The 72,089-nt window shown below is 36.1% G+C and overlaps 5 protein-coding genes and 1 long non-coding RNA gene across 6 annotated transcripts; 1 reads left to right on the forward strand and 5 right to left on the reverse strand.

Annotated features, from left to right (window-relative positions):
- Window positions 1-3,625: 3,625 nt before the first annotated feature.
- On the forward strand, window positions 3,626-5,776 carry LOC115983783 (ATPase WRNIP1-like). Its single transcript, XM_031106558.1, has one exon. It carries the CDS (start codon window positions 3,797-3,799, stop codon window positions 5,534-5,536), a length of 1,740 nt encoding a protein of 579 aa, XP_030962418.1. The 5' UTR covers window positions 3,626-3,796; the 3' UTR covers window positions 5,537-5,776.
- Window positions 5,777-11,235: 5,459 nt separating this feature from the next.
- On the reverse strand, window positions 11,236-12,866 carry LOC115983958. Its single transcript, XR_004090317.1, has 2 exons — window positions 12,440-12,866; window positions 11,236-11,700 (listed from the first exon to the last, which is right to left on the reverse strand). It is a non-coding gene; the product is annotated as an uncharacterized LOC115983958 (long non-coding RNA).
- A 3,306-nt stretch (window positions 12,867-16,172) lies between these two features.
- On the reverse strand, window positions 16,173-21,190 carry LOC115988031 (coproporphyrinogen-III oxidase 1, chloroplastic-like). Its single transcript, XM_031111660.1, has 8 exons — window positions 20,451-21,190; window positions 20,275-20,350; window positions 18,935-19,029; window positions 18,326-18,409; window positions 17,035-17,122; window positions 16,797-16,921; window positions 16,592-16,690; window positions 16,173-16,482 (listed from the first exon to the last, which is right to left on the reverse strand). The coding sequence occupies exons 1-8, from the start codon at window positions 21,024-21,026 to the stop codon at window positions 16,414-16,416; spliced, it is 1,212 nt and encodes a 403-aa protein (XP_030967520.1). The 5' UTR covers window positions 21,027-21,190; the 3' UTR covers window positions 16,173-16,413.
- A 6,331-nt stretch (window positions 21,191-27,521) lies between these two features.
- Window positions 27,522-28,211, reverse strand: LOC115985596. The gene has a single exon (XM_031108527.1). It carries the CDS (start codon window positions 28,209-28,211, stop codon window positions 27,522-27,524), a length of 690 nt encoding a protein of 229 aa, XP_030964387.1.
- A 5,533-nt stretch (window positions 28,212-33,744) lies between these two features.
- LOC115985597 (aspartic proteinase NANA, chloroplast-like) lies at window positions 33,745-36,996 on the reverse strand. Its single transcript, XM_031108528.1, has 4 exons — window positions 36,303-36,996; window positions 34,206-35,037; window positions 34,055-34,105; window positions 33,745-33,843 (listed from the first exon to the last, which is right to left on the reverse strand). The coding sequence occupies exons 1-4, from the start codon at window positions 36,932-36,934 to the stop codon at window positions 33,745-33,747; spliced, it is 1,614 nt and encodes a 537-aa protein (XP_030964388.1). The 5' UTR covers window positions 36,935-36,996.
- Window positions 36,997-40,852: 3,856 nt separating this feature from the next.
- On the reverse strand, window positions 40,853-43,302 carry LOC115987563. Its single transcript, XM_031111142.1, has 3 exons — window positions 42,856-43,302; window positions 42,283-42,406; window positions 40,853-41,130 (listed from the first exon to the last, which is right to left on the reverse strand). The coding sequence occupies exons 1-2, from the start codon at window positions 43,222-43,224 to the stop codon at window positions 42,296-42,298; spliced, it is 480 nt and encodes a 159-aa protein (XP_030967002.1). The 5' UTR covers window positions 43,225-43,302; the 3' UTR covers window positions 40,853-41,130; window positions 42,283-42,295.
- Between the last annotated feature and the right edge of the window lie 28,787 nt (window positions 43,303-72,089).

The raw sequence follows: 72,089 nt of genomic DNA on the forward strand, positions 1-72,089 counted from the left end.
AAAGAGGACGGATTGTTCTCAAAATAAATAAATAAGCCAAAAGGGGACGGATCATCCTAAATGTAAGTTACATGAAAATTAATCTACTTTCTTTGGCTCAGCAACTTGGACATCCTTCGACGGAACAGACTCTCCGTCTCCTTGAACAACATCTTCACCAAAAAGGTCGTCCGTATTTTCTGAAGCGACGGGCAGAGCAGATGTCTGATCTTGATCACTAACGGTTATCATGGACACGTCCAGATCTGGGTAGGCCTTTTTTATCTGACGGAGTGCGTCGTCAAAACCTTGAAGGAACGATCCCCCTAGCTCCTTCAACAAAGCCTCAGAGTCGCGATACTCATTGACGGCATTCTCCCTGGCCTGACGGAGTTTCTTCTTCAAATCCTTTACCTCATCTTCTTTACCGTTCAAGGCCTTCCCAGCTTCCTCCGTCATCTGTTCAAACTCTTTCCTGGTCTTCTTAGACAGTTCGAACTTCTTCTCCATTGTGGACTTCCACTTATGCAGTTGGCTAAGCTCCTCCTCCGTCTGCTCAGCTTTTGACCGTACACGTTCCAGAGCCGCTTCACGGTTGAGGCAGCGGTCCATCAAGCCCTTCATCATAACCAAGGACTGAAATAAACAAAATTAAAGGGGTGTTAAATAGAAAACTAAGAAGAGTGGACGGACATACAATGACGGATAAAAAAGGTTACCTGTGCAACGGCGAATAACCCCGTCTCCCCCATTGCCTCCGTCGAATGATTCCCCAGATCCTCGTAATCCTCTACGGAAATTATCGACGAAAGCTTCTCCAAAGCAAACTTCGAGTCGTCACGGAGAAGGGGAGGGGGCTTCTCCTCGCTGACGGGTGGGGCCTGCATTAAGCCCTTACCAGATCCATGTTTAGCTAGGGTGACAGTCTTAGCACCCTCAGCCATCAAGCCCACAACGGGTTCCAATGAAACCTTCGGCTGCTTGTGTGGACGGTCAGACTTTGGCGGCTGCTTCCTCTTAGCCGATGACCCCGGCACCTTGGGAACCACAATCTCACCCGTCTTCTTTTGCTCGACGGCTAGCGATTTTATCATTGCCCTTCTCTTTGCGTCATCCATTTCTGCAATACAGGACGGATGAAGATGTTTTCTCAAATTGAAGGCTAATTTCAAGAGTAAAAGTTGACGGACTCACGTTTGTGTATTCTTTCGTCGTATACTATGGCCTCGCGGGTAGGTTCTGGACCGTCACAATACCAGTGTATTGTTTTTGGATTCACTAACTTGGCCCAGGTCCTTTTTTCCGGCTTAGTTTTCCTGCAAATCTTTTCAAGGAAACTGAATTCCTCAAGGCTAACTTGCGGGCGCCGTCTACCTACAGAGAAAGACGATCAAAATATGCACATAAAAGTGGACGGGTATGAAAAAGTATTAAAAAAAAAAAAAAAGGGGGACGGGTGCATACACGATTGGTTTATTACTCCCCAGGTTGTATCAACAGGCATGTACGCCGTCTCTCCTGGACGGTTCATCCATCTGTCACCCTCCAGGAAGAAGTAGCGACTCTTCCAGTCTCTATTTGAGTCTGGGGTCTCAAAGATAATCTTCAACAAGGGACTTCGACTAGCAAAACGATACATCCCCCTTGATTTATCAATCTTGCCAGGACGGTAACAGTGAAGAAACTCACGGACCGTCAATCTCCTTTCTCCGTTTGACATTGCACCATAAAGAATCTCCATTGCTATGAAGACCCTCTAGGCGTTCGGAGAAATCTGGGTGACGGACAATCCCAGACAGTGCAAGAGTTCCCTATGAAGTGTAGAGAGCGGGAACCGAAGTCCTGCCTTCAACACCTGCTCGTATACTCCAACACCTTCTACCCCTTCATAGTAACACTTCTCCGTCACATAGGGTAGACGGATGGGAATGTAATCCGAAATTTGGAAGTTGGTTCTAAAAGTACTGAAATGTCTCTCCCTGATGACGGATGTGAACCTATGCACTGTCCACTCTGGTAACATGATGAATTGCCTTAGTCCATCAGCACCTGCAACGGGCTCCAGTGCTTGATTCCCGTCGTCAGCAGGACCCTCTATCTCAACTATCTCCACATCCTCATTTGTTGAGGACGAAGAGGATGCAGACGGACTCCTATCTTCGCCAGGACTCTCTTGGTCTTTATGACCGGACGGGTATACATTCTCGTATTCCGTCCCGTCACGAACCACCGACTGGTTACTTGACGCACTAGACATTTCCTACAAATCGACGGTAAAACCTAAGACTGATGAGTTTGAAAGTGTTGACGGGTGTAATAAGCCTAACAAAAAGGCATAGACGGAAATGTAACTTGGCTATTATGATAAAGCAAGTACTTACCACTCTTGGAGGAAAATTGACGGTTGGTGTGTTCTGCGGATACAAGTCCTCGACGGAGCTCTCTGACAAGGTTGATGAGTTTGCTCTGACAAACGATTCTTGATTGAAAATAGTAGAAATGGAAGAGCAATGCGCTTTATATATATAGGAAATGCACGGGAGACGAAGCGACGCTTCGATCCGATACAAAGCCCATTCAGATATTGACACGTGGCATACCTAATAAATGCTGACAACCTGTCACCTCACGTCAACTGATTGTACCCTTTATGGAGCCGTCAACTTCGTTAAATCTTCATCCGTCAACGTGTTCCATCTAGGAACGTCATAGTCTTAACCGTCACCATTAGCAATCCTTTATCGTCATGCCCAGTTATATTTAACCGTCACCCTAGTGATCCGACCACTTAAGGTCTTGACGGATCATAGGGTGAAGGGGGCAACTGATGGGGTAAGAAATCGCCAAACATTGGGCCTGACGACCTCGGGCTCATAGGCCAGTATTAAACATGGGCCGAGGACTTAGCATCACTTAAAATATTTGTATACACGTTTGGGATCCGAGGAAACCCTAGGAAGATCAAGATATTCGCATAAAAGAGAATTCCAGAAAATCCGCCCTACAAGGGAATACTTGTCCATCACGCCTAGGATTGTTAGAAGTAGAGTCCCATATGGAAAGGACTTGGACTCCAAGAAGGAAAAGTCGACTCTCCACTACTATAAAAAGCCCTGATAACCTCGCGAAGAAAGGTACGCATAATTTACCCTCTCTAGCACTCTAGAGTTGTGAGAAAAATTCTAACTTGACCTTCGGAGAACATTGGGCCGGCACCACACCGGTGCTCTCCAAAGGGTTTTCTTTCGATTGTTCTTGTTGTGCAGGTTCGCTTTGAGTCGCGAGTGCGGTGTGACCTATTGGTGATATTTTCGGCATCATCATCATGAGTTTCGTAATGTCACCTTCTCTCATGTGCGTCGATAAGGTAATAGGCCTGCACAATTTTTAGCAAAACATGCTCTAGGCATGATTGATTATTCAGCTTAGATTGAAGAGTGTCATTATTTTTTAAAACAAGCTTACCCATAATGTATTTTTATCTTTAAATTTTGAATGAAGTTGTTATCTTTTCCATAAAAATAAATAAATAAATAAATAAAAGTTTTCATGATTTTAGGATCAAATATTTTATATATATATATATATATATATATATACACACACAAACGTGGCAAACAAAGAAAGAATGCTGTCCATTCCGTCTTCTGTCTTTTCAGTTTTCCCTTTTGGAGCCAAAAAGTGGGCTAAAAAGTACATAAAACTTTACTTTTAACAAAAGAAGCCAAGAAATTAGAGTTCTCATCACCACTCCAGACTTGTCATAGACTAACCAAAATTTCTCTGCCAGACTCCGAACTCCCCCAATTCCCAAAAGATGATGGAAGAGAATGAAATGGAGATGGAACAGCTACTGAGTATGGGCTTTCCAGACGAATTGGCAGCCCAAGCCTTAGCCGCTACCGGCGGCAAATCCACTCTCAAAGCCACCGAATGGATTCTCAACCATAAATCCACCCCCGCCGCCGCCACCACCACCACCACCACTTCTACTCCACCTCCTCCTCCTCCTCCTCCTATCAACAACAACAACCCATCTCCATTCCAACCCAAACTCGACCGTTTCTTCCACTTCCATTCCAAACCCTCCACCACCAACAACAGTTCCCCACCACCTCCCAACGCCGTACCTCAACAAGAACAACCACAAAAATCAACAAATCCAATCTCCAAGCGTCCCAAACTATTACTCTCAAAAAACCCACTTCCACAACAACAACAAAACGACAAGCCCCACGAGCCCTTAGCAGAGCGCATGCGACCTCGTACCATAGACAACGTCGTCGGGCAAGACCACCTTCTTGGCACAAACTCTCTCCTTCGCTCCGCAATCCAATGCAATCGTCTCCCTTCTATTGTCCTCTGGGGTCCTCCTGGTACTGGTAAGACCTCCATTGCCAAAGCCATTGTTAATTCCTGTTCTTCCTCTTCTTCTTGTTCTTATAGATTTGTTTCACTATCTGCTGTTACTTCTGGGGTTAAGGATGTTAGGGACGCGGTTGAGGATGCTAGAAAACTAAGAATTTCGTATAGTAAGAGGACTGTGTTGTTTGTGGATGAAGTTCATAGGTTTAATAAGTCTCAACAGGACTCTTTCTTGCCGGTTATTGAAGATGGGAGTATTGTCTTCATGGGTGCCACTACGGAAAACCCGTCTTTCCATTTGATTACACCTTTGTTGTCTCGGTGTCGGGTTTTAACTCTTAATCCCTTGAAACCCCATCATGTTGTGGTCCTGCTTAAGCGGGCCACGGACGATTTGGACAAGGGATTGGCACGGAGTGTAGGGATGCGTATTGATGTGAATGAGGAAGCTGTTGAGTTTATATCTGCGAATTGTGATGGTGATGCTCGCGTGGCATTGAATGCTTTGGAGATTGCTGCTATTTCAGCGGCTGCCCGGGTTCATGGGGACCAATCTAAAGGTGTAGAAGGAGGAACCCAAGGTGGGAATTTGTTGGAAAATGAGGAAAATGGGATCTGTTCATTGAAAGCCATTGTCACACTGGATTATGCTAAGGAGGCACTTCAGAGTAAGCATCTTGCTTATGACAAAGGTGGTGATGAGCACTATAATCTGATCAGTGCACTTCACAAATCTATGAGAGGAAGTGATGCAGATGCTGCAATTTATTGGTTGGCAAGAATGTTAGAAGGAGGCGAACAACCTCTCTATATTGCACGGAGATTGATAAGGTTTGCAAGTGAGGATGTTGGGTTGGCGGACCCATCTGCACTTAACCAGGCTGTCGCATGCTACCAAGCCTGCCATTTCTTGGGAATGCCTGAGTGCAATGTGATTCTTGCACAATGTGTGGCTTATTTGGCTTTGGCTCCCAAGTCTGTCTCTGTTTATCGAGCTGTAGAGGCTGCACAGAAAGTAGTGAGGGAATCAGTTGGACAGAACGAGGGAGTGCCTCTTCATCTGAGGAATGCACCAACGAAGTTAATGAAGGAACTTGGTTATGCTAAGGACTATATATACCCCCCTGATAATCCATCTGCAACTCAAAGTTATCTACCACCCTCACTACAAGGGTACAAGTTCCTTGATTAGCCTACAGTAATAAAAATGATGGATGAGAAGCGATTTAGTTAGTGCAGGAGTTTTTGGAGCTACTACTTTGTGTTGGTTTGATACTCCTTACATTTCCCTTTTTGTAGATTCTATGTTCGTTATATTATATTGGTACTTGTTAAGCATCAGCATGTTTTCAAAATTACTAACAAATATGTTGAAGAATGTAGTAGAATGTTCAAATGTGTGCCAGATACGTTTTGACTTTCGTATGAGAAATGATGGAATTTGGGCCCACTACTTGACCTGGCTTCTGAAATCTATATTTATGTTGCTTGAAGTTTCACACTATCTATTTACCTAATTAATTAATTTGATTGGTTCAAGTTGTTGGTTTCTTTAATGCAAGAGACATCTTCTTGAAAAATCTCCATGAACAAGAGAACTTCTTGTTATGTGTAAGAGGGAAATTTTTTGAACCAGATTGGGGAAAGACATCTTATTATTATGCTAGTGGTTTCAAGTTTCAACAATCATCTGGTGGAAACTTCAGAGGTTTGGACTTTGCTGCAACTACGTTGCATATGGTAACCAAACGAGTTTCCAAACATTTTGTGGAGGCATTAGGATAGAGTTTGCTGAAAGAACTTCTGACACTTAACAATTTGGAAATTTTGAAGGGAAAATGTGGCGGACATTTTTAATCTCCTGGAAATGGTTAAATTTGGTGGAACAAGAAATGTGGCATTATTTGTTGAAATCTATAAGAAATTTCGAAGTTACTGTTTTGATAAAATAAAGTTTTATTATAGAATTTATGATATCTTAAGTCTATTATAAACATTCAATGCCTGAATGAAAATGTACAGTGATTTAATAAATTTACTAAGTGATTTTGTTCGCTCATGGGTATACTCCGATTAATATTTCCAGTGCTTTCTTGCCTTTACTTTTTCAACAATTAATTATTGGAGGTCTTTATTTGTTTGGAAATTTGATCCTGGTGGATGTTTTAAAATTTGGATATGGTAAAAATATTTATAGATGTGTTGAGAGAAAGTTCTTGTTTAATAACGAGTGGAAATTTGTGGAACTAATGGAAACTATAAAGTCAGTGCAGGAAGAAGTGGAATACAATCTCCCTAACCATGTCAATGAACGTGAATGGCTTCTATCTAAATGAAGCCTTCTTGTGGTATGTTATGAGTGCAGTTTCTTAAAAATGTAATGGTCCCTGAATTCACTTCTTTCCATGGACAACAAGATTTACTATATAGTAGTTCATTATGCCTCATGAAATATATTTTCCCTTTTATGTATTCTTACATTTTCAATTTATTTTATCTTCAGGTTTCTAGTTGTACTTGTTTTCTGACCTTTTGTAATGGGAAATAGATATCAAGTGGGCTAGTTAAACTCTTTTTTTCTGGTATAAGCAGCCTGCACCTTTGTTAATTTTATTTCTGCACAAGAAGCTTTCTTAACTGGCTTCATACTTAGCTGAATGAATCATATATTCTAGAGTAATGTGTTAAGTTTGATGAAAAAAGGCCTTTCTCTTTATGCTATATGCTAACCATACCTATAGAGAGAAAAATTGGTAAAATGGTCTCCGATTAAGTTTCTTTAACCCTTTAAAATTTCAACCTATGTTGTATTCCTTTTTTTTTTTACACCTCTCTAATCATATGGTCAGACTGAGCCTGTTCTCATCATAGCTCTCATCATTCTAACGAATTAGGTGACTTAGGTTACGAGCTAACAAAAAATCTCTAATATGTCTTGCATGTTTAGTTAGGTTATGAGCTAAAGAATTGCCTAGTTTATGCATGTGAGAGAAAGAAATAAAACTATAGGCATTTGTGGTGAACTTGGCAGAAGCTAGGATATGACCATAAGAGGTGAAGGATTCTTCTTCGCTTACGAGTTCCTTAATTACAACTTCAGGGTCCGTCAAGGATGAAAGATGAGAAGCCGAGTTCATGAGCAAAAGAGATGGCTCTCGCTACAACCAAAGCTTCAACTTCGTTATTTTATTGAAACATCTCTCTTTGCTCTGTATTTTATTTTATATTTTATATTTTATATATATATATATATATATATATATTTTATATTTTTAAATACGCATCTTTGGACCATCCACAAGTGAAAAGGTTAGGATGGAATTTGACAGTGGAGAAATAGTATCTTCTCACCAATTGCATCGAGTAGTGAAAGTTAATCAGCCTCCTGCGTCAAGACTGCAGGTGCAGTAGATTCAGGGTTGCTAATTAAAGCACCACCATATTCACAGGTCTATTGGTAATACCGTAATAGGTACCTTTTGAGATTGAAAACCTTTCATCTTAAATGCCAATTCTTCATCAATTTGTTTTCAAATCTACAAAGACAGGCACAACAAAATCTTACTATTTTCACAGGCTGAGGTGGCATCCCACCATTCGTCAAAGTAAAATCAAATGATAAAAGAGGTTGAATTCTTCAATGGGTAAAACAAAATTTCACAATATTTTCATAAGTTGAGGTATCAACCCACTAAAGGTAAGAATAAAATGAAATTATAAATTTTTTTTAAAAAAAAAAATTATACTTGAACTTACCACAATGCACAATTCAAAAATCAAAACAATGACAGTGTAAAAATATTGTGAGATTTTATTGTGCCTATAGACTTTCTCAATCCATAACTCTTGAAAAGATTAGGTACGTCATGCTATTAGACATTATTATGACTTTCATACTTAGGCATGTTCACGTATCAAGTTCAATCAGGTTTTTGTTCAACCAATAACCCAAACTGATCATGTTGGATTGAACTAATGTCAATCGACCATGGTCAAATTATCAATTGAACGAGAGAGGAGAGAGGGGTTTGACCAAAGTAAGAGAAAGAGATGAAAGGATGTTGGTTCGGACCCATCACAATATGAGAGGGATGTTACAATTAAACCATAATTATATTTTTATAAATACATAAATTTATAAATAAATAAATAAAATTTAAAAAAAAAATAATACTTTTGTTATGTTGAGCACAACCTTTTGGTAATGAGAAATGAAAATTATTAGAGTACTAGCCAAAAGAGGTTTTGTTATCACTAATTTATCTATGGTTGATTTTAAGGAATGATGTCCCACGTTGAATCATAATATTTAAGAGGAAGTAATTAATATTAACATAATTGAACACATCTCTTAAGTTTAAATTTTTTGGGTAAAGTAGTGCTCCAATATGTTATATTAACCATAAGTATGGGTTATCTTCCCAAAAAATGAATCGAGGTAACTTCCTAATTCTAAAGTGTACCACTGGTCGAGAATGGTATAGACAAGTTGGCCAAATAGATTATGCTGAGTTCTAACTTACACCATCTTTTTTGTCAATGTAGGTTTACTATTTTAACTTTTCCTTACACACGGTTTGAAAGTATATGACTATAAAGGTTTATGGATTATCAGGTGCTGGTAAATAGTAGATGCCTCATTCCTTTGGCTTCCAAATGTTGAATTTATTTAATACACAGAACAAGCAGAACATCCTATGTACACTGTCTCGAATAATATAAACTATAAAGTAAAAAAAAAAATTAAAAAAAAAAATTGTTTCCTCTCTCTCTCTCATGCATACACATTCCTCTCATATTCACGATAAATCTCACAATAAATTTAATTAGTGAGATCTATCATAAATGTAAGAGAAGGGAGCACCATGTCACCTGTCTCAAACATATAACATACACATATTAACAGACTTACATTTTATATCTCATATTTTCAATTATAGTATTGGGTTCTTTTGGATACCCCCAATATTGTATTTGAGTATGGATTTGGATATTCCATATGGTATTGGGAAATGAGGCCATTGGAAACACCACTACAAAACTTTTGATATGAACTTTACTACTTACCTTAAAATAAATTGTACTTAATTAAGTAATTAAAATAAACGCCCTTCCTTTTTTTTTTTTTTTTTTACTCTTTTTCTTAGGGGATATTACAACGTGCTTACGCAATAATCAAACAAATTACTCATGCCTGCCTAAACACAAAACTTTAGTGGTAATTTATTCTAGACAAGAGAAGCACAAAAACAGAATTCATTATGGAACAAAAATAAATCAATTTGATTAACCTAGTGCTTTCTTATCATACTAAAAGACTAGTAAAAGTAATAATTAGACATGGCAAAACGATTCAGAATTTTCTGACCCGACCCGAAAAATACCCGACCCGAACCCGATTTTTTTGACCCAAAGCAAAAACGGGTTGACCCGTGACCCGACCCGTGTTTTGTGCGGGTCAACCTGACTCGACCCGAACCCGAACCATTTTTTTAAAACTTTTTTTTTGGGTAAAAAAAATAGTGAAATTAAGACAATATTGGTTTAATTGTTTATTGTGAGCTTTAAGGAAACAATTGATACATTTACATAACTGTATGCAAATTAATTGAAAAATAAATGGTTGAGCATTCTGTAATGAGTAAAGATTTTTAGATATCAAATAGCAAAGTACATGCCAAGATAATCTGGTTACAGTAAAGTTAAAAACAGATTTAAAATTGTAGATATGTGTGAGACACATTCACGAGTGTGAAAATAGTAAAGCCAAAGTATCAAATTAGAATAAATTATGAATGCTTAGATCTATTTTTTAACAATTTATGTTCAAAATAAATGGCTTTTCAAAATAAATTATGATATTTCCTAGAGTTTGTGTTGCTTAACAATGATATGATCTTCATAAAAGAGACTAGGTATAAATAAGTAAGCAATCAAACTTTAATGTATATCTCAAATTGAAATAGAGTGTCAACCACAATTGATAATAGATTATAAAATTAATTTTTAAAATTGTAACTTTCTTATATGTTTTTATTCTTTATCAAATGAGTTATCCAATAAGTCATTTGTAATTTTTTTTTTTTTGGAATGTTGATATTGTGTAAAAATAAAACTTGCATATTTGTTTTACTTATCTTTGTGTTGTTTTGTTTTAGATAGCAATGTTAGGATTTGTATAATTTTAAAATTATTGAATAAATATTAATAAGTTTAACTGAGTTTATTCTTGATATAAGTAGTGAATGCAAAATAATGCATTTTACATCAAGTAATATATTGCATAACTATCCAAATGGCAAATACATATTGTTTTCTTTATAAAAAAAAATAAAAAATAAAAAAAATAAAAAATAAAAAATTTTATATGAAAAATACGGGTCAATCCGACCCAACCCGACCCGATCCGCAACCCGATTTCAACCCGCTTAAAATGACCCGTGACCCGATTGTCCCGACCCAAACCCGACCCGACCCGACCCGTCCGTTTTGCCATGTCTAGTAATAATGATACATCAACGCAGCCCTTGTAAAATAATGTGAGAGAAACTAATATATCAACGCAGCCCTTGTAAAATAATGTGAGAGAAACTAACATAAGATCATATTATATACATCAGGATTACCAAAAATATTATTATATACAACAGCTTCTCAAAACGATAGCTAGTCTCACACAACCCGTACCATCAGTGAATGATGGTAACAATTAACTAACATGCCAGCCGGTGTAGACACTTAGGACTCCCGAAGTAGATTTAAGGGTCTGTTTGGCATTGCCATTTTGTGGAGAAAAAAGAGCAATTTTATATTCAAACCCAAAAACAAATAGCAGCTCGGCTATGAGGGGGAAAAAATGCAAAAAAAAAAAAAAAAAAACTCGTGGGATCCTTTTTTTTTTTTTTTTTTTTTTTTTTCAAAATTTTCCAGAAAACTGTGTTTTCTTTCACAGAAACAACATTTTGCAAAGATTTTATCAAAGGCTTAATTGCATTTTTTTTTTTTTTAAAGTTTTCAAAACACAACTTCTGAAATCACTATTTCTTTCAAAATACAAAGCGTTCAAAAGGCTTACCAAACAGAGAGAACATAATTACACTTCAAGAGTCCTAACCAAAAAAAAAAGGTTTTCAAAACATAGGTTTCTTGTTCCCTTGTCTGTCAATCAGTCTTTAAACTCTGTTCTGTTGTGTTCTCTCAGTTGTACTTTGTGTAGTGCGTGTTGTAATCAGCACATAGACATCAAAGTTTGAATTTTTTTTCTCTCCCCCTTCTGAAAAGTGGGGGTTTCCTTAATGCTCTCCAATTGCTCCATCAAAAAAATATTCCCCCAAGCCCACGCCTCTCACCTTGGTACTGCATATACCATTAGTAGTCAATACAAGGCATAACTGTCAATAAGTTTCACACGTAAGATAAATAGAGCCAATTTAGTTCACTATTATCCTATTCAACCAATGAAAACATACAACCACCAAAGAAAACTGGAGTAAACAAGCCTGCTCTCTAATTTGCACCAGTAAAGAGATAAAACCAATAAACATCAGTCTGTTGATGAGGTGGGCGTTATAAAGATAATGCAACACTCAACACTGAAGGAGATAATTTATCTGCTCATTTTGATTCAGAAATCAAAGGGCAGACCCAAGCTAGAGTTATCAATGTCCTAAGGTTGGGTCACTTCGAAATTGCTATGTACAAAATTGCCCAGTGCAACCTGCCCCTTAAAGGGTTAGGAAACCTAAACCAGAGCCAGTAATAAACATGGTAATAAAACTAACTTTATATTCCTAAATAACTGAAATGATGAAAGTAAAGTCACAAATGAGTTGATTATTCATGGCTGGTTGGGGAGCCAAACTTTGATGCAATCCCTTCACTTTGGGCCCCCAAAACTCATCCTAAAACATAAACACCTAAACAACATAAGTTCATAACAGGCAAAGAAGGGCAGGTTGGCTTGGCAAGTCTGGTCTGAATTTGCAGGCATTCTTTCTAAATTCAAGGGTATGATAACAAGCTCAACTTAAAAATAAAAATAAAACTACGAACAAATTCCATGTGTTCAATAATTGACTAACAGGATGTGATTTACCTATAACCCCATCCCACATGTTTTCATCCAAGCAAAAACAACATATTGATGAATTTGATGAGCTTCTGAATTGGCTTATATATTGGAGTGCTGACAAGTTGTTCCTCCACTGCTTCTCAACAAGTTACTTCAGGTGAACTCAAAGGGGCTGTTTTACCAGAACTTTGACAGTTTGATCTTAAAATGCCCTCTTTCTTCTGTGCAATCAATTCAAAAGGGGCGAAACCAGCCTATATATTGGGCTGGGTTGGAATCTCAGGGGTGGATCAGCTATTAGGATTGCATTGTTGTGTACGTACAAAACAATTTTAAATCCCATACATCATACAAATGTTGAGATATCAACCCAACTTGTAAATTGAGTGCATTTAGGTGAATTTCAAAAACACATGTTACTAAAAACGAGAAGTCACCAAGATTGATAACAAGAAATATACCTGGATATATAAAAATAATCATCGCACCATTTCTTCAATCAAGGATAGAATGTAGGATCAAAGCGCTTTTCTGAACCTACACACACACACACACAATTTCTAAAATTCAAGAACTTTTTGAAAATAAAAACCAAACCATGTATTCATTTCTCCTTAGTGCTGCTATAGATGCACAATTGAATGTCAGAACTACTATCCTTAATCTGGTGTTGACAAATGTATACCTTCATAAGATGATAGATTAAGCATATGCAGAACCCTCAAATTACTACTCCTTTCAATACTCAAATCCTTCAATGGGACATGAGATGCAGAATTAGACACTAATACAATACTTGCATCATCTCACATAATAAATGGGGTCAATATTAAATTGAATGATGTGTGTTATTGCAATTTTACAAGAACCCATTATTCAAAATGTTAGTTACGTTTCATTATGTAAATCAAAAAGAATCTAATCCTTACAATTACACATTCCTATCAACAACAAATTTGTATTATTTGAGGACCAAGTGATGCATATTTGAAATTAATATTTGATGGTCTTCTTTTTTTCTTTTTTTTATAAATCCCATTTTGGTAAGTGATTTATGGTATGGGTTGGTGTAGTGTATTAGTGTGGGTGTGTTGTAATAAGAATAAAAATCAGCGCATAGACATCAAAATTCGAATTTTCTTATCTCTGACCCCCATCTGAAAAGTGGGGGTTTCCTTAATTCTCTCCAATTGCTGCGTGACCTTTTTCTGAACAAGATCAAGTGAGTTGAAGAGCCTCTGAGCAGTTGTTAGGGATGATGAATTTGATTTCATCTTATCTCTATTGATAACGGAGTGAATGGTGTGGATTAGATTCTGAAGCACTACAGCATCATCAGTTGTGTACGGCACCCGAAACCGGAACCGATCAGCAGAGATGGAGAAGTTAGGGTTCATGATTTTAGGAGCATTGTGAGGAGTAAATGGAGTCCCAATTTGTTGTTCTCGAGATGAGAAAAACGAAACGGGAATAACACTAACAGGACTCTTCGGACTCCCAAATTGTTCTTCTTCTTGAGAAGGAGAAGGAGAAGAGTAAATGAAAAAGGAAACAGGAGTCCCACTGAATCGAGAAGCCATGGATGAATGAATTAGAATATCACTTCAAATTTCAAACTCAGAGAGAGAGATAGAGAGAGTCGGTTGAAGAATGCGTGGAACAGAGGAAGGAGATCAAGGCATGAGTGTAGAAAGAATGGGTTATATAGGTGCTCAAGGCGGTTTACGGTTAGCGTTTGCGTTAAGCTACCGCGTTATGCTTAAACGCTGCCGTTTTTTGTTATTTTTTAAAAACCCTTGTTCTGCTACTTTCATTTGTTTTTTCCCCCAAATATTCTATATATATATATATATATATATATTTAACTAATATTTTTCTAGATTCTAAAATAGTTAAATAAATAAATAAATTCTACACCAGTTTTCAATTAATTAAAATTTAAAAATGCGTACAAGTTTTGTGTGTACTAAAAAAAGGTGAAATTTTATGAGGTTTGCAAAATAGGCTCAATATTATATAGGGTTTAAGGGTTTTTGTGTTTTTCTGAAATTTATGGTTGTAATTTGGAATATAAAATTAATAAATAGAATTATTATGATATGAAAATTCATAAGACCTACAAATTGATGTGGCATTATGTTGGAATGGCTTGAATTGTTAAAAGTGATAGCTTGACATTAGCCAACAAACCATCAGGAAGTTGCATGATTTCTTACGTGAAGAAATGCAAGAAGTTATACTAAATGTTGCATGAACTCGTGGCATTGACTTCTTTGTTGATAGAAGTCTTGCATTATCGACATGCATACATACTTCACCTTTTGGCCGAAATATATGACCCTATTGGCATTCATGAATTGTCAAGAAAGGGTAAGGAGCTACAATTGAAGTTACCAAATATATGCTAGCTGAAATGTATGACTCCATTGGCATCAAATATTTTCGATTTTATATTATATGATATAAGATTAGACGGAGAAATTAAAGATTTTCAAATTTCACAATTTCATAATGAATCGAATAACAAGGAGCATCTCATCATTGGCCTGAAGAGCGTTGAGCAATAACCTTATTCATCATGGTACCCCCCTTCTCTCAAAAAAAATTACAAACCTAAAAGAAGTAGCATTGCTCATCACAGTGTCGCATCATTGTTGCATTTACAAGTTAATCAATCTTTGTCAACGAGAGAGAGAGAGAGATCCTTTAATCCAAATATCCTTCGACTGAAGATATTAAGATCAGTGGCCTATCCTTTGATCCTATTGTTTTCTTTCTTTTTCATTTTTTTTTTTTTTTTTTCCTATCCTGTGTCTGAGTGGTACCTAGAATAAATAAAATAAAAATTTTACTACCAAACACATGTTGGATACATTTGTACCCATACTTGTTTCAGACATTTGTACTCTGCCATTTTTAGGCATACCTGTGCAACCTAGCAAGATTGATAAAAATTAATTGGAGTGGACGAAAGGACATAAATTAGAATCCAAAAAACTAAGAATAAAAAGAACTTTTGAAAGTTTTGGAAAAAAAATCTAATTTTATGTACAATTTAAAGATGAAAACAATATTTTTAGCCCTTTCTCTTTTACAGCATTTTTCACTACTTCCTAAGATTAAGTTGGTGGTTTACATTAGTCCATCAAAAACACAACTTTTATTATGGATAGGAAATAAAAGACCACATCAACCGCTGCAGAAAAAAAAAGCATGGTGCTAAAATAAATGATAGTTACATGGACTTCTGGCATTCAAAATTCATTAAACGCATCTAAATGCAGATTACTATCTCATTATTGGCGTGGGGTCTGTACTTAGGTATCTAAAGATTTCACAACTTTGAACAGTTTATAATTGAACTTCTAACCTGATTTACCAAAATAAAACTGGAGGAAAAAAATTTAGGGAAATACCTTCTGGTTGTTGAGAATGTCCCAACGCACCAAGAATGCTAAATATGCAGCATTTTGTCAAAATTGGTGTTTTTTTTCATGGCAATTTATACACGAACACAAAAGGGTTCCAATATCTGTACTGTCAAGCCAAAATGGAATGAATAAATCCAATTTCTTACAGTGATTTTATGTGAGATCTAGGAGTATGAGTACTAGATCACTCATACTCCTAGATCTCACATAACAGTTAAGTGGCAAGAAAAACTGTCCCCGGTTTATCATGACTCAACAGCTAGCTGACTGGTAATAAAAGTGCTTGCTGAAAAATATTACTAGAAAATTATTAAAATTATTAAATGTATAGTGGAATTATTCAACAATGTATTTTTTTCGCCAGAAAATTTTTATTAGTCCTCAACAAAAGATAGCGTACTCATAATTTTATGATTTACATCTCTATCACCTTTTACTAGTGAATTACATTTGTCCTATACACCAATCACTAACTTCTAACCATGCAATAAAAAACACTCATTGAAGAATAGAATAAAGGGGAGAAGTGGGGAAGGGATGATACAAAGACATTAATTTTGAACAATGTTAGATCCATTCCTTTGGATTGATGCAGGCATCTAATAATTTCCACTCTTCAGTTCCATTTTCCGGTTTCTGCAAACATCAAACAACAAAACCATCCCCACATTATGATTCAAGGATATTCCACTTTCTAGCATTACCATACAAGAAGTATTCATTCAGAAAGATCCGAAAAGCTTACATGGTCATATTCCCACCGAGCTGTTAGTGGGAGAGAAACAAGAATACTCTCAATTCGACCTCCTGTCTTTAGTCCAAATGTTGTACCACGATCATAAACCTTTGTTAATAAGAAAACACGTTAACAAGGCCTCATGACAAAGAAAAAAACAAAGAGTTAACAGATGTCTAATGTTTAATAATATCTTTAGAGCCAGCTTTGGTACCAAATTGAATTCTACATAACGCCCTCTTCGCAATTGCTGCCATGCCTTGTGCTGGTCTGTGAATGGCGTATCCTTTCTTTTTTCTATGATTGGTATGTAAGCAGGAACCACAGAATTGGCACATTCTACAAATTGACAATAGATGTGAGCATGAAGAGAATTGAACTGCGACAAAACTAAAGAGTTCTTATTGAAAAACACATGATAAGACATCAATTCTATATTCTCAAGCAATTACCAGTGGCAAAGGAAAGAAGCATCTCTTGATCATAGTCATTTAGATCATCAAAAAATATTCCCCCAAGCCCCCGCCTCTCACCTCGGTGCTGCATATACCATTAGTAATAAAGGGTAGAAAATTCAATACATTTCACATGTAATATATATAGAGCCAAGGTAGTTATAACAGATCACTTCTATCCTATTCAGCCAATGAAAGTATCAACAACCAAAGAATACTGGAGAGAACAAGCATGCTCTCTGATTTGCACCAGTAAAGAGAAAAAAACCAATAAACATAACTCTGTAGATGAGGTGAGTGATATAAAGATAATGTCAACACTGAAGAAGAGAGTTTTGCTGATCATTTTGATTTTGAAATCAAATGGCAGACCTAGCGAGAGTTGTTAATGTCCAAACTCCAAAGTTCAGGTAACTTTGGTATGTCCAAATTGCCCAGTACAACCTGCCCCATAAAGGGTTAGGAAACCTGACCCAGAGCCAGTTATAACAACTTAACAAGGAAATAAAACTCACTTTAAATTACTAAATAACTCCAAAGATGAAAGTGAAATTACAAATGAGTTGAAATTAATGGCTGGTTGGGGAGCCAAACTTTGATGCATTTCCTTCACTTTGGGCCCCAAAAATTCATCCCAATACACAAACACCCAAACAATAAGAGTTCATAATAGGCAAAGAAGGGCAGGTTGGCTGGTCTGGTCTGGTCTGGTCAGAAATTACAGGCATTCTTTCTAAACTCAAGGGTATGATAATAAGCTCAACTTTAATAGAAAAAAAGAAACACTATGAAGGAATTCCATATAGCATTCAATAACTAACATACAAAATGTGGTTTACCTATAACCCCATTCCACATGTTTGCCACCAACTTGTTCCTCCACTATGTCTCAACAAGTTACTTCAGGTGAACTCAAAGGGGTTGTTTTACCATAACTTTGAAGGTTTGAACTTAAAATGGTCTCTTCCTTCCATGCAATCAATAAATATGGGGAAAAGCAACCCATATATTGGGCTGGGTTGGATTCTCGCAGGTGGGTCTAACTGTAAGGATTACATTGTTGTGTACAACTTGTTGACGTACAAAGCAATTTTAAATCCTAAACTTCATACAAAGGTTGAGATATCAACCCAACTTGTACATATGAGTGCATTTAGGTGACATACAAAAACATGTGTTGCTAGAAATGAAAAGTTATCAAGATTCATAACAAGTGTAAGAAAAATCAATGCATCATCAGCTCCACATTATAAGTTTTAATAATAGTAAGATTTAAAAGGAAATATACCTTGATATAGAAATAATCATCGCACCATTTCTTAAATCGAGGATAGAATGTAGGATCAAATTTGTCACAAGCACTTTTTTGAACCTACAGAAGAAGCTCAATATCAGTATGCCTAAACCCATTAGTGTTATCACACAAAATTTCTACAATTTAAGATCTTTTTATCTTTGATAAGTTAAAATTTAAGAACTTTTTGAAGATACAAACCAAACCATGCATTCAATTCATCTTAAGGCTGCTATAGACACACAATTGAATGTCAGAACTACTATTCTTAATCTGGAGTTGACAAATGGACACCTTAAGAAGATGATGAATTAAGCATATGCAGAAGCCCCAATTTATTTCTCCTTTTGGTTCTACTCATTTATTCTGAAGAACTAGCCTATTTCTCATATAAACCAGAAAAAGAAAAAAAAATCCCATTCTAGTTCATTCCAAACAGACAAACTTTGTTTTGAACCTATGCAAGGAAGCACAGTGAAAGAAGCACCTCAAATTTTTGGAACCTATCATTACGAATAATATGATTTGTTTATAAGAGAAAGAAAGCTGGTCAATATTTCAATTAAAGGAAATGATTCAATGTCAGATGTTTAAAGCGAATACCGAATGGAAATGCTTGACATCCTCTTCAAAGATGTAAGCAGGTGTCAAATCAGTTCCTCCACCAAACCACCACTGTCTGGGTGCTCCAGGAGCATCTGCATGAATCAACAGTGAGATATCAATATACAAATGCAAATAATCATACTAATTCAAAATACACATGATCAGTGAAACAAACTTTACATACACACGCGCACACACACACACATATATATAGGCAAATAATAGGGTAGGGATGCCTTGGTTGCCAATTTACAATTATGGGGCATGAGATGAAGAATTAGACACTAATACTTGCTTTCTTTGGTACTATATGTATAATAAAAATTACTTATTAAAAAAAAACTATATGTATAATAAAAATATCTCAGACAATAAATCTATCAATAATAAAGAGAAGGAAAAGAGTTATATGTGTTATTGCAATTTTTGAAGAACTCATTATTCAATTGACATCTGAATTATAATGTTAATTATGTTTCATGTAAATCAAAAGAGTCTGATCCTTGCAGCCATCTTTCAAAGCTTAAAAAGGATGACATAAATTCCTACCAATAAGTTCATATTATCTGAGGATTAAGACAACCCAACCCAATGCAAGAAATAGCAAGAAAGAAATTATCATAAGCAAAAGAGTACTGAAATATAATAGACTCCATGTTACATCTCCACAAAGTGGTATATATTTGAAATTAACATCCGCTAAGTCATTGAACAGATAAAGTATACTCCAAGACAATCAAATTCTAATTCTTGACATCCAAAAGGCCAGAAAACCAGAAAAACATGCTCAATGAAGCTTTCTTCTTCTTCTTTTTTTCTTTTTTTTTTTAAATAGTTCCGATAGAATTTGAAACCTATGGCATGTTCTATGATGATTGCTCTTTAGCATCAAGCCAAGATGCCAAATGAGTTTCTTTTTTGGGTGTAGGCAAGATTTGAACCCAATACTATATTCGACAACAAAAGACTTTACTGATTAAGCTAAATCAAAACCCACATAGTCAATGCAGCATTTTTAACAGAAATATCCCGGGGACTCTTCTTTGCTTCTTCTTCTGTTTTCTTTTTTTTTTTTTTTTTTTTTTTTTGGTCGAAAATAAGTATTCTAGTTTAAATTGTGGTAATTCAGTGCAATACTCTATACCCAATCAAGAACTTGTTACTAACCAAAGCACATAAATAGCATCAAAAGCTATGAAACCAACGGAAAACACATAGTAATAGAGCCAGGCAATTGGTTCACACCGACACATAAACATTGGCTTATGTTACTAAAATTCCATACACAACATGTTCAATTCTGAGAAATCAAAAAAAAGCAAGCATTGAACGGGTACCTTTAGGAGCGTCAGTCTCAAAATATCGATAATTAAAATGCAATGTGGGCGCAAATGGGTTCTTTGGATGCAAAACCTGAAACACCACCACAACAAACACATTACACACATTATTGTACAAATTTGGTTAAAAAAAATAATTTCACAATCAAAAGCAGAGAAAAGAGTGAATTTACGGAGCTAATTCCGGCAGCAAAGAACGGAACGGGGCCCGGCTTCACCTCGGCGGAGGCGGTGGCGGCACGGTAAGCCTCCGGTGGCATAACCCCATAAACGACAGAAACATTAACCCCAGCTTTCTCCCAAACGGCACCGTCTTGAAGAACTCGACTTATGCCTCCGCCGCCACCAGGCCTCGACCACACATCTTCCTTAAACTTAGCTCCACCGTCGGCGCCTTCGATTGCTTTGCACACGCTGTCCTGTGCTTTCCTTATCATTTTCTCGAACCGGGATCGGACGGTGGAGGATGAAGATGATGATGATGGGGAATCATGGTCATCGGATTCGCGGAGGAATGTGTTGGGTCGTTCGGTTTCTGGGACTTCTTTTTCGATGGAAACTGCGGATCGAATTGTTGTTGTTGTTGTTGTTTTGAGTGTGAGATTGCGGGTTTGGGTTTTGGAGAAATTGAAGGAGAGTTTGGTGGTGGGTTTTGATTTTGGTGAGGTTGAGGTGAGAGGGAAAAGAGTGAAGTAGGAGGATGAGGATGAAGATGAGACAATGGCACTTGCTGTTGTTGGTGGTGACATTGGTTTGGTTTGGTTTGAATCAAATTTTGATGTAGGAAAATGAATATATATCTGAAGAAGATATAGTGGAGTGTGATGAAGAAATTTATTGAAGAGAGAGAGTTGGGATATTATATATGATGATATGATAAGGGGTGTTGTTTACAGTAAACAGTACGGTGGTGATGTTGTGGATGGATGGACTGACTTTTTCACGAGTTTGTTCTTTTTAAGTAAAACTTCAAAAACAACAGGCTGGCCGTTAACCGGCAACATCGAATAAGTAAAACCCATTAACTTCTACCGCCACCTACGCCCACCGTATCATTTACCGTTGACCTTGCCTTTCTTTTTCTTTTTTTCTTTTTTTTCTTTTTTTCTTTTTTTCAGAGACTTTCCCGGGAGATTCAACATTTTTTTTTTTTGGTCAAAAATACCACTACACACTAAGTTCAAGTAGGGGCAAAATTTAAGAATAATATGGTAAAAATACATTTTAAAACATTGTTTATAAAATAGGAATAGTATTATGTTAGTTTTCAATCACTCCACATTTACAATTTTTTTTTTAGGCTAATTGCAACTTACTTACATGTAATTTGGCCAAAATTTAAGTTGTCTACTCATAATTTGAAATTTGGCACTTGTCGTGGATTCCAGTTAGCTCAACTGGTAAAGTTTCTGATAGTTGTATAAGAGATCTAGGGTTCAATCTCCGCCTATACCAAAAACTGATTGGTGTCTTAGTCTGATGATAAAAATTAATAACAAACATTACCACCATCATTGGACCTTTCACTACAAAACCCTAGTGCGGGCTTGCAATGAATCACTGCCAACAAAAAAGAACCTTTTTTGGAGGCAAGTAACAAGAACTGCAACATGCGACGGATGCAGGGAAGAGATGGAAGATACAGTGCACGCACTATGGGGATGCCAAGTAGTCAAAGAAACATGGTGGGAGGCTATACAAGGCCGTAATCAACTTTGGGAACGCTTTCAATCTTTTCGAGACCTTCTGACAAGCATCTTCAATATTGGAGCCCCATTCCTAGCAGAAAGATTTGCATACGTTGCATGGAGTCTTTGGAACAAACATAATGCAATTCGGATGCAGTCTCATTATTTAACATACTCCATGATTTACTCGGATGCAGTGGATCGCTTAAATGAATATCGTTTGTGTCTTGACCACCATGCAAACGTGGTCCCACACCCACCCTTGGTCAAATGGCAAGCTCCATCAAAGGACCTTTACAAAGCTAACTTTGACGGAGCACTCTTCCATGACATACACTCAGCTGGTATAGGCGTGGTAAACAGGGATCACTTAGGTCAGATAGTTGCCTCTTTGTCTGAACAGACTGCACTACCCTCGACAGTGGAGGTCGTGGAAGCACTAGCGTGTCGCCGCGCAATCACCTTCGCACAAGAGATAGGTCTCCAAGATGTCATCTTTGAAGGTGATTCCGAAATTGTCATCAGCCTCCTAAACTCCAAAAGCCCATGCCTAGCTTCTTTCGGTCACATCATCGACAACTCTAAATCCATTGCTTCGTCCTTTAGATATTATTCGTTTAGCCACACGAAACGAATGGGTAACAATGTAGCTGATAAATTGGCCAAACTGGCAAAGTTTTGTAATTTTCCTCAAACTTGGTTAGAGGACATCCACCATGATGCTGCCAATTTTGTAATGATGGACAGGAGTCACAGTTGAATCAATAAAATAGCAGTATTCTTTCTCAAAAAAAAAAAAAAAAAGTGGGTTAATTGAGCTAACTAGGAATGACAATTTTTACCCAACCCATGGGTGCTTGGCCTAACCTAACCCTAATGGGCCGAGTTTTACCCAATCCATGAAACAGTAGGTTTGGGTTTGGGTTTTTAAAATAAAACTCGAAGCGGGTTTGGGTCAAGTGCGGGTTTAAGTGATACCCGCCCCGAACCCAGGCACAGACCCGACCCATTTAAAAGCAAAATTACCAATATATATATAAACCCAATTTCCTAACCCTAATTTCCTTAACATCTTCCTTCACTCTCCTCAGCCGCCCCCCATCTCCCTTCCCTCTCCTTTCCTCTCCTATTCTCATTCAACCTTACTACCTCAGCTCAACCGCCCCCCTCCCTCACCCTCACGCACTCTCACCCTCACTCACTCAGTCACTCTCACTCTTATCCCTGCATCACCGTTGCTCATCACACCCCCATTCACTCCCTCGCCATTGGCCATACCCCTCAAGCCCTCCCTCATCCATGCATCATTGCCGGCCCCCCTCACAACCTCGCTCCTTCCTCCATGTGTCTCCACCTCATTCTTTATCTTCTTTTTTTCTTTTCTTTTTTTCCTGGTTCATTTTATCTCAATCTTGTGAGTTTGTGTTTGTGTTTGTGATTTCTGTGTTTGTGTTAGGATTTGTGTTTGTGTTTGTGATTTTGAAAGGGAAAATCATAAATCTGAAATTTGTGTTTGTGATTATGATTGTGATTTTGAAAGGGAAAATCATAAATCTAAAATTTATGTTTGTGATTTTTGTGTTTGTGTTTGAGTTAGGATGTGTTTGTGATTTTGGGCCAGGCATGATGGGATAGGGCTTGTGGGCCCGACGGGGCGGGTTTGAGTTAAAAAAAAAATTATAAAAAAAAAAGTTTATTAAAAGGGGCAGGTTCAGGTATAAAGAAACCTACCCTGAACCTGATCCGTTACCATTTTTAAAGCTAACCTCAAGTGAGTAAAATGCCAAATTTCAAATCACGGGTAGTCAACTTAAATTTCGGTCAAACCACACATGAGTAAGTTGTAATTAGCCTTTTTTTTTAAAAAAATAAAATTGGCTACATGCAATTTTATTTTCTAAACAACTATCTTTTTTTTTTCATTTTTCTTTTTTTAAATACTCACCTTAAAACCCCACATTGCCTTGTTATCCACTTTTTACTACTTATCAAAAAAAAATTTAAGAGACAAGTTTTTTTTTTTTTCCTAAACAGTTAAAAAAAAAACCACCTATCAGTTATCATGTATGTGTTATTCTTACAATTTCCTACAATTATTTGTTATAAAAATTACAACAAAAAAATTGTGATAATTTTAAAAATACTTCGGACAAAAAGAAGAGGGTACTTTATGAGAAAAAAGTGGTAGATTGTGACAAATAAAGAAAAAAAATGGAATCTAACAATTTTTTTGGGCAATTGCCTGAAATTTAATGATTATTTTACTATGCGAGTTTTAGGACTTTTGAAAAAAAAAAAAAATTGTTCATATCTTTTTGTTGTTGTTTTCGGGTTTGCTTCTTCTTTCTATTTTACAATATTTATGTAATAAAAATTCATCTTCAAAGCCTTTTCAGGCTTTCTTTCTTGGGGAATTTTTCAGCCATATTTTAGCATATTTTTTACTAGTTGAAAATTATTAATCTTTAGAAGAAAAAGATAGAAGAGTTTATGAGTACACGCATGAGCGCGATCTCAATGCTAGTTTTATTTTATTTTTATTTTTTTGTTAGATAATGAATCCTTCAATTTTAAAACCAAAATAAATTTAAATCTTTCAATTGAAATCTCAAATTCCCTTAAACTTTAAAATTAAAAAAAAAAAGGCAACAAAATAAAAACTTTTTCCCCCTTCGAATTTGGACACGCTATAATCCATTTCGGTTTATTTATTTATTTATTTATTTTTATTTTTTTTAAGATAAAAGGTGACGAGATGGCAAGTACCTTCTATCAAAAGTGATGCATTGCTGGTTCGAGTCCAAAGGGTAATGCTACTTACCATGATCTCTCTTGAAACCCGTAAAAAAACAAGTTTTATACTCTAGATATAACCTTTCACACACAAGTCAATTTCAAAGCATGCATAAATTAAAACAAAATGTGGATTCAACAAAACTCTACAAGAAAATACTTGTTGGGTGTGATTTAACCACCTTAATGTGTATAAAGTGTTTGTTTGAAAATGATTTATCTAATTGCTAAATAAAATAAGCTAAATGAATTTTTGGCTAAAAGTTTAGTAGTAAAAATAATAATAAATAAATAATAATAAAAATAAAAAACAGAGTGTAACCCACAAGTCTTAAAATTTTTTATGGACCAGAACTGTACAAGCCTATAGAGCACTTTAAGCTAGCTGAAAAAAAAAAAAAAAAAAAAAAAAAAAAAAAAAAAAAAAAAAAAAAACTCTTTTCTTGTGATCTACAAACAATACATACATGATTTAAGAAGAAAGCTAACTTTTAAAATTATACTTTACCACCCTAAACTGTATCCTTAATTACACTTTGCACCCTAAATTTTTCAAATGCACGTTTTGCACCCTTTACAATAATTATTGTAACACTTTGCACCCGACATCAAATTTGATATTAACTTGATATAAAAATATGGTACCATGTGAAAAGATTTAATTGTCTCTCCTCTCTCCTGAACTTTGAATTTCTATCCAAGTTAACAATAAACTTAATGTCGAGGTGCAAAGTGTAACAAATGTGATAGTTTAAGGTACAAAATATGCATTTGAAAAGTTTGAGGTGCAAAGTGTAATTTCCCTTAACTTTTAATAATTAGCCAAACGCACACAAAATGTTATCCTCCCATCATCTATACTACTATTTAAGAGGTTTCTCCGGTTTGAGATCCTCATTTTTTTGGTTAAAAAATACCCCTATATTTCTATATTTAAATAAAGACAAAACTAAAAGACAATCATGTAAAAATATAACTTTAATTCCCACTAAAACATTGCCTAAAAAATAGGGTCACCTAATTTGAGAATTTCAACCCTTGAAAATTGAGCACACCTACCCAACACAATTCGGACACATGTCCAAAATTGATCATATTTCTACATTGTGTTCACTACAATTGACAAAAACATTAGATTGACTACAATCAATAGGCCTATGCTATAAGAAGTTTAATCAAAGGGCACGACCTATGGAGATATGTCATTGGAGAAGTTAGTAAACTAGTCAAATTAGATGATGAGATGCAATCTACCTTCAACAAACATTATGATGACTAGGATAGTGAGATATATCCTTAGTAGAACATTACTACAATGGTTTGAGACTTGATGATGCCGAAAAACCACCAGTAAGCTACACGGTTTTCACGTACTCGAAACACCACCTGCACAACACAAAAAGAGAAGACCTCGTAGAGAGCACCTGTATGGTGTTGGCCAAATACCCTCTGAAGGTCAAGTTAGAATTTCTCATAATTCTAGAGTGCCAGAGCAGGTAAATTATGCGTACCTTGTTTAATGGAGGTATTGGGGTTTTTATAGTAGTAGAGAGTTGACATATTTTCCTTGGTTTAGAAGTCTTTTCCTTATAGGAATCCTCATGACCGTATTTTACGGAATCCTTTCCTTATAGGAGTCTCTTGATACGTGGAGCACAAGATACTTCCTTATATACCTATGCGTGGAGGCCAAGTTATGCTAGATCTGTCAGTCTCGCATACATCCTTCAGCTTAATGTCATCGGCTTTATTTCTTCGCTTCAAGTTGACGCCGTCAGTCCTAGAGCTGTAGACTCTATGTATATGTTCGTGGTTGCAACTCCGACGGGTTAGTCCGGAACATTTTCCCTATGCTCCGATATTAGTAGGTACATATACAATTTTATCCTTATTAGCTGCCCCCTACTCCATATCTCCGTCAGTTTAACCTGACGGGTTATGGAGTTCAACTTTATTCATTAGTTTTCTCTTGCTCAGGAGAGAGGGAGAATCATTTATGGACGATTTTATGGTTTATAGATGGTCGTCTATCTCCAGCATCGCAATGTAGCACTCGCACACATCTACTTGATCTCCTCGCAATTCCCTTACCCCGTACTCCATGGGGAACTTAATCATCAGGTGGTAGGTTAAAGTTATGGTCCTCCATGAGTTAAGGGTTGGTCACCCTATGATGGCATTGTAGGCGAAGGAGTAATCGACAACAAGGAATGTAATATCCCTAGTGATCTGCTGGGGATAATCCCCAATTGTTACAGGCAATGTGACCGCGCCCAGAGGGTATACTTTTGTTCCTCCAAACCCAACGAATGAAGCGTTGGTTGGAACTAGACGTTCTCTATCGATCCGTATCTGTTGGAACGTAGGGTAGTAGAGAATGTCTGCGGAACTACTGTTGTCGACCAAGACCCGGTATGTGTTATAGTCTCCTACTCGGATGCTAACGACGAGCGCGTCGTCATGTGGGTGGTTAAGACGTCGAGCATCTTCTTCTAAGAAACCAATAATAGGGTTATCGACCTGTGGCATCTTCGGGACGACGCCTGTCATCTGAACATTTTGAACCATTCTGAGGCAAGTCTTTCAAGCCCTCTTGGATGAGCCAGTAGTCGCCGTGCCTCCCACAATCATCCTTATTTCTCCTAGGGGTGGTCTGGGACGCTCATTGTCCTATCAGGGGGCTTGCTCTTGTGGAGGCAGATCTGTTCTTTCCCTGCTGACAAACTTTTGTAACTTCCCTTGCCTAATAAGAGCTTCGATCTGCTACTTCAGGTCATAGCAGTCGGTCATGTCATAACCATGATCTCGGTGGAAGCGGCAGTATATGTCTCTAGGCTGTTTGTTGGGATCCCCCTTCAACTTTCCAGGGAAGGTTAAGGCTCTTTCGTCATTTATTTGCATTAGGACTTGGTCGATTGGGGCGGTTAGTGGGGTGAAGCTTGTGAATCTCCCCATCGGGGGCTTAAAGCACCTGTCATCTTTTTGCTCTCCGGTCTTTGCCATCTTTTGCCCCTTGTCCTGTCGCGGGTCTTCTTGCATTTCTCTCTTTCTAGGCTTTTCCTCTCGAGCCAGTAGTGCATCCTCGGCATTCATGTACTTAGTGGCTCTGTAAAGTACATCCAACATGGTTTTTGGGTCGTTTTTGTATAAAGAAAACAAAAACTTACCTTTCCGCAACCCATTTGTGAAGGCTGCTACAAGTATTTTGTCGTCAACTTCATCAATCGAGAGCGCTTCCTTGTTAAAATGGGTGATGTAGGACCTCAGCGTCTCATCCTCTCGCTGCTTAATGTTCATCAAGCATGCCGTAGACTTCTTATACCTGTGTCCCCCGATGAACTGCGATGCAAATTGGGCGCTTAACTCTTTGAAGGAACTAATGGAGTTGGGCATCAGCCTGCTGAAACAGATCCTTGCGGGGCCCTTCAGTGTGGTGGGGAAGGCTCTGCACATGATCTCGTCGGTACCCCTCAAAGGTGCATGAGGGTCTTGAAAGATTCTAAATGATCCAGCGGGTCTTTGTTTCCATTGTAGTTTTCCACCTGTGGCATACGAAACTTTGGTGGAAGGGGGAAAGAGTTGACGGACATGGTGAATGGTGAATCAATTCGGTGGACCAGATCGTCGAGATCACTAGACACTCTCCCCTTGAGCGCGTTCATCATGAAGTTCATTCGTTCTCTCATCATCTGCATCTCCACAACAATGTGGGGTGGAGCCGTATCAACGGTTGATGGACGACTCATGTCCTTGATAACGCCTTAAAATGTATACTTGTTATATAATTATATGGGCATTATCTCCTTATTACTATGCTTCGTTTGTATAATTAAGCCATGATTTGCATTAGTTCTTATTATTTATTTTTACATAATTTCTTGAATAAGATGCTATTCATTGTGTGTAATTTTCTACTTTTAGGAAATCATGTGAGAAAGATGAGTTTACAGGAATTTGTGAGAGAATGGAGGCCAAACTAGAATTAAAGTGGAGCTAAAGGACCATGCTTAAATGTCTAAGGAGGTGCAGCTGGAGTGCTTGGATCGTCTACCATAATTGGAAGCTTCAAATAAGGAAATAAATCAAAGAAGCAGAATCTGAAAAGGAAAAATCTGATTTGAGCATTGATCAGTATTTTGGACGTATCTCTCTCCTTAAAAATCCAATTGACACAAGGCTAGATGGGTTGGAACCATGACTTAAATATCTACAACTTTCTTGTTTTGAGTTTTTTCGAAATTCTCAATTTTTGAAGGCCAAAATTAACTCACAAGTTACCACTGTAAACCTAGACGGAAATTGAAAATAGTAAATGTTTTATTTTCTTTGGACACTTAGACATTAGGGTTTTGAAGGGAGGCTGCGGAGAATGAATTTTGGAGAGAAAATCTTGTATTTTCCTTTCTCTAATGGCAGCCTAAACTCTTTGCTAGGGTTAGGGGTTATGTTTCTTCTATACGGTATGAATATTTAATGTGATTCTTTCTAGGATTTTATCAACGACATATTTGATTGTTCAATTAGATTTCTTTTGATGTATTAGTTCTTCCATGCTTTCAATAAGTTCAATCATGTTTTTCTTGTTGTTTAGATGAATTTAATAGTAATATAGAAATCAAGATTTAAAGTGAATGAGTTTTTCTGAAAACTTTTCTAACCGCATTATTAATCGAGGTTATTATGCGTTCTTGAATTGTCTCAGTTCAACTGAATCATAAATTTTTAATTGTATAAGAACAATCAATTATGAAATAGATGTTTTCTTAGATCACAAAGAATTTCATATCGATATAGGGAAACACCTCGATACCCTAGTATTACATTATTGATTAAAATCAGTTTTTATTATTATTCTTGTTAACAATCACCAAGCAAAAATATTTTTCTTCTTCACTCAAATTGTTATTTAATTATATTTTCTTTGAATTTACCTTACTCCTTGTGGTTCGACCTCGGTACTCCGAGAAATATATTACTACGATCTCCTGCACTTGGGAGTGAGCAAGCAGTCCTGTCTCTCAGGTCTGCTTGGGGCATTACTCCCTTCCGGCCCCTCTTGGTCTCTTCATTCAACACTGGTACCTTCTTAATCTTCCTCTTGGGTACCCATAGCGTCGTTCTTCTGCAGTAGTTATTCTTCAAGGTCATGATTCTGTTTGGTGAGACGTTTCACTGCTGCTATGAGGGTTTGGACCTGCCTCTTTAGGGCAGTGGGTCTCGGCTCATCTCTCTGAACGTTGTTGGTAGTTGCTATCGAGTGAGTAAGTACCATGCAACTCTTTGTTCAAGAAGCGATAGGCTAAAGTGCGCTAAACGTTTCCCACAAACGGCACTAACTGATGATGCCAAAAAACCACTAGTAAGCTACACGGTTCTCACGTACTCGAAACACCATTTGCACAACACAAAAAGAGAAGACCTCGTAGAGAGCACCGGTGTGGTGCTGGCCAAATACCCTCCAAAGGTCAAGTTAGAATTTCTCACAACTTTAGAGTGCCAAAGCAGGTAAATTATGCGTACTTTGTTTAATGGGGGTATTGGGGCTTTTATAGTAGTAGAGAGTTGACATCTTTTCCTTGGTTTAGAAGTCTTTTCCTTATAGGAATTCTCATGACCGTATTTTACGGAATCCTTTCCTCGTAGGAGTCTCTCGATACGTGGAGCATAAGATACCTCCTTATATACCTATGCGTGGAGGCCAAGTTTTGTCAGATCCATCAATCTCGCATACATACTTCATCTTAATGTCGTCGGCTTTATTTCTTCGCTTCAAGTTGACACCGTCAGTCCTAGAGCTGTAGACTCTATGTATATGTTCATGGTTGCAACTCCAACGGGTTAGTCCGGAACATTTGCCCTATACTCTGATATTAGTAGGTACATATACAATTTTATCCTTATCAAGACTAAATATGACATATAGAACTTCTTGGCATTGCATTAACAGGTAATTTATCTTTCTTATCAATATTAATATTTACCATTCTTCATCATATGCAACAAGAAAAATGGTATTTTATTGCTAAGTTTTCATAAATATTTGATGTTTGGGATCAGCTTGCTTATTTTGAGGTAGAATGGGATAAATCCAAAGATGTTGAGAGATTTCTCCAGTATTAAGATGCTAATCATCTAACACAATTTTGAGGTAGAATAGGATAATTCTAAAGATGTCGAGAGATTCCTCCAGTATTTTATTATGATGCTTATCACCTAACACAATTTTTTTTTTTTTTTTTTTGGGTGGCACTTGATTGATGAGTATGAATTTGTTAGAAAATTCATCTTGCATTGTGATCCAACCTCCTACACATGATAGTGCAATCCAAGAGTTGATATCTGAGGAAACATACAATACATAGTTCCTCTACAGCAATGGCTTCTTTGGTTCCATCCTCAACTGATTGAACTCCAACTCATGGCAGTTTCTCTGCTCCAGGAAATTCAGTTGTCTACTATCGTTACTGTTGAATAGTTATATACTTTACTAGAGATCATATAGACATATACCTTTGGTGGAACAAATCACCAAATTGCTAGATCTTGTTCTTTGCTTGCTTTACGAACTCTTCACGATCTCCTTTGTGGAACACCTCCAAGTCGCAAGAGAGGCTATTAGAGTCTCTCCTAATTAGAGATGGCTTATTTTAAGAAAGCACTCAAAAACTATACGTACTATTCGTATGTTCACTCACTGTATCTCTTATTAATCTAACTGATGTAGGAGTATTTTAAATACTAGTAGAGATTCGCTTGCTATCAGATATATGTGATCCCTAAAATATCTCGTTTGTTAAGTTTAAATTACTCCACTACTGATATTGATAACTCATACCAATATCAGTTAGTTTAAATTTAAACTTACTTATCAGATAACCCATGTGGATGATCCATGGGCCATGGTTTATGGGTTGGGTCAAAACCAGCCCAATTTCTAACCGTTACTATCGCAAAAAGAGTTATATCACTCAGAACTATTGGAAGCGAACTTAAGCTAATTCTCATTGCTCTACTGCTACCACTACACCTACTCATTTCACATTTAATACGGTTGATCTAGAAACTCTTCAACCAAGATGTATTTCACCATAATATCCATTCTTTTTTTACTCTTTCAACCACTTCCAAGTAATTTTCATTGGCTCATTGACACCACATGCTATAATCATAAGACTTTTAATCTGTCTCTTTTTTTCTCACTAGTTATTTTCCTCTCATATTCCTCCTATTCACATTGTAAATGGATCTACTAAGTCTATAAGTGATTCTAAAGCTACCACAAATTATAACTTTCTAACGCTTTTCATGTTCTTAGTCTTGCTCATAACTTACTACTTGTTGGTCAATTATGTGAACTTGCAATTACTCTATTCTTTTTTAAACATGGTTATGCTATGAAAGATCTTCACATTGGGAAGACCATTGGGGTACGTTATAAAGTATAACATTGGTTTAAGCTTTCCCCTCAATTTTTTTTCTAGTGTTTGTAACAATAGTATCAGAGCTAGGTCAGTGTCTTTCACTTAGGATAATGCATTCTTCCCTGCTACCCATGGGAGAAGAGGTAAATCTTTGAGTATTTGGATGAGACTACAGCCTATGAGGCCAACATACCACATGCAAAAGAGGTCCTATATGACACGTTCTCTCCTATTGCCCATAGTGGGGAGAGGCAAAACTTTGAAGGTATGAGTAAGGCTGTTGCCCATTAGGCTAAGAGACTACAACCAAAGAGGACAATATCATGCCAATTGTGAGTGAGTGGATCCTCTGACCTGTCTATGTGATAGTATGGAGTCTTTGTGACATTTCGCCTTGTATTAGATTTTCTAGCTTTGGAATTGTAAAGTTATTGCTCACAGAATATAGTATGTAATTTCATGGTGGTTATCTTAAGAAACTTTGTGTTGCATCATTTTGATCATTCTTATCCCATTATCAACTAAAATGATCTTGCAAAATTTAGTTGGAAATTCCTAATTTATATCATGTCTTATAAAGTGCACATCATCATGAACCTTGCATTTCCCCCACTCCTATTAATTATGCTACTTACCGAGCTTTCGCTCATCCCACTCCCTAACAGCTTTTCAGATCAATTAGCTATATCTCAAGCATGGAGCTTCCTTTATTGTTAATGATTGGAGTACTATGTTATGGGAAAGTCATTATTAATGGTTTGTGCCCAGTCTTGCTAACTTTGTGGAGACAATAGTTAGACTCTTAAGATTTGTTAGACTTGGGCTTGGTAGACTTAGATTTGCCGTTGAGGTTGTATATTTTAGGGAGGAGATTTTAAGGAAGACAGTGGATTTTTGTTGGTTCTTTTGGTGTTTCGGAATATATTTATGTATATATTGGAGACACATGATTTGTAAATTGTACTGTTTGTAAATGTATCATAAAGCTCTAACTTATATCGTAGAGATTTCAATATGTTTATATATTTTTATCATCATGTAGAAAAGAAAAAAAATCCCCAAGAATTTCTCTTGATGGTTCGTTTTCCTCATGCTTTGGATCCACTTGGGTTTAGGGCGCAACAACTTAATTATGAGAAATTCCTTGAGATTTAAATCTCTAATGCCCTTGTAGGCCTCAATTGATCACAATCTTTATCACTAATTCTAGGTGTATCAACATTGAAGAAACGAGTTTTACTTAATTAAAAGGTAATCGGATATTCGATACTATATATATATATATATATATAGAGAGAGAGAGAGAGAGAGAGAGAGAGAGAGAGTAATTGTATATTCCTTATATATCCGGGAATAGAATTGGAGTCTTATAAATAATATTGTTGCAAAGAATTTGTGTTTATGAGATTTCAGGTTTGTGAGCGTTACTTGTGAGAACCTGTATGTTTAGTTTGTAGGGTTTTATTGAGATTGCTTGTAATCCATATTATGATATTGGATTTTAATTGGCATTGTAGGCATGAAATTGACAAAATCGTGTTAAATGTTACATACTGTGTAGATGTTTATTTCTCAGTCGTGTACATGTATGCTTCTGCTAGCTCCCTCAATCCAACTACAATTTGATACCCAACTAAAAAGACATGACTTTCAAATATTGCCTTCTGTAATATAAGGTTATACAAAACAAAAGTATAAAAGACATTGTCTATAATCAATAAATTAAAGGACATATAAGTTTTAATTGTCTTTACAATATGGACAATATCTTGGGACACACTAAAAACAAAACTGAACAATCAAAATGAGAAGAGCAAAATATATACTAGTTTTATTTAATTGTTTGATTAAATAATTATTAATTAAATTATTTACGATCTGATCATGGTTTGCACCCAATCCACCATAAAACGAAAAATACTCCAACTGGGTTTTTAAAACGTATAAATGAAACAGACAAGCACACACTAATGTGCTGTGGGAGGAATATAGTTAACAACAAAAATTCAGAATGCCACATTTAAACCTTGGACTCAAGCATTGTACAGGATGAAGGTGCAAAACCTAACTTCTTCCCAACAAGATCAAACTCCCAGAAATGATTCTGCTGCATAATGTTACCAATAATAGAGTTGCCAGGCCATTTTATTGAAGTGAACCCAAGACATTTCACACCATCATCAGCATCAATAACATAACTCTTAACTGGTGGCACAAACTGAGCCCCATCATCAAAATGAAATGCCAACTTTGGCACAAGGCTCTCCTTAAATCCTGTGGCATTAAAACAATAGTTCAATTCCTCAATGTCGATGTCTAACTTTTGAAAATTCTTTAAGTGGGGATCCAAAGCGGCAATGACAGGTTTGTATGCAAGTTCTGTTAGAGCAGTCAAGCTTGTACCAGAATCAATAATGACTCCACCATTGCCTTCAATGTCCCATACTTCTGACGGGATTTTAAGTATTGTCCCACCTATTGAGATACCAGCAACATTCACAGCATAAAATGGATTTATGACTCCTAGGATGAGCTTTGTGTATTGCATGTTATGCAATTTTGAACCTTTACTTTGGCGGCCAAAGCTTAGGTAGTTGGCAAAGTTACTTGGGCTCAAGTGATCAACCAGACAATATGAGAACATATATCCAAACTCTTTTGCCACCCTTACGGCAAAAGAATGCTTGCTGTAGCCTAAGCCCATGACTCCATCAAATGCATGAACAGTTCCTTCATTTATTTGGCTACACCCAATCAAGACATTGTGAAGTTTCTTCTTTCGGTGCTTGTGAAGCTCAAGCCCCACTGTTACAGTCTCATTGGCAAAGATCCCCAGAGCTCTTGAACCATCTGCATATCTATCACAAACATTAGGAATGAGTAAAAAACTATGTAACGTCTTAAAGTTCATTATTCTTGTGGTTCAATTTCCAAATCTCATTCATGTCAAAGAGTGAGAACTAATTAATTATGCCCAACTCAGTGAGTATTATTTTTAAATTAAAATTCAATTGTTAAAACTTGGCTCTGTTTATAAAGAAGACCAGACTATATCAATGAGGATATCATAATTCAAACGAAGACAACTTATGGAATGCTAGAAGTTGGACTTTTTAGATGTGATATCAACTTAATTATTGTGACATCAAATGATTTCCACTAAGTAGTTTCGTATGAGGTTAGTAAGTCAAGAAGTGAATCAATGTAAATTAAGAAGTCAGCTTTATTTTCATTTTGAGAAATGAGGTTAGTAATTTTGTAATGAATTTACCACAAAATTCCCTTATCAATAAACATGGCTCAATGATGTATAGACTGTATGTTAGACACCCGCTTATTTTTTAAATAGGAAAAAAAAAAACTTATTTGCTTAAATTAAGTCTCAAAATGTCAAAATCTCTCAAAGTCCCATGATTCTACAGGGGGAGCATCGGACCAATTGGTTTTTTTTATACTGAATAAATGAACCATGCAAGTCTCATTTTGGCCTCTGCTTGCCTAATGTAATGCCCCATGGGCCACGGGCAGTTGTGACTTTGTAACCCTCTTTTCCAATTTCTTATTTGGATATGTCCCTCATCCTGAAAATAATTTTCACTACGCAATGAAATATGTTAATGTTGATATTACGAAAAGAGAAGTAAGAATATGCATCCCATCAATTAAGTATATACTCTTGAGAGTCTCATGATTAGTCTCACATATTATTACATTTTTGTTTATTGTTTTTGGTCTACCTAGAATCTACTATAATTTGTCAATAAGCCTCTTTTGTTATTTGACTTGGTATAATTATAACCAACAACTTACAACCAAGCTTATAAGAGAATTTGTAGATTTTAGTTAGCCCAATATAGAAAGTTTTTAATTAAGAAATCTGGATTCGAGTCTTGTCCAACATTAAAAAAAATAATAATAATAAAAAATAAAAAATAAAACCAATTGGTATATTATTCTGATCGTAAAAAGCAATGATCTTGAAGGAGATGCAATAATTTCAAATCCAGTCATATCAATAAAAGAAACATATGCAAGAATTTTGATTTTGTTATGACAGGTTTTGTGATCGAAAAAGGAGAAAATTATATAGGTTAAGAATATAATATAAGAAGCAGAAGCTTACGAGTATTCGAATTCACAGGGTGATAATGCTGTAGGACAGTAGTCCATAGAGAAAGATCCAGAGAGATCAAATTTACACAAATCAGAAACGCAAGGAATGGTCTTAAAGGTTGGTGATCGAGAAGCATGGAAGATCCTCCTAGTGACATCCAAATTGGGACAACTTTCACGGTGGCACACAGGGCTAGGCCTGTAATAGCAATTCATCCAGGTGACATCGCTACCGGTATCAGCTATTAGTACAAACTTTTGTGGAGGGCTTCCAACTCTAAAGGATACAAAGTACTGCCCTGCACCTGTATCAGCAGCTGATCTCATTGGAATATCAACCGGCTGAACGTTATAGTTATTATTATTGCCATCTTGAAACTCATATGCCTTTCTCCTATTGCTGCTGCTCTTCACCAGCCTATGTGATATCATTTGCTGCCTTGCATTGTCGCTATGCACAAGCTGTTTTACGCGTTCAAGCTGGCTCTTTGGGGGTCCTAATGTGGTTCCATTTTTGTAGACTTGTGGTGCATGTCTATGGAACATCTCGAATTGGGCTGCATCATCATCGGTATTAGCCGAGGCAGAGGCTAAGAAACTAGAAAATAAAAAGAATGATTGCAAGAACCAAAGGAGGGACATGCTGAAAATGAAATGATTGAGAAAGATCACCAACGTGCGGAGAAGAAGGAAAAAAGTGGAGGAGATTGAGAGGCTCCAAGAAACAGAAAAAAAACAAACCAAATATGATTAGTAAATTTAGACAATAGCAATGTTCGTTCAGTCTTGATTGAGCAGTATTTACGGGAAGTTTTACATTTGGTAACATTAATGTCTAACGCAATTAACAACTTTTAGGTTATATTCTTTGTGAGTCATAAATTATTTTACAACATTTTTACAAAATATTGATATAGTAAATTTTTACATTTGGTCCACTACTAGCATCACATTTTTATTTAGCGATAATTATTTGGAAGATGTTAAAGCCACGTCAGTAATTTATAAAAATGTTGTAAAATAGTTTGTATTTGTAGCATTACTCGTTCTTTGCGGATCTTAAATTCCATGAAATTTATGGGTTGTGATCTAATGCAATAGTCATGCAATCCCTCTCACAACATTTTAACTTTTTTTAACCTTTTTTTTTAAAAAAAAAAAACTTTTTGGATCTAATGGTCAATGTCAAAAAGTCAACTTTTTAACCTTTGATTTGAACCATTAAAAAGGTATTGGATGGTGCTATGCTATAACACTGAATCTCAATCCAAAATTTATGACGTCTAAGTCCCTCAAGACAAATCAAATGATTTGGCAAAGTTTGTTTAAAAATCAATTTAGTCTGGGTTCGAACTTTTTGGGATTTTAACAACACTTGGTTGTATAAATAGCCAAATATAGATTTAACAAGACATGATATTTTTATTTTTTTATAAAATACTCAACTAGACATGATGAAACATTTTCTCAAACAAAAATATCGGTAATATTATGTATTTGAAATTACATCTTATACTTGATCATTTTAAACCAACGTATTAATAAAATTGAAATATATACATCAAATGGGAAAATTTATCATGTCATACATACTCTATATAAGTTATTTAATTAAGTTAAAAGTTGAGATCCAAATTTTCTATCTTGAACGACGACATAGTTGAAATCCAAATCATTCTCTTTTTAAACACCTTTATCCAATCAACAATTTATGAATTTTCACATTAATGTTTTTAAATTGAAATTGTATTAATCATGAGAAACTTAGCCTGTACACCATATGCTATTGGAAAACTATACTAGTTATAATGCATTGAATAATATGAATGGAATTTTCTAAAAAGAAGAAGTAATGAACATTTTACTACAAAGTATTTGGTGAAGCATAAAGCAGCTCGAAAGAGATAAATTTTTTCCCTATTTTCTTACTTATTTGGTCTCAAGTGTGTGTGCGTTTTTCTGTTCTTTTCCTTTCTTTCTTTTTTTTTTTTTTTTTTGAAACTGAAACTGAATTTTCATTAAACAAAGACAGAATAGGTACAGAGCGGAAAAACCACAAACCAACAGTAGGACAAAGCACCAACAGAGACCACAGACAGCAAAGCCAAAAAGAAAATGAAAGAAAAACATAAATAAAAACACTAGATCCCTTCTAGCCTACACAAGTTTGCTAGATTCTCAGGGACCACATCAAAATGGTATTTTGATCATTTTTTGGTTTCTAGGTTATTTTAGTCAATTTTTAGGCTTCGGGGTTATTTTGGCCATTTTTAAGGTTTCGGGGGTATTTTGGTCATTTTTAGGTTTCGGCGTTATTTTGGTTAATTTTTAGACTTTGAGATTATTTTGGTAATTTTTTAGGTTTCAGGGGGTATTTTGGACTTTTTTTGGGTTTTGGGGGTATTTTGATCATTTTTAGGTTTCGAGGGTATTTGGGTCATTTTTTGGGTTTCAGGGGTATTTTGGTCATTTTCTATGTTTCGGGGGGTATTTTGGTCATTTTCTGATTTCAAGCGTATTTTGGTCATTTTATGGGTTTTGGGGGTATTTTGGTAATTTTTAGGTTTCAGGGGTATTTTGGTCATTTTTTTTATTCCTGAGGGTATTTGGTCATTTTGTAGGTTTTGTGATTATTTTGGTAATTTTTAGGTTTTAGGGGTATTTTGGTCATTTTTTAGGTTCTAGGGGTATTTAGGTCATTTTTTAGGTTTTGAGGGTATTTTGGTAATTTTTTGGGTTTTGGGTGTATTTTGGTCTTTTTTTTTTAGGTTTGGGGGTATTTTGGTAATTTTTAGGTTTCGGGGGTACGTTGGTCATTTTTTGGGTTTCGGGGGTATTTTGGTAATTTTTTGGATTTCGGGAGTATTTTGGTAATTTTTTGGGTTTCGGGGTATTTTGGTAATTTTTGGGTGTATTTGAAATTTTTAGGTTTTGGGGATATTTTGGTCATTTTTTAGGTTTCAGGGGTATTTGATAATTTTTTGGGTTTTGGGTGTATTTTGGTCTTTTTTTAGGTTTTTTGGGTATTTTGGTAATTTTTTGGGTTTCGGGGGTATTTTGGTCATTTTTGAGTTTCGGGGGTATTTTGGTCATTTTTTGGGTTTCGGGGGTATTTTGGTCATTTTTTGGGTTTCGGGGGTATTTTGGTAATTTTTGGGTTTTGGGGGTATTTAGGTCATTTTTGAAGATTTTAAAGTCCTTTGGTCATTTTCATTTTAATGGCATTTTGGTAATTTTGATAGTTGGGTAATTGGGTGGGTTGGGGTTTACTTATAATAATTGGGTTGGGTTGGATTTGGGTTAGAAGCAATTAGTTAATCGGGTTTTAAAAGGGTAAATGGGTTTTATATGCTCAACCCAATTATGCCCACCCCAAACTCACCCAAACCCACCCATTTGCCACCCCTACTCATGGGCTATTTTGTTGCTATTCCTGCAAATGTATCTAGCTTCTGCAGAATTAAAGCCATTCATCCCTTGCAAAATGCCATGAATTATATGACCTGCAACTCCCCACACACCTTTGCTGCAGATTCCTTGAACTGTTTGCATTGAATCTCCTTCCAAGATGATTTGATTTAATCCCAGCTCCTTAGCAAGAACAATGCCCTGCTCCATAGCAATTGCCTCAGTCTCTTCCACTGCAAATCTGCCCGAAAGGGGCATGCTCAAGGCTGCAACAACTTGATTATTCCAATCTCTAATTATAACTTCAATTCCCGAGTTACCTTCCATTGCTGGTATTGCCCCATCCACATTTATAAGATAAACATCTTTAGGAGGAGGTTTCCAGGCCCTATCTTTTGTCCCTTTTGGCTTTATTCTTTGAATATTTGCCTCCTTGAAGTCTTCTATCAGACGGATAGCTAATCCCCAGATATGCTCAGCCACTGCACCACAATCCTCATTCACTACCTAGTTCCTATTATACCAAATTGACCAAGCCACCCCAAAAAATTTCTCCAAGTCACTTTGAGTTCCCTGGTTCATTAAGTTGAGGGCCAAATCAGTGACATCCAGGCTGTAATCAAGAATTCTGATAGGGCACACTTCCTTAGCCCACACTTCCTTAGCTGAAACACATCTTAGAATGGCATGCTCAACTGTCTCAAGATCTTTTTTGTAGATGGGGCACGTGACATCCATTTGGATTCCTTTTTTGAACAAATTGGTCAATGTGGGGGTTGCATTCATACATAATCTCCAAGCAAAACTTCTAATTTTTTCTAGAATATTCAAATGCCACATCCTCTTTTCTAATTGTAAGTATTGTTAATGCCTATTGTTAGTTGTGTTGTGATATTTGATCCAGCTTAGATTTTTATTAGCTTTTTTCTTGAAAATTTTAGTTGTAATTATTTCATATTATCAATTGCAAACAATCATGTATGACAATTCATGGAAGATAACTTAATAGAAATGCTTGGAAGGCATGCAGATGCTGTTTTTGAGTAAAATAACAAAATTGACATCACCTGAAAAAAAAAAAAAAAAAAAAAAAAAAAAAAAAAAAAAAAAAAAAAAAAAAAAAAGAAAAAAAAAAGAAGATTTTAACTTTGTACTCACAAAATTCACGTCTTACATATCAAATAAAGAACGATGAAAGATAAATTGCCCAATTGAGACACATAATATACATGGCAAAACCCAGTAAATGATGGGGCACATGAATTTGTCAAATTATGGGGCTTGCTGAGTCTATTGGCTCTAAGAGTTATAGAGCATCAAACTCTGCTTCAAACCCTGCTCTTCACCACCCTTTTCAGGTTGCTCTCTTGTATATGCAAATACCGAAATCCCAACAGTAAATCCAACCCATATTTATGCATTGAGGCCATCTGTCAAGAAGGAAAGGCAAAGTCAAATTATAGAGATTGCTAGTTCATATTTTGAAATGACTTATCTAAGCTAGATCAGGAAAAAGCCATAGCTGCATGACAACAACATAAGTGACAGAAGATGAATTATGCAGATAGGTTTTATCACACAAACTGGTAATACCAAGCAACGGAAGATGAGAAATGGAAAACACAATAACAAGTAGAGAAGGAAGTATTTAATTCATTTAGAAAATAAAACAGTACAATTAGATTCATTACAACCTCTGAATTTTGTGTGCTGCTCTTAGCATACACATGCTGATGTGGAAGGAACTAATTACAATGCAACTAACCAGATATTTAACTAAGCTAACAACCCATGCAACCGACATGCTTTCAATAAGCTCACGTAGTAATAGCTAAAAAAATGGCAGCTTTCACCTTATTAAAATATAAAATGGCAGCTCAAGTCTTGCTTTGTCATTGTTTTAAAAAGAATCCAACACAAATACAAGCATCGCATTCAAAAAAGTTTACTTCCATATTTTCTCCACATTTTATGGCTCATGGAAATTATTAAAGCTAAACTGTGAATAATAATATGTCAGCTTCATTTCTTCATTTCAAAATAATTAAATGGCAGCTTGTTTTCTGTTTATGTTTTTAATTAAAGATCATAAATATTTTCATGAAATTTCAATTTTTTCATCATGATACCATTTACTACTCCTACTTATCAATTGGTCAACTCTACAGGAAATGTAAATGTTATAAAGCAGAAATTTTCATTACCCACCCAAACATTATCCCTAAGAACTTGATCATGATCCTAGCTCTTATTCAACTAATGTATATTCCTTTAAAGGTATAAGCTTCCCTGTTATTTCAGGACAGTGGTAATCAAAGATAGTGAATCACCTACCAAATTCTTTAAAATTAAAATTGACAAAGAGAATAAACAACCATGGCCACAAAACAAAGCACATCGAGAATATTCTTGCAAAAATGGAAGGAAAAGTCCCTATGAATAAGTAAACACATGCCATACATGTCAAAAACAGAACAACAAAGAAAATGACACAAAGTTCACACAAAAAGGCTTTGGTTAGGTATTTTCACAAACAATTGGTAGGCAGATTACGAATGAAGTGACACAACAAGAAAACTTACCAATTAATAATCTTCAAATATTTTCACTCATCAAATAGGTATAGAGCTTCACATGGGCCGTGGGATCTTTCCTCGTTTTCTTGAAATTTTTAGAGCCAGCTTTCAGTGCCTTAGTCCAACAAGCCTGTAATAAACAATGTAAAATATAATAAGAATACTGGTTCTAAATCTTATATGTTTCCCCAAAGATGTGTTATATAGAGCATGCTGTTCTGTTTTCAGACAGAGGACAAGAACAAACAAAAATAATGGTTTTGAATGCCAACAAACAAACAATGTATTCATTGATGAAATAATCATTCCTTAATAAAAATTAATTCCTAAATTTTATCTCTCAAATGGGTTTATTAATTTCAGGTTAATAATCTTAAACTTGTCTTGCACCCTTTAGATTGAAAAATATAAATAAATAAAATCCTAGAAGAAAAAAGAAAAACCCAAAATAATTGTTCTCTATTAAAACTTTTTTATTTTTTTCTCTCAAAAGAGTTTATTAATTTCAGGTTTTTTTGCTAACCCTAAACATTAAAAAAAAAAAAAAAATTCTCAAGAAACAAACAGAAATAGAAATACCTTTGTGGTGGGTTTGAGAGGAGATGGGTAGAACTCAGAAGCCGTGGGTTTGATGTTGTTGTTGTTGTTGTGTTTGGCCTTCGACTTCACAAGATTGGCAGCAACTTTGAGTTTCTTCTTGATGTTAGAAGTGACTATCTTGATCTTGCTTTTGCTGCCAAGTGATTTTCTCTTTGGTGTCACGAAACCAAAGTATTCAAAATCCAAATCAATGGCACTGTGAAGCCGAGGGACCAAAGGGGACCAGATTGAACTCTGAGAGTAGTTGAAGTCGAAAGCAGAAGACTTGTCAGGAAATTTTTGAAGCAGATTTTTTGACATCAATGGATCCATGTAGTAAACCACTTTAGTAATGCCCATGACAGACATATCTGATCTTCTTCTCTGATTTTTTTTTTTTTTTCCTCTTTCTGTGGTTGATGATTGAAAGCTAGTAAAAAAAATTTTGGTGGGTTTCCTCTGTGGGTTCGGTTTGTTTATATAGCAGAGGGGAGGGCAAGTACCAGAAATTGTAACCGTTAATTTTTTGAAATTCTGAAGTCCATCTTGGGCTTAAAAAGCCCAACTTGTACAAGGCTCCCATGCTGCTAAGCAATAAATCGGTGGGTGTAGCGTAAGGTGAAAAAGACCCTAAAGGCCCCCAAACAATTATTAAAGTCTGTTTGGGACTAGACGCGTCAAAACCTGCAAGTTCGGGTTAAAATTGGGTTATTTTTTAGAAACGGGTCGGTTGACCCATATTTTTCACTTTAAATTTTTTGGCTAAAATGTAAAACTGACTTTTTAACTTTATTCAAATTTCATTTTAGTCATCCAACTTTACTTTCGTTCATTTCAGTTCTCTGAATTTCAAATTTATTTAATTAAGGCTTTTCCATTAACTTTTGTTAATTTTTTCTTTTAAGTTATGGAAAATATTTTTAATCATTAATTGAATTTTTTTAATTTAAAAAATTTAAAGAAAAATTTATAAAATTGAAAAATTAACCACAACATACAACAAAAGTTGATGAAAATGCCTTAATTAAATAAACTTGAAAGTTAGAGGATTGAAATGAACAATAGTAAAGTTAGAGGACTGAAATGAAATCTGAAGAAACTTAGAGAGTTAATTTTGCATTTTACTCTTCTTCTTTTTTGAATGATGTTATCATAAAATGTTAAAATTTTTTTTTTTATATAAAAAAATATAATCACATGAATTATATTTGTCAATTGAGTTTCATTTATGCATTATAAAGCCTACAATAAATGAGTAAACTAATCGGGATACTAGAACCTATAATGGCTCATACTTGTTTACTTTTCTACAAATAAGCCTAATTTAGCCAGAAGACCAAGCATGAAAATCCACCTCATGGCATTAAGAGGAGGAATGCTTGTCAAACAAGTACCTTCAAAAACCTCTAATCCATCTTTTATCGTGTTCCTCTATAATTCGTTTGGTTTAAGGAGTAGAGTAGAGTTGGCTGAAATTTAGTCTAATTTTGAGCCAATCCTACTCTACTCCCTTTTGCCCCCCCCCCCCCCCCCTTTCTTCAATCCAAACTGACCTTTAGTGAGAATTTAAGATGAATCAACAGTTTAACCTCATTGGATCAAATTTCAAAAATCAAATCAAGAGAGAAAATTTATGATGATTAAAATGAATGCCTTAAATTTCTCATAGAAATAATGTCAAATCAAATGATCAAATTTGAATTTATATTCTAAGGAGATTAAAAAAAAAAATAAAATAAAAAATAAAAAATAAAAAAGATGTTAACGTCATGTACTATAGCCAAAATCATCATAGCAACTAAATTAGCAAAATGGATAGGAGTGGACAAAGGAACTGGATTGACTATAATTTAAACTAAGATAGAATAGAGGGTTATTCATACCCATTAACTAACAAAAATGGAAGTGTTTTTTGACAAACCACCATTAAATAATATTGTCTCCTTATACCTTCCATGTTTGTAAAATAGTTATATGATTAATAACCATCTTATCTATGAAATGTTTAAATTTCATGACTTCAAAATTAAACACAAAATCGATCTTGAATTTTCCAATCAAAATATTTTCTAATTGAATTTTTTTTTTCTTTCTATATCTATACTCTATAATATTATATTCAATGAGTTAATCTATATATATATATATATATATATAATAATAGGTGAAACTGAGAAAAACTCAAATTAGAATTCCAAATTAGAGTTTCCAATTTTGTGCCATGTGTCTAGATTTATGTAGGAACCACACTATAATTAATTATCTACTTAAGTTTGTGTCATATGTCAACTTAAGTTTTTTAATTTTTGTACCAAGTGAGTTAATAAATGCAAAATACTAAGAATCTAATATTAATGAACTATAAAATTTAAAATAAAAAACTAGTCACATATACTCAATAAAAATCACTACACATTCTATCTTAATTACGTTTACTTTTAATATATATATATATATATAATTTGACTAATTATTCATATTTTTATGATAAAAATTGTGTTTAATTTAAATGTATCCATACATATGCATGTGTTACATGCTATTTTTTTAAAATAATTTGACTAATTATTTATTTTTTACAATAAAAATTGTGTCTAAATTTATGCGGGAACCACACTATAATTATTCACTTAAGTTTGTGTCATGTGTCCATCTAAGTTTTTTAATCTTTGTATCAAGTGAGTTAATGAGTGCAAAATATTAAGAATCTAATATTAACGAGCTATGATATATATATAAAAAATAAAATAAAATAAAAAGAAAAAAGAAAAAACAATCACATATACTTTTATATATAATAATAATATGTGAAACTAAGAAAAACTCAAATTAAAATTCCAATTTAAAGTTCCCAATTTTTGTGCCATGTGTCTAGAATTATATGGGGACCACACTATAATTAATTATCTACTTAAGTTTGTGTCATATGTCCTTTAAGTTTTTTAATGTTTGTGCTAAGTGAGTTAATGAGTGCAAAATACTAAGAATCTAATATTAATAAACTTTAAATTTTAAAATAAAAAAACTAATCACATATACTCAATAAAAATCACTACACATTCTATCTTATTAAAAATTAGAAAAAAATTTATCATAAGTAGTATTAAATTATAATATGTGACTAATTACATTTACTTTTTTTAAAATATATAATTTGACAAATTATTTATATTTTTATGATAAAAATTGTATTCAATTTAAATGTAACCATACATATGCATATGTTACATGCTATTTTTTAAAAATAATTTGACTAATTATTTATATTTTTATAATAAAAATTGTGTCTAAATTTATGCGGGAATAACACTAAAATTATTCACTTAAGTTTGTGTTATGTGTCCACCTAAGTTTTTTAATCTTTTTATCAAGTGAGTTAATGAGTGCAAAATATTATGAATCTAATATTAATGAGCTATGAAATAAGAAAATAAAAAAAAGAAAAAACAATCAAATATACTTAATAAAAATCAACATATAACAAAAATTACCACACGTTCTATCTTATTAAAAATTAGAAAAAAAAATAATTATAAGTATTATTAAATTTAGGTAAAAATTTTAGTATGTGACTAATTACATACGTTTACTTTAAAAAAAAAATAATTTGACTAATTATCTATATATTTTATGATAAAAATTATGTTTAATCATAAATGTAACTATATGTTTGTGTGCGCACCCAAAACGAAACTAACTGGTTGACTCTACCTTGGGCTCACAATCTATTTGTAATGTGAGTTTTGGATTTCCTACTCTGGGTAATTCTTGCTTAAAGGCCCAGCAACAACTCTCAAACCTTTGTATTCTTTTCCCTACACTCTTATGGCTCTATCGCTCTCAGTTCTAAGCACCCCTCAAAACCTTTCAACAACCCCTTCTCTTCCTTTAGCTTCTCATATATATAGCCAAGCGTTAGTGGAGGGATTATGATTGCCTCCCCTTGATTCATGCCCGGTTCTCAGGAACAAATCAAGGAGTCCAAAAGGCAATTATTACCCGAGAAGTTCAACGAGTAGATATTGGACGGTTGAGGAACCCATTAATGCGCCCTCAAAAGGTGCGTTGCATCTGACAATTCGCTCAACCGCCATCATTATCTGACGGTTCGTGAACCGAAGCGGCACGTGTGGCAGTAAATGGGGATTCGTTGGTTTTCCCACCCCCTCCCAATTATTTAATGACACTCATTCCCCTTTTGGCTCCTATAAATAGCCATCTCTGAGTCCCTCCTTCACTTTTGAATTTTTCATCTTTCAAACTTTCACTTTGCCAAGCATATTTTCCTTGTGCCTCCATCTTCCAACCCATAACTCTTCCTCCTTAGAGCTCGCAGTAAGTTTCCTCTCCCTTTCCTTCTTTTTCTTCTATTTCTTCTGGTTCTATCGTAATCGTAGTCCTAGGTATCCTAGCTTAAAGAATGGGTTTTTCTCATCTACTTTCTTCAGAAGCCATTTTGGCCACTTTTAGTGCTGCTTACAACATCCCCGAGGATGTTGATTACGCCTACTGTCATGAGGGCGATATCGACATCCAAAGGCGTCGTGGCTCAAACACCATATTCTTTCTTTTAATGGCCATCCTTGGTGGGGTTAGGTTCCCTGTTAACCCCCTCATCATTAGCACCCTTAGGTTTTATGGTCTTTGCCCCGACCAACTTTCCCTTAATTTTTACCGAGTGGTGAGTTGCGTTAGTAGGTTGAACCAGTTGTTTGGGTTGCAACTGGATCACCACGACATTAATTTCATGCACAGTTTGTGCGGCAAAATTACTTCAGACTATTATTTAAAAACAAGAGATACGCGGGTACGGCTTATATCATGCCTAACTGATTCAAATAGGAACTCGGCTGGTGAGTTTGTACCCGTGCATGGCAAATTGTTTGCCGACGAGCTCCCATGCCCATTCTCGCCTCGTGATGTAGGTCGGTATTGAATACGCTTGTTTGTAAATCCGTGTTTTGCTTAATTGTACTTGACTATTTCGATTGACTGATCGTTAACTAATTTTTGTGTTGTTTCCGTGTAGGGAGCAAGTGGTTCAAGTCGGACCTTAGAGTAGTGCATGTAAGAGACCTAAATTTTGTGCTTAGGTCAGAAGTTTTCGTTCACTGGAACGGACAGCTCCGAGTGTCCCACTTGATCCTCAGTGCTAAGCTCGTGTACTCCACTAAGCAAGCATTCGGCCAAGCCTTGTTAGTTGACAGTCCCCTTCTCTCCTATATTGACGTACGACATACAAATTTCCTCCCCCCAAAACTTACAGTAGGCGAAGCTCAGGACCTTGGTCCGTGGTACACTTGCTTGGACGAACTTGCACCTATACAGGACGAGTCAGCTGAACGTGTATCTTTGCGACGCTGAGAACAGGTACACGAGAGGATACAGCTTGAGGTTTTTGTAGAACCCAAGGCCCTTGTTGAACCTAAAGCTCCCATTCGGGAAGCTGAGGAAGTGGCCGTTGAATCAATCAACTCTTCAGAAACTGAATCCGACCAGGGTCATAATATGGTGACAAGAAAGACATTGAAAATCAACCGTTTTATGCCCGATGCCCAGCCAACCGCGTAGTAGCAACGACCCCAAGGCCAAGATCAAACTCCCCCTCCTCCTCCTCCGAACAGCCGCACTAGGAGAGACCATGCACAACGAAACAAACCTCGACGAGTTCGGGAGATGTGCCCACACGGACTCCCCCCTGGTCATCGACGAGCATTGTCATCCGGGGGCCAACGGTCCAGATCGGGGCGAATGTAGCGTCTATCTCCTGGGCAGTGATGGAGTGGCAACCTTCCTTCAAGCTTGATGGTAAACCTCTCCCCTCGTCCGCCAGTGTAAGAGTATGGGAAAAGGGCTAAGGGGGCCGTGTCGCCTAAAGTTTGGTGCACAACCTCCTTTTGCTCGAAGATATGCATGCTTTTGAGGACGAGACGGATGAGTCACTAGGTCGGCAATTACAATGGCACACTATTACGGTAATCTCTTGCCCCCTGGTTTTCTATTCGTTTTGACACTTCCTTTTATTTTCGTACTCCTTACTATTTGCTTTATCAGGCTGCGCAACTGACTCATATCGTTGATGGGAGGCTAAAAGAGCTTCCCAAGGATGCTAATCAGGAAAAAGCTCTTAAGGACGTTGCCGAGGCTATGGCGAAAGAAAAGGTGAAGGCTGTTGAGACCGCGGAGAAGAAGGCCGCGGTGGTGAGAAAGCTAGGGCATCAGTAGAGAGCAAATCTACAGAGCTAGAGGTGTAGTTGGGCAGTACCGAGCTCAAGTTGGTAGAGGCACAAAGTCTGAACACCACTCTAGCAAAGGAATTGGCCGATCTGAAAGCAGCGTTGGAAGCTTGCGAAAACAAGTGGTACAACAAAGGCTTCGCTGATGCCGAGAATTCTGCAGAGCCGGTAGTCCGTCAAGCCCAGAAGCTCGGGTTCGAGGAAGGGTGGTTGGCTGCTCTACAAGCCATAGGGGTCCCCGAGGATTCTTCTTTAAGGAATCCCAATCAAATACCTTTCTCGAATCTCCCTACTGTTGAGCAGAATTAACTTGGGACAATTGACCAATAGCATGAGGAAGTTGATGGAGGCAATTGACTCCCACGCGAAGCAAGTTGACCTGGAAGCCACCAGCACCCCTCATGCTGGTGATCAGCCACTCCTAGCAACTCAGCAGCCTCCCATAGACGTCACCCATTTTCAACCCCCAGACCCTACAAGTTAATTGCCGAACCGGATTTCTTTTGTCTACTTTTCTTTTGTTTAATTTCTTCCTTTTCAGCAAGTTTGCCTACATTGCCGGGCTATGGTGACAAAACAATTATTTTTCTCAGTTTTAATTTTCTTAAATTTACTGAGTTACGGTGACAAAACATTAGTTTGGTTTTTGTATGTTGGCTTTAATTACATCTATGAATGTTTGCTACTACTTTCCCAGTTGAGTTCTTTGATTGTTTCATGCCTGTATTCTAGACTGTTTTCTTCTTTGCTTGCAAAAGGCCATGCGATTGCCGGCCATGTACGGTATTCGGATTACCCTGGATGGTATCACTTGTATCTAGAAGGAATTAGCTCCTCGGCGGTAATAATAGGATTTGGCATGCATTGATCCTTCTGTACTTAACTAATTTTCAAGAATACGTTTCCTCTTGTCAAGTGACGAGGATCGAACTAGGGACTGGTGTTTGTCCTTAGAGAGATTTTCCGTATAGGGTTTCCACCTGCTTGGTGACAAAGATCGAACCGAGAAGCAAGCTTCTCTCTTTAGATTTTTGGCATAAGGTTTCCACTTGCTCGGTGCGGGTGATCGAATCAAGGAACAGGCTTCTGTCCTTAGAGAGATTTTTGGCGTAAGGTTTCCATCTGCTTAGTGCGAGTGATCGAACCGAGGAACATGTTTCTATCCTTAGAGATATTTTTGGTGCAAGGTTTCCACTTGCTTGGTGCAAGTGATCGAATTGAGGAGTAGGCTTCTGTCCTTAGAGAGATTTTTAGTGTAAGGTTTCCACTTGCTCAGTGCGAGTGATTGAACCAAGGAGCATGCTTTTATCCTTAGAGAGATTTTTAGCGTAAGGCTTCCACCCGCTTGGTGCGAGTGATCAAACTGAGAAGCAGGCTTCTGTCCTTAGAGAGATTTTTGGTGTAAGGTTTCCACCTGCTTGGTTATAATGATCGAACCGAGGAGCAGACTTCTATCCTTAAGAATTTAGTGTAAGGTTTCCATCTGCTCGGTGAGAGTGATAGAACCGAGGAGCAGGTTTTTGTCCTTAATAAAACAAGCTGTCCCAGTTCCATAATTCTCTTTATATTTACTAACTGGCAATGCCTTTAGATGAATTAACGGTAATGGAATTAAAAGCACCTATGTGGATAAATATCAACTTCATATTAGTTAAAGCATATGTACAAGATTACACTGAATCTACATTCCTGTGTACAACTGATTAATGATAAAACTTCTTCAAGTTTTGGACGTTCCATAGCTGGGGAAGTGGCCTCTCATTTAGGTCCTCCAAGTAGTACGCTCTTGCGCCCGCAATAACAGTGATTCTATAAGGCCCTTCCCAAGTATGGGCCAGTTTCCCAGCATTCGTATCTCGCATGTTCCCTACTGCTTTCCATAGCACCAATCCCCAGCACCAAATTCCCTTATCTTCACATCCCGGTTGTAACGCCGAGTTAACTCCTGCTGATACTCGGCAAGTCGTATGGTTGCCACTTCTCGATATTCCTCTAGCAGATTCAGACGCTCCACCATCATTCCCTTGTTTTGGGCAGGATTAAATCCTTCGACCCGTGCACTGCATAGATTTACTTCGGTCGGTATCATAGCTTTTGCCTCGTACATTAAGGAAAACGGAGTTTCTCCTGTAGATCTTCTGGGCGTTGTTCGGTATGCCCATAAAACATTGGGCAGCTCCTCGGCCCACTTACCCTTCGCTCCATCCAATCTTTTCTTCAACCCATTCACAATTGTCTTGTTAACGGCTTCAGCTTGTCCATTGCCTTGAGGATAGGCCGGGGTAAAGTATCTATTCTTGATGCCAAGATCACTACAAAACTCACGGAAGGCCCTGCTATCAAACTGCAACCCATTGTCGAATCCTTTTGCATCTGTAATGTAGGCTAACTGGCTAACTCTACCTTGGGCTCACAATCTATTTGTAATGTGGGCTTTGGATTTCCTACTCTGGGTGATTCATGCTTATAGGCCTAGCAGCAACTCTCAAACCTTTGTATTCTTTTCCCTACACTCTTATGGCTCTATCGCTCTCAGTTCTAAGCACCCCTCAGAACCTTTCAACAACCCCTTCTCTTTCTTTAGCTTCTCATATATATAGCCAAGCGTTAGTGGAGGGATTATGATTGCTTTCAGAGTTAGTGCAATAGGAGGTCCAATATCGTTGATCGTAGGTGGGTGTTTAGGTGGGAGTGGGATGTGGTGAGAGTGGCTTTGGAAATGGTTCCTACTTCAGTAGGTATGCTCGGCAGTGGTAATCTCCGGCATTGCCGAGCAACCGAGAAACAATACAACCGAGCAATCACTTTCTTGTTAGGGAAGCAGATCACCGGATGGGATCCTGAAGGTGTAGCATGGTACGAATTGATAAAGATCATTTGTTCAATGGGCTTAAAGGTGACTTGAGGCCTGGGCCTAGGGGCAATACAGGCCATATTGTTAGGTTGAAGCCTGAAGCCCGAATGTGTCCAGATATCACAGGGTTGTACAATATGCATTAATGGATGTGTTACATGCTATTTTTTAATAATAATTTGTCTAATTATTTATATTTTTATAATAAAAATTGTATTTAATTTTAAAGGTATCCATGTGTTTGCATGGGTTACATGCTAGTTATTGATAACAACACCTCCCATCATATTAATGATTTGCTAGGTGTACATCAATGAGAAGTTCATTTGATTAATTTAATAAATTATTTTATATAGAAACAATAAAATAATTTCCGAGCTGGACATACAGTCGTTTATGTTCTTAATTACCCTGGATTCTTCTCACTCATTGCCTTAATGAACAAAGCTATTATTTAACTTATTTATCACGAATAAAAAAATGAAAATAATTAAGAAAACCAGATTGAAATAAAAATGAGCCTGCTAGATAACTACCGAAAATTTACCTTATACATCTCATGCAGAAGTTGCCGAGTGTAATGCCGGATTAGGATCTCCTTAATGGATTCCCGGCAAGCCATGTGATGTGCAATGGTCAATTGCTGCAGATGAATACGTGCTCCCTCAACATCAGCAAGGACCATGATACCTCTCTGTTATTAATTATTACCAAAAATATTTATTATTTGTTATTAATTATTACCAAAAATATTTATTAAAATAATGATTAAATTCATAATTTCCTAACCCCTTAAGATTTTGAGAAATTTTAGTTATCATGATATTAGAGCAAGTGGTCATGAGTTCAAACTTTCCTGAATTTATATTTAATAAAATATAGTAAATAAATATATTTTGATTATAAATATAATCTGTTAAAGTTTCTTGTGTATTGCACCGATTACTAACTATGTTACATGCATACAAGGGTAAAAAATTACCAAAAGTTTATAACGATGTTAAAGAAAAAAAAAAGCCACAATATGTAATGTACACAACACGGAGGTTACATGCATTTTACATGGGAAAATATGAACTAAGCTTTTCTAAAAAGGCATTACTGAAGCCAATGAGCTCAAGCTTAGATATCACGTCAGTCCAAGGGAGAGTAAATATGGCTTTTACAAAGACAGTGAATTCAAATTAGCATAATAAGAATAATAATAATAAAAGAAGAGAAGTAGAAAAATGAAAATAAGACAAACCTCAGTGTAAATATTTGTGTGGTTGAATATTACTCTCACAGGTGAGTAAAAATGTAACTATTTGTTTGAATAATTATTGTGATTTATTGATAAGAATTAATAATAATAAATTAAAACCTAAAACATTTTTTTCCTAATATAATAGAGGAGGTAACAGTTGATTGTATATATATATATATATATATATATATTTTTTTTTTTGAGAAAGCTTTGATTATCATTTAAAGTATTTAAAACAATAGATAATATACTCATATGGTCATACATTTGTATTACCTATAAGCAAACAAAGAGACATTCATATAGTGTTTGATGACTTCAATAATTGTAAGGTTGAATTTAATTAACCATCTTGTTGGCTTTATTCCTTACCAAATTTGCTTGTAATTTAACAATTGGTAACCCTGTGTCTAGGTGGAAATCATGTAAGGGTAGTGTGTGAGAGAGTGTGAAGAAATGCTCAAGACTGTGCAGTGAAGCAAGAACTTGCGACTGGATCTCGTGGGTGGCTCGCGGCTTGCAAGCCGCCAGAAGATGCACACGAGTGAAGCATGTAGAGAAGCTGAACCATCATGCCAACTGTAGCACTACAAGACAAAAAGTACAGATTGGCCATTCAGTTAGCTCGTGGCTTGGACTCGCGACTCAGTCAAGTCGCTAGGCCAAGTCGCCAGTCCACTCTGTTATGGAAAAACCGACTCTTCGCATTCCTTTCTCACTCCAGTATAAATACCTCTGTAAGGTTGAATTTATTCAACCATCTTGTTGGTTTTATTCCGTGCCAAATTTGCTTGTATTTCAGCAATTAGTAACCCTGTATTTAGGTGGGTTTGTTGTAAGGGTAGTGAGTGAGATAGGGTGTTAAATGCTCAAGAGTGTGCAAGAAAACAGAGTCTCGCGGCTGGATCTTGCGGGTGACTCGTGGCTGCAAGCCTCCAGAAGCAGCACACGTGCCAAGCATGCAAGAAGTTGAAGCGTCATGCTAGCTGGAGCACTACAGGACAAAATAGGACAATTGGCCGTTCTGTTATCGCGCGGCTGGATCTCGTGACTCAGTCAAGCCGCGAACCACCCCTGTTTTGAAAAACCTAACGTTTCACATTCCTTTCTTACCCAAATATAAATACCCCTTATACCCACAAAAGAAAGGGAGCTTCTAGAGAGAATTTTGAGAGAGAAACCCTAGAGTAAAACAAGATTAATTCATCTACAATCTTTACATAAGAGTCTCTTCAAATTCCTCAATTCTCTTCCTCTCCATTGTTAAACCCTTGAGAGATCTTTTACCAAAACTTGCTCTCACCATATCCATTACTGTGAAAGGGCTGTTTGGTGTTCTGGGAAGTAGTTAGGAAGGAACCAATCTACATTGGTTGATGCTGTGATACCCCAATTTGATTGATTGTGTAATGTGTGTGGGTGTGTGATGAGTCCCACATCGGGTATTTACTGGGTAGATCTGGGCTTTATTAACAACTACAAGGAGCTTTAATTGCGACTAGTCCTTTTGAGGTATAGCGCAGATGTGACTAGCATTTTTCCTTGGGTCATTACATATGGTATCAGAGCCGGCCCGGTAATCCTGTGTGGGCTCAGAGACACTACCCCACAAAGTGGGTCCTAACGAGGATGTTAGGGATTTAAGTGGGGGAGATTGTGATACCCCAATTTGATTGATTGTGTAATGTGTGTGGATGTGTGATGAGTCCCACATCGGGTATTTACTGGATAGATCTGGGCTTTATTAACAACTACAAGGAGCTTCAATTGCGACTAGTCCTTTTGAGGTATAGCGCAAATGTGGCTAGCGCTTTTCCTTGGGTCGTTACATATGGTATCAGAGCCGGCCCGGTAATCCCGTGTGGGCTCAAAGACACTACCCCATAAAGTGGGTCCTAACGAGGACATTAGGGATTTAAGTGGGGGAGATTGTGATACCCCAATTTGATTGATTGTGTAATGTGTGTGGGTGTGTGATGAGTCCCACATCGGGTATTTACTGGGTAGATCTGGGCTTTATTAACAACTACAAGGAGCTTCAATTGCGATTAGTCCTTTTGAGGTATAGTGCAGATGTGGCTAGCACTTTTCCATGGGTCGTTACAGATGCTATGGTCAAGTAGCGGAATCCAAGAAGCTAAAAAAGAAATAGGTTCGGCGCAACCTTGTTGGAGCAAGAAGCTTGGAGGGCTTAGGTGCACTGGGTAGATTAGGCTTGGAGGGTCTATTGCTGTCCATGTATCCCAACTACATTTTCTAGTGGATTACTTACCGCTTGGAGGGCGGCGGAGAGGTTTTATGTCGAGGGCTTCTGTTTCCTCTTCGATAACACATCGCGTGATGTCCTTGTGTTTGCATCTTCCTTCCCTTTTATCTTTGCCTTTTATTATCTACTGTGGGTTGTGATTTTAAATTGGCTTAGATTGTTTACCAATTCTGTTTTATAGCTTTTGTTCATTTTCCGCACACTAGTTGTTTGACATAAAGTTTGAATTGGTAATTTGTAAATTGGGGGTCTAAATGTTCGAATGTGTTTTTACACTATTTGAACTTTCAATTGGTATTAGAGTAGGTGCACTTGTTGTGGTTTAATTACCTAAGTGCGATCTTAGACCCCTTTGTTATGGATGCTGTTATGGAAAATGCCATGCTGAATTGTAGTTCAAGTGTTTGTGAAAATGACTCTATGAGTATGTTTGAAGGGTGTCTTAACAATGAACTCGTAGAGTTGTTAAAAACAAAGAAACATGCTAGGATATTTGTTCACATGCTGAAATATTTTGAAAATAAGAATCACATCTTACACAATAGCATATCTGAATCTAAATCGTTGATTAAGAAATACAAAAGAAAAAATAGAATGTTGTGTGAGATGATTGAGAGTCTGAAAATGGAAGGTCAATCTAACAGAAGCATGAAAACTGAAAATAAGATTCTGTTTAAAGGTCAAGAATGTTTGTCTCATGTGAGCTTATTTGTGCATACCTCATTGAAGGTATTTAATTCATGCTTGTGGTATCTTGACAGCGGTTGTTCTCATCATATGACAGGGGATGAGTCACTGTTTAAGACACTCAAAGAAAAGGTTGGTGACTATGTGACTTTTGGTGATGGAAGTCATGCTCAAGTTCTCGGTAAAGGAACTATCGAGATACCTGGATTACCTCTGTTAAAAGATGTTTTATACATCAAAGGGCTGAAGGCAAATCTTTTGAGCCTATGTGATGAGGATTTCCTAGTCCAATTCTCTAAGAATGGATGCTTAATCATCAATGAAGAAGGGATTCAAGTCTTGGAGGGGAATCGGACTACAGACAACTGCTATGGAGTAGTTCTTACGGCACCCATTTCGTGTAGAAGTGCTCGTGTTGACATGTTGGAACTTTGGCATCACAGATTTGGGCATGCGAATTTCAAACAAGTAGCTAAAGTGTCCAAACTTGAAGCAGTTGAGGAACTTCCTAAGTTTGGAAAGGTGAAGAAGACTATTTGTGGTGCATGTCAAATGGAAAAGCAAAAAAAGGCAAGTCATCACAAGGTGAATGTGATTGCTACTTCTCGGTATTTAGAGTTACTTCATGTTGATCTAATGGGGCCTACCAGAACTGAAAGTCTAGGAGGGAAGAGGTACATTATGGTCATTGTGGATGATTACTCAAGATATACTTGGGTTGAATTTCTTAGAGAAAAATCAGAAGTATGTAAAAGGTTGGAAATTCTGTGCAAGAAACAACAAAACGAGAGAGGGGTCCCTATTGCCAAGATAAGAAGTGATCATGGGAGGGAATTTGAGAATGCAAAATTTGAGTCTTTCTGTTAAAAGAATGGAATCAGAAAGGAATTTTCAGCCCCCAAAACTCCTCAACAAAATGGAGTGGTAGAGAGAAAGAATCGGGTGATCCAGGAAATGGCAAGAGTCATGTTACTTAACAAGTAAATACCTCAAAAGTTTTGGGAAGAAGCTGTAAACACCTCGTGTCACATTGGCAATAGAATATTTTTCCAAGTAGGAACAAAGAAGACCGCCTATGAGATTTGGAATGGAAAGAAGCCTAGAGTAAAGTATTTCCAAGTATTTGGAAGCAACTGTTATATCCTAAATGATCGGGAGAATCTTGGGAAATTTGATGCAAAAAGTGATGAAGGTATTTTCCTTGGGTACTCTACTACGAGTCGGGCGTATAGAGTTTTTAACAAGAGAACTAAGACAGTAATGGAGTCCATCAATGTCAAGATTGATGATGCCTTAACTAAGGTAGAGATGATTGATGATGGAGAAGGGTCGAGCACCAAAGAACCCGATGTTGAGGTCGAAGCTCTTGATATAGAAGTTGAAGAATCTACACCAAAAGAAGAATCAACTCCCATGAACCCAAGAATGGAAACAAGATCGATATCTAGAACATCAAGTCCTCTCACTCCTCCGGAAGTCCATCCTCCCATCTCACGGAGTGATGAAGTCTCCACATCAAAGAAGCCATCATCAAGAGTGATTAAGAACCATCCGGAAAGCAACATTATAGGGTCTCTAGATAGAGGTCTTCACCTCAGAAAAGGAAACATCCTTTTGGCCAATCATGTAACATATCATTGTTACCTTGCTCAATTTGAGCTAAAAAGGGTAAAGAGGCTCTTCAAGATGAGAATTGGGTTGAGTCAATGCATGAAGAGCTGAATCAGTTTGTGAGGAATGATGTGTGGGAACTTGCTCCAAGGCCTGAAAATGTTCATGTCATAGGCACGAAATGGATATTCAAAAGCAAAACCGATGAAGATGGAGAGATAATATGGAATAAATCTCGGTTAGTAGCTCAAGGATACACTTAAGTAGAAAGAGTATACTTTGATGAATCCTTCGCTCCTGTGGCAAGACTTGAGTCTATTCGAATTCTCATATCCATTGCATGCACTATGAACTTCAAACTCTATCAAATGGATGTAAAATGTGCATTTCTAAATGGATACCTGAATGAAGAAGTGTTTGTTGAGCAACCAAAAGGATTTGAGGATCCTCACTTTCCCGATCATGTGTTGAGATTGAAGAAAGCCCTTTATGGCTTAAAACAAGCACCTAGAGCTTGGTATGATCGGCTTACACATTACCTCCTAGATAGAGGATTCAAAAGGGGATATGTCGACCAAACTTTGTTTGTCAAAAATGATAAAGATTATCTCCTTGTGGCACAAGTATATGTTGATGACATAGTGTTTGGGGCTACCATTGAAGATTGAGCTATTGAATTCTCTGAGGAGATGAAGAAAGAATTTGAGATGAGTATGGTGGGGAAACTCACATTTTTCTTGGGCCTTCAAGTCAAACAACAGAATGAAGGTATATTCGTTTCAAAAGAAAAGTATGCTAGAAACATTGTCAAGAAGTTTGGACTAGACTCCAAAAAACATGCCTCCACTCCTATGAGCTCATCTACTAAACTGAATGTTGATTCTTCTGGAGTGGAAGTGAGTCCTACCTTATATAGGAGTATCATTGGGAGTTTACTCTATCTTACAGCTAGTAGACCGGATATTGCATTCAGCATTGGTGTTTGTGCCAGATATCAAGCTAATCCAAAGGAATCACACCTGACTGCGGTTAAGCGAATTATTCGATATATCAATGGAACTTCAGACTATGGTCTGTGGTATTCAAAAGACTTAAATGCTTGTCTTGCCGGGTATTCAGATGCTGATTAGGCTGGTAGTGTGGACGATCAGAAGAGTACTTCAAGAGGCTGCTTCTACCTTGGTAACAATCTTGTCTCGTGGATGGGTAAGAAACAAAATTTCGTGTCTCTTTCTACTGCTGAAGCAGAGTACATAGCCGCTGGAAGTTGCTGCACCCAGCTTCTTTGATTGAAGAAATTACTTCATGACTATGGAATTCCTCAAGAGATGATGTGTGTCTTCTATGACAACACCAGTGCCATCAATCTTTCTAAGAATCCTGTCCAGCACTATAGGACAAAATAGGACAACCGGTCGTCCTGTTATCGCGTGGTTGGATCTTGCAACTCAGTCAAGCCGCAAGCCACCCCTGTTTTGAAAAACTTGACGTTTCACATTCCTTTCTCATCCCAGTATAAATACCCCTTATACCCACAAAAGAAAGGGAGCTTCTAGAGAGAATTTTGAGAGAGAAACCCTAGAGTAAAATAAGATTGATTCATCTACAATCTTTACATAAGAGTCTCTTCAAATTCCTCAACTCTCTTCCTCTCCATTGTTAAACCCTTGAGAAGTCTTTTACCAAAACCTGCTCTCACCATATCCATTACTGTGAAAGGGCTGTTTGGTGTTCTAGGAAGCAGTTAGGAAGGAACCAATCTACATTGATTGATGCTATGGTCAAGTAGCGGAATCCGGGAAGCTAGAAAAGAAATAGGTTCGGCGTAACCTCGTTAGAGCAAGAAGCTTGAAGGGCTTAGGTGCACTAGGTAGATTAGGCTTGGAGGGTCTATTGCTGTCCATGTATCTCAACTACATTTTCTAGTGGATTACTTACCGCTTGGAGGGCGGCGGAGAGGTTTTACGTCGAGGGCTTCAGTTTCCTCTTCGATAACACATCGCGTGTTGTCCTTGTGTTTGCATCTTCCTTCCCTTTTATCTTTGCCTTCTATTATCTGCTATGGGTTGTGATTTTAAATTGGCTTAAATTGTTTACCAATTCTATTTTATAGTTTTTGTTCATTTTCCGCACACTAGTTGTTTGACATAAAGCTTGAATTGGTAATTTGTAAATTGGGGGTCTAAACGTTCAAGGGTGTTTTTACACTATTTGAACTTTCAACGCCTTATACCCATGAAATATAGAGAGCTTCTAGAGAGAATTTTGAGAGAGAAACCCTAAAGAAAAACAAGATTGACTCATCCACAATCTTTACATAGTGACTCTTCAAATTCCTCAACTCTCACCCTCTCCATTGTTACATCCTTGAGAGGTTCTTTAACCAAATCCTTTTCTCACCTTACCCATATCTGTGAGAAGGCTTTTTGGTGCTTTGGGAAGTAGTTCAAAAGGAACCAATTCATATTGGTTGATGCTATGAGTTATAGCAGAATTTGGTAAGCTAAAGAAGAAATAGGTTCGGCATAACCTCGTTGGAGTAGGAGCTTGGAGGGCTTAGGTACACTGGGTAGATTAGGCTTGGAGGGTCTTCTACTGTTCATGTATCTCAACTACATTCTTTAGTGGATTATTTACCACTTGGGGGGCAACAGAGAGGTTTTACGCCGAGGGCTTCGGTTTCCTCTTCGATAACACATCGTTGTGTTGTCCTTGTGTTTGCATCTCTCTTCCCTTAATCTTTACCATTTAATTTCTGTTGTGGATGTGATTTTATTTGGTTTAGATTGTTTATCAATTCTGTTATATACTTATGTTCATATTCCACACATTAATTGTTTGATAATAAGCTTGAATTGATAATTTGGAAATTGGGGGTCTAAACGTTCATAGTGTTTTTATACACATTTTGAACATTCAAAAATAATAATTGTGTTTTAAATTAAATTTATGGTACATTACATAAGCAAACTACATTACTTCAATATTTAGTTAATCGTTTTAGAAAGGATTTTGATTATTATTATTATTATTATATGCATTAAAATCACAATTTTTAGATTGTTTATTCTATATTGGCAAAGATGAGGTGGATAATGAATATAAAAATTATTTGCAATATAAGTATATTACATGTCTGGTCATTTTTTGGTGTGATACGCCGATACATCCCAATAGGAAGTATACATTATGCAAATCTTTGTTCTTTATTTCAAATTCTAAAATCCATGTGGTAAAGGGGGGAAAAACAACAACAACCCACAACAATTAGAACATTTGAATTTTCGATCAAAGATTAGATCTTTGCTTCTTCTTTTTTCACTGGAGTCCATTGGTGAAGAATTTGAGATCTCACTTTTGGCAATAATGTAACTTTTTTATGGAACCGGATGCTCAAGACGTCAATGGTTGCAAAAGTGTGGTACCAACATGTTAACGGAGTAGAGGATAGTGAATCAAAACTTTTGTTGCCTAATATTCTTTTTACACATTCATTGCTGCAATAAATATGATAAAACACACCTTAAGAATTTTTCCGAGTGTTGAAATCCCATTTATGAACAAAGTTTACTAACATAATAGTATTCTTCAATATTCGTTCTTCCTATTTGTTCTTTTACATGAACATGGCCATATATATTTTTTTAATCCTTCTAATAGTCATTTTATCAAGGGATAATTACACTTTGCCCACCTGTGATTTGCCTCTAATTTGACTTGCCTACCCATGGTTTCAACTTTGACACTTTACCTACCTATGATTCCCACCATTATTGTGTCATAACCCACCTCTCCTTTAGCCGTTACTCTAACACATAATATGTCAAAAACAAAAGCCCAAACAAATCAAAACACTCCTCACTCCCAAAACTCACTCCCATCAAACCTAACATGCTCACCAAATGAAGATCCTACACAATGCAATGCGCTTCGCTTGAGATAACTGGGTTTTGATTGTGCATGCAAACCGAGCTGAGGAAGAAGGAGACACAGTTGCTCCTTTGTTCAGCTATTGCAGGTAGATTAGAATCACCTAAGATCCTACAATGCAATGCGCTTCACTTGAGATAATTGGGTTTTGATCGTACATGCAAACCGAGCCGAGGAAGAAGGAGACACAGTTGCTCCTTTGTTCAGCTGTTACAGGTAGATTAGAATCACCTAAGATCCTACAATGCAATGCGCTTCGCTTGAGATAACTAGGTTTTGATCATGCATGTAAACCGAGCCGAGGAAGAAGAAGACATAGTTGCTCCTCTATTCAGCTATTGCAGGTAGATCAGAATCACCTAAGATCCTACAATGCAATGCGCTTCGCTTGAGATAACTAGGTTTTGATCGTGCATGCAAACCGAGCCGAGGAAGAAGAAAACACAGTTGCTCCTCTGTTTAGTTGTTGCAGGTAGATTAGAATCACCTAAGATCCTACAATGCAATGCACTTTGCTTGAGATAACTAGGTTTTGATTGTGCATGTAAACCGAGCCGAGGAAGAAAGAGACACAGTCGCTCCTCTATTCAGCTGTTGTAGGTAGATCAGAATCACCTAAGATCCTACAATGCAATGCGCTTCGCTTAAGATAACTGGGTTTTAATCGTGCATGCAAACCGAGCCGAGGAAGAAGGAGACATAGTTGCTCCTCTGCTCAACTGTTACAAGTAGATCAAGATTATTACTCTTTAATTTTTGAAACCTAGGGTTTTAAATTGGGTTTTAAAATTCTTTTTTCCAAATTGGGTTTTTGCTTAACCATGGAACTGTTAGTGCTTGTGATCTAACTGGTAGTGCTTGTTAAACAACTATGTTTCAATTTTCATTAAATTAGGTTTTTGCTTGCTATGTTTCAATGTAAGGAAGTACAAGCTTTTTGTTCTGTTAAACATATATGCTCTGATTTTCAAACCAAATGTGATGGAAATTTTTGTTCCAATTACATCCATTTTGAGTCACCAGCAAAGGAATATGCTTGTCATAAATAAATAAAAAATGAAAAAAAGGGGCAATGTAGACAGGTTCAATTCCAAGCTATGCTTTCTCATGAAATTGGGTTTGTATTCTTCAATGTGGAGCCGCTGGACCATAGGATTAGGCTTCCTTCATCAATGTGGGGCTCCATTGATTATTGCTTTTCATGATTTTGTAATAGTATTGATTATTGCTTTTCTGCTTTCCCTTTTCCATGGGTTTGTCTCCCAAAAACAGAACAAAAACTTTTAATAATATTGTCTGTTTTTGTGTTGTGTTTTGTGTGGACCACAAGACCACATGATACTTTTCCACATGCAAGCCCATCTCATACTTTATTCTATTGTATTTTATATGCAGATGCCTGACTTGACATTCAATTTTGAGATTCACCATGGTGGCCAGTTTGTGTGGAACCTAGATTTGGTATATTTAAGAGGTAGTACTTTTTTTATTGATGAGGTTGATCTAGATAAACTTAGTTATTTTGAAATATAAGATATTTGTTCTGATTTGGGGGCATTTAGTACAAGTAGATTTCATTATCTTATTCTTGGGGGTAATTTGGAGCAAGGGTTAAGGCTTCTAAATGGAGATGATGATGTAGTTTATATGTGTGAGATTCATGTCGCATGGCCTACAGATAAGATAACACCATATGTTAAGGGTGGTGAGGAGCCACTTGCAGTTGAACAACCATTTGCTAATGTGGAAGTAGCAAATGATGATGATGTGCATGAGGCACCTCAGAATGGTGATGATGTGCATGAGGTGGGTCAGAATGATGATGATGATGTGCATGAGATGCATGAGGGAGGTAATGTGGATGTTGAAGGAGGTGGTGAACAAGATTTTGATTGGTTGGAAGAAGGGTTTGAGGGGCTAGATTTTGATGATGATGTATTTGGAAATGTAGATGATGGGCCATCTACACATGATGGAGTTAGTGTCAATGCAGCAGCCTTACATAGGCCTTCTGTGAGAGATAATGTCAATGCAGCCCCACATAGGACTACTGCAGGTGACAATGACCCACCTCTTGAACAGGGTGAATGGATTGAGCCACCTCTTGAACAGGGTGAATGGATTGAGCCATCTCTTGAAGATGACATGGAAAGTCTGGTAGGGTCTGATGATGATCAGCCAGCACCAACTGCTACAAAAGAACTTGAGTTTAATGTCCAAATTGACATGAGAAAACCATAGTTAAAGAAAGGAATGAAGTTTCCAAACTCTAAGGTATTTAGGGAGGCATTGAGGGAATATGCTATAAAGAAGCCAGTAGATATCAAGTTCAAGCTGAATAAGAAAAAGAAGATATCAGTTTATTGCATAAATGAATGTGGATGGAGGTGTTATGCATCTCAACTATTTGGAGAGTTGACATTCCAAATAAAAACATTCAATCCAAAGTGCACCTACCTTAGATCCTTCAAACACAGCCAAGTGACTGCAAGTTAGGTTGCAAAGAAGTTTATGCAGGAGTTTGACAAAAATCCCAATTGGAAAGTGGCTGGTGTTCAACATCATGTGAAGCAAGCACTTGAAGTTGACATAAGTTACAGTCAGGTGTATAGGGCAAAAAGGAAAGCCACTGACTTGTTTACTGGGGATGAACAGCTACAATATGAGAAGGTTAGGGATTATGTAGAGATGATAAGATTGAATGATAAGGGAAGTAGGGTTATTTTGTAAACTGAAATGGAAGATGAAAATGCACAGCCCAAATTTAAGAGAATGTATATTAGGTATAATACACAAAAAGTTAGTTTTTTAGGAGGTTGTAAACCAATCATTGGTTTAGATGGGTGCCACCTGAAAGGGAGATTTGGGGGCAAATACTTTCTGCCACAGCTAGAGATGCAAATGATAACATTTTCCCAGTTGCATTTACTGTTGATGAGCAAGAGAACAAAGATTCATGGGTATGGTTTCTGCAGTAGTTTTCAGATGACATTAGGAATCCAGAGCAACTTAATCTGGTCTTCATCACTGATAGACAAAAGGTATGACCTACAATTGTACTAACATAGTTAACCCACATATTTAAAGTTCAATAATACATGCCTCAGTTCATTTCAACATGTTTAACTAACATATTTACTTGATCTATTTTGTTTATGAATTAGGGCCTTATACTTGCAATTAAGATGTTGTTCCCAACTTGTGAGCATAGGTATTGTGTGAAGCATATCTATAATAATTTTAAAGTGGATCATAAGGGCTTGGAGTTAAAGGATGCACTGTGGAGATGTGCTTGAGTGAAGAATGTAGGAACTGAAGGATTTGGATGTCAAGGCATGAGAGTATCTTGTTGACATCAACCCTGCACAATGGTCTAAGTCTCACTTTAGTAGTAGATCTTTGTGTGACTGTTTAGCTAATAACTTGAGTAAGTCTTTTAATGCCATGATCTTAGAAGCTAGGGATAAGCCAATTTTAGCAATGTTGGAGTAGATCAGAGTTAGGCTCATGACCAAACAATACAAAAAGATGAAAGGTATAGCAAAATACACTGGAAAGGTGTGTCCTAATATTCAAGACAAATTAGAGAAGTTAAAACATAAATCTATACCTATCAGTGCTACTCCAGCAGGCAGCTTCATGTATGAGGTTGATAATGGTTGTGAGAGACATGTGGTTGACTTGGTTAGGAAAGTATGCAGTTGTAGGATTTGGGATTTGACGGGACTTCCTTGCAAACATAGGACCTATGCTATTGTTAAGAACCTAGAGAAAGTAGAGAACTATATGCATCATTGTTACTTGAAAGAGACATTTGTTAAAACTTACAAAGAGATAATACAGCCAATGCCTAGCCAGTCTGAGTGGGTTGAGACTAACCAACCTGCTCCTTTTGCTCCTTATGTGTATAAACCACCTGGTAACCACCAAAGCAAAGAAAAAGAGATCCTGAAGAGCCAAGGGACCCTTATAGAGTTTATAGGATGAACAAGACAATCAAGTGTGGGAAGTGCTAGAAAAAATGACATAATGCAAGAGGGTGCAAGGCAGGCATAACTAGTGAAACTCCATGGCATAGAAGAGATAAACTTGCTAAATCAAAAGCTGTAAGTATTTCCATGCTTTGAAATATATTCATTTCCTCATATATTTCATGTGTATGTAACTTGTACAACCCTCTTTATAAGCACAAGGAAGTAAATCTACAAAAACAAAGTAGACTGCAACACCTCAAACTGCATTTCAGCCACCAAGTACAAGATCTTAGCCTGCATACAGAGCTTTTTGGTCAAACTGCATCTCAACCTGCACCAAACAATAGATCTGAGGCAGCAACTCAACCTCCAACTACATCTAGGGCCAACTAGTTCTGTTCATCCTCACAACCGAACTTCCATACCCCTAGAGAGACATGGGATTCTTTACCATCTTAGGCACCTCTGCTTTCTTCTATTTTGTTTATTTTTTTCCTCTTACTTGCTATTATTGAACCATCTTGCTAACTACTGGATTTTGGTTATGCAGCCAAGTGCATCTGTGAGTACTAGTGGTGTACCAAGTCAAAGAAGTGGTGGTGGTGCTGCTAGGGGGTTTAAAGGCAGAAATTTTGGTGTATCAAGACCAACAAAGTTTCAACTAGTTGGTGGAAAGGGTAAGAAGGCAGCTGGCAAGGGCACCAAAACCAATAAATGAAGATGGAAGATGTTAAAGTTTCAACCACTTTTTTTATTATAGTTCCCACTTTTTTTTGTTATAGTTCTCACACTTAATGTATTTGCTTAAAATATTTGCTTAAGCATGGTCAAGTGTCAAAAATAATATTGGCAATTTTGGTTGGAAGATGTGTATATCTGATGTGTGGTGGACTAGTAGTTGGGTTTTGGTTGGAAGATGTGTAAAGTCACAGGATATGCCAAAAAAAATATTGCCAATTTTATATGCATGTGACATAAAGTCACAATGACTGTCTTCACTTTTATTAATGTTAATGTGTATTGACACAAGATAAAATATTTTGTTGTGTTGTGCTTGTCTTTGCTTTTGGTGGATTTACACAGGACTATGTGTTTTGCTTGTCTTGTACTTTTGGTGGATTTACACAGATATATGTATTTACACAGCAAATCATGTGTATGTATAAAACATGTTCCATTTATGGACAGGTGTAGCATAGAACCAAAATGAATATATATTAATCTACTTTGTGGCAATATATATGGATCCATTTATGGGCAGGAAAACAACATATTCCATTTATGGGCAGGTGTGCATTAACACAACAAATCTTGTTCCATGTTCAATGTTCCATATATATTCCATTTATGGGCAGGGCAAGTGTGCATTGACACAGCAAACGTGTTCCATGTTCCATTTACTAATCTTACATTGACACAGGTGTATGTATTGAACCAAAATGAATATATAATAACATGTTCCATTCATGTTATTACCATTTCCACATAACACTTTGTGCCAATATATATCAATCCTAGAATGAAGTAAAAAAAAAAAAAAAAAATTATACTAAAGAATATTTGCACAAAAACAACGCTTTCCATTTCAGGAGATAAATACAATAATCAAGGATTTTGTATTTCAATTACCCAATCACATTTCAACATCCTCCCCAAGCATCATGGCAGATTAAGGTTCCTCACCCTTAGATTGTTGTTCACTAAGCCAAAACACAATAACAACATTACAAAAATGAAAAATAACCATGACAAAACTAGTGCCACCTTATACAATCTCTCACTTTCTCTAATCCTCTTAAGTTTCTCCCTAGCTTCTACATAAAGCTCATGAGTTTCTCTTTCTCTCCAGTTAGATCTTTCTTCCATTTCCCTAATTGTCATTTCTCTCTAATTTGAAAGCTGCAATTCATTCTCAAGCATACTTATCCTTTCACAGTCACTCTTACAAGTTTTATTATCCACCCATTGAAAGAAGCCACATTTGGGACAACATAAACCATTGTTAACACTTATCAAATTAAGAAAGATAAACTCACATTGAAATCCTGCATTAATGCATTGCAAACAAGCACCTTTGTAAGAAACACCTTTGTAAGAAACACCAAAATTCCAAGAAAGAAGCAATTAGAGATTGACAATTTGACCTCTTAGTGTTGCCATCTGGCTTTAATTTGTGGTTTTGTATGTGTAATATTTTGTAGACTGATAGCTTTCACCAATGTAGATTACCAAGCTTTAAGAAGTCTGTCTACATTTTCATGACTCCTGAATTTGTCAGTTTGTTATTCCGCTCTTTATCAGTAATGTTGCAATATAAGCTATTTCAAATGTTAGTTAATTGTGACAAACTTTCTTTTGTAACAGTTGATGGATATCAATGAAAGTCCTGTTTATGTTCTTCTCAATCCCACAATTAATCATGCTCAAAAGGATCTTCCAGTCACTATTTATGAAAGTGGTATGTAACCTGCATCATTACCTCTTAGAAGGAAGGATAATCCTAACTAAAATAGCAAAGGTATTAACTTTAACTAAAAGAAATACAAATACAAGATAAAGAGACCTAGGGTCATGCAGCCCACATTGATGAATAAAAAAAAATTAATTAAATTAAAAAAAAAAACCCAAAACAAAACATAGATTTGCATTTAAATCGTCCTTGCAACAACCCAATTTAAAAAAAAAAAAATAATAAAACCCTAAGTTTCAAAAAATCAGATGAACAGAGCATATGGACAAAGCATATGAAAGTAAAAAACCAAAACTTGAAGCTCACCCAAGCAACAGATGAACCCAGAATCAAAGCTCCTTCTTCCTCGAGTTACTTGCATGATCAAAGCCTAGATGGTTCTCGGTCTAGAGTCTCAAGCGAAGTGCATTGCATTGTGTAGGATCTTCATTTGGTGAGCAAGTTGGGTTGGATGGGAGTGAGTTTTGGGAGTGAGGAGTCTCTTGATCTGTTTGGGTTTTTGTTTTTGACATATTATGTGTTAGAGTAATGGCTGAAGGAGAGGTGGGTTTACGGCACTGTAACAGTGGGAATCATAGGTGAGTAAAGTGTCAAAATTGAAATCATGGGTAGGTAAGTCAAATTAGAGGCAAACCACAGGTAGGTAAAGTGTAATTATCCCTTTTATCAAATATGTGGAAACATAGAATTGCAAATATTGGGATTATCATTAGCATCGAAACAGAGAGCAAGCCACTTTGCTTGGCAGCAATTCATTGTAAAAGAGACAAAAAAAAAAAAAAAAAAAAAAAAAAAAAAAAAAAAACAAAAAAAAACAAAAACAAAAAAAAAAAACAAAAACAAAAAAAACAAAAACAAAAACAAAAACAAAAAACAAAAAACAAAAACACAAACACACACACACACACAACACTCTAATATATAAAATACACTTGACATATCATATGATTTTAAAGAACAAAAGATATCCCCCTTCAAGAATATAGGCTTGAATGGAGCTATTTTCAGGCATGAATTAAATTCAAGATCATTTTCCTTCTAGTTAAGAGAGATAGAGGACATCTAACCATTTGTATATCATCTCTTTGATTTTATCTCTTTAATTTTATAGGGCTGGTGGCAACTGAACATGTATGAACTGATAGGGTTCAATGAGGAGGGAAAGAGACAAGAAGTGGGAAGTTAAAAATAGTGGAGACTGGAGATAGATAGTCATAGGTGTTATGGAAGCTTAAGTGAAAACTGTAAAAGCATTAAAAGACTAATAGAAAAATAATGAAAATAAAATAATTTTGTTTATTAATAGAAAGAAATTAATGACATGGTTGCTAATTTGGCTCAACAAAAATATAACAACAATCAAGGATAGACCTAGGATTTTAAGGTAGCAGAGGTTGAAATATAAAGGAAAAAAAAAATTCAAATAAGCATCCATATATTATTAAAAAATTATATATACACAAAATCATTATTTATAAATACATTAAGATGCAATCATTTACTAACAAAAACAAAAATAAAATACCCTAATGTTTTTTTTTTTTAATACTAGGCCGGCTATGATTTTTTTTTTTTTTTTTTTTTTTTTGGGTTAAAGTTAGAGCATTCACAATGGTAATGCTAAAAATTTTAGCTTTTAACACTTCAAAAAGCTACTTTATCTATTTTACCACCTTACCTCACTTTACAATACACCCAATATCAAATATTCTATTTTTTTATCACATCATTTAAAATAATATAAACAACTCATTAAAATAATGAAGAAAGAGAGAGAATTTGAGTTTTTTAATTAAACGAAGAGATAGAAGTTTAATAAAATATTGTATTTTATTTTAAACAAGCAAAAAATTTACCTTTAGTTTCTTTAATAACACAAGATCTTTTTGGTTCTTTGGTGGTAAAGTAGTTTTATTTTTTTTATTTTTATTTTTTTTGCTAAAATACAATCACTATTATGAATGTTTTTATTGTTTTTGTTAAGTTTTTGGGTTGGATAGTTGCTATTTGAGTGAAGCTAGCTAAGCTTATTGAGGAGAAGGGGCCTAAGGTTTTAAAAGGAGGGATCCAACTACAAAAATGAAATATATAATAACTATAAAAAAAAAAATTGGGTCTGTCCCAAGGGGGCTCAGGCCCCCTTGGGATTCACTTGAATCTGTCCCTGACAACAATAAATGCTAGGTTTTAGCTTTTAGATATAATATAGACAGATATAGATTATAATATAGATATCAATTACAGCTTAGTTCTTCCTAATTAAGAAGGTATTAAGGAAAAAAACTCATGATGTTGAACAGAAAAACCAGGATAGCATCATTGGCAATACAATCTTTTATCTCGAAAGATGAGGTAATCCAAACTTAGAAAGCAAGCTGCCAAATAGAAAGTTTTTATGCTACACCAGATTATGAATACATACATTAGAAAATGCTGAAAACAACCCCTCCGAAGCCTATCTCCAAATCCAGCTATGTCAAGACCCATCAAGAACCTGTGAGATCTAATTATAGCAAGTGTGAGATCTAATTATAGCAAGTGCAGCATATGTGTGCATCCACCAGTAGCATATTTTATATTGAACTAGCTACAAACCCATGCAATGTGTGGGAATATATAAATATTATTAAATGGGATGCAATATATAAAAAGTAACAACTACTTCAAGTACTATTTATTTTGTAAAAAAGATTTCTACAAGTTATTTTTATTTTTTTTTATCTCTACAAAGTACAAATATATTATGCTATTTTATTTTGTATGTTTGATTAATATCTTTTAAGGTGAATTATATTTTTCTAACTTTTGTTGTAGTGTGTTATATTTGATATACAACTATACTTTATAAATTTCAAATTTATTATTCAAATTTCTCATCTCTTAAGTGTCACTACAAGAAAAAAAGTTTATTACAATGAAAACAATCGTTGCAATAACTTTAGAGTTATTGCAATGGTTAATACGAGGTGTTGCAATAAAATTTGAGGTAATAAGTTTGTGCAACAAAAAATTTTATTGTAATAAACTCCAAATATTTTAATGACAAATTTGATGCAATGATATATATATATATAGGAAAATTATTGAATATTCCGGAAGTACCATAAATGCTTACTTTCTCCTCTCACATGAATTGTAGATCTCACCATAAATTTAATTAGTGGGACTCACAGTTATGTAAGAGAAGGGAGTACACATTTATGGTACTTTGAGAGTATCCAATAATTACCCTATATATATAGTTGCAATAAATCATTTATTGTTTTGAATATCTTATAGGTATAAGCTATCACTTCACGAATCTTATTGCAATAGATTACAAATAATTGACCAAAATAAGTTGGATTAAATTATTGCAATAATATTTTTATTATAATAGACAATTACTTCATTTTGTCATTACTATAGATTATGAAATAATTGATATTTGATTTTTCATATTTGTCATTGTAATAGATTGTAAAAGAATTAATATCAAATTATTACAATGATAAATAAATTGCAAAAATAATCAGTATCAATTTATTGCAACGATTTCTTCATTTTAAGTTATCGTAACAATTTTTCCTAACATATTAAAACTTTTATTGCAATTGAAACTATAATTTATTGCAACTTATTATTATTGATACAATAATTTAACACTTTTAAGTTACTATTGCAATAATTTAACACTAAAAAAAATCAAATTCTAACTTGCAAAATAAGTAATTGTTAACCTAATAAATTCAAACCAATAGGATAAAGAAAAAAAATGTGATCAGGAATTGGAATAATAAAATACCTAATTGTAAGGACTCAATTTGTAACGATCCCAAATTCGTATTGGGTTCGAACGTTAAAGGCTCAAACAATAAATTTGTAGAGCGTGGATGTCAAAGAACTAGGTTAACTCCAAAAGAAAAACGATCAAACTTCACGTTTATAGATGGATTAGCACTAATATAACAATCAATTTCT

The sequence above is a fragment of the Quercus lobata genome, chromosome 4 (assembly GCF_001633185.2).
Source record: "Quercus lobata isolate SW786 chromosome 4, ValleyOak3.0 Primary Assembly, whole genome shotgun sequence".
NCBI lineage: Eukaryota > Viridiplantae > Streptophyta > Magnoliopsida > Fagales > Fagaceae > Quercus > Quercus lobata.

Coding starts and splice junctions, on each gene's coding strand:
- LOC115985596 (XM_031108527.1), bottom strand. CDS start 28,211: ATGTGCAGAGCCTTCCCCACCACACTGAAGGGCCCCGCAAGGATCTGT.
- LOC115985597 (XM_031108528.1), bottom strand. CDS start 36,934: ATGTCCCTCCTTTGGTTCTTGCAATCATTCTTTTTATTTTCTAGTTTC. Junction 35,038..36,302: donor CCCTGTGAATTCGAATACTC/GTAAGCTTCTGC, acceptor TGTTTGTGATAG/ATATGCAGATGGTTCAAGAG. Junction 33,844..34,054: donor GTGCAAACCATGATCAGATC/GTAAATAATTTA, acceptor CTTATATTACAG/AAGGCAATATTTGAAAGTCA.
- LOC115987563 (XM_031111142.1), bottom strand. CDS start 43,224: ATGTCTGTCATGGGCATTACTAAAGTGGTTTACTACATGGATCCATTG. Junction 42,407..42,855: donor CTCTCAAACCCACCACAAAG/GTATTTCTATTT, acceptor TGTTTATTACAG/GCTTGTTGGACTAAGGCACT.
- LOC115983783 (XM_031106558.1), top strand. CDS start 3,797: ATGATGGAAGAGAATGAAATGGAGATGGAACAGCTACTGAGTATGGGC.
- LOC115988031 (XM_031111660.1), bottom strand. CDS start 21,026: ATGTCACCACCAACAACAGCAAGTGCCATTGTCTCATCTTCATCCTCA. Junction 17,123..18,325: donor ATGATTATTTCTATATCAAG/GTATATTTCCTT, acceptor TGGTATATGCAG/CACCGAGGTGAGAGGCGGGG. Junction 16,483..16,591: donor CTCGGTGGGAATATGACCAT/GTAAGCTTTTCG, acceptor TGATGTTTGCAG/AAACCGGAAAATGGAACTGA.